The following is a 72,089-nucleotide window of genomic DNA, read 5'->3' as shown; positions in this document are numbered from 1 at the left end:
CAGAGTCATATCTTCATCCAGTTGGAAGATATAATATTAAAAACCAAATCTGAACTTCCTTTTGATCTAGTTTTCAAGAGATGAGAAGGATGTGAATTTGACTTGATTCCATCACAAAACCATGCCCATGAGACAAAGCAAACAATAGAAGTTAGCCAATCCACAATCAATCCAAGGGAATTATGAATGTTAGGATGGATTCCATCACCTAACCAAGCCCATGAGACGATGGTGAATAATAGGGTTCCTACGATCATAACCTGCATACATGCATGGAAAATACCAGAAGATATCCCAGATCCATTGTAATTTGAGTCACAACAAACCATTAAAAACTAAAGGCATTCCATATAATCAAACTAGAATCAAATAGAGTTTAAGTTAAACATGAATCAAAGGCATAAAGAGAAATCTCCCATCTCACTACAAGCTTCACCTCTTAGCCCTAGCTAAGAGGTTTAGCCAACCACCAACATGATTGCACTAAAATCTCTTAAGGAAAGAAAACAAAACCAGGAAAAGGAAGGAAGGACTTCTTGATGTCGGCCCGCTCCACCTCTCTCTCTTTCTTGTTTCTTCCTCTCACAATTGATGATCTGAGAATGCCTCTCCACATATCTCTCTCTTCTTTATAGCACAAGGAGGTCAATTTAGAGGCAGTGGCTGCTGAAGTTGGTGGTCTGCGTGAACCTTACACAGTAGAAAATGGAAATGGTCTCGCGTCTTAATGCAAGTTTCAGTAAAAACATATATCTAATGTGAGATCCATTCCATTCAGGCTCCTTGGGCTTGGTCGACCCCACCTTAGGAAGGTTTTGAATGGCCTGGATCATTGGACTGATCCTAGTCATGGTCACAAAATGGCCCGGATCGTCCGGGTCTCGGACATGCACAAGCTGTGCAACTTTCTTGCGCTAGGACACTAAGTGGGCCCCATAATGATGTTTATGAGAAAATTCACCCTGTTCATTAGATTCCTGGTGAAAAACCAGTCGGGAAGGAGTGGTTTTGGTCAAGTTTTGGTGCGGTCCACTATATCAAATCAACTCGTCATTCATCTTATGTTTTTTAGCGATCCACATGTGTACGTGCGCAAGGGACCAAAAGGCCACCATGGCGAGGGTTGTGTGCCCCCCTAAACGTAATTAAAGGTCCAAATTGTCCATATGGGAGATGGGTGGGGCCCACTATCCAAACCCAGCCGGACGTGGTGCGTCCACTGGACGTCTGCACGAAGAGAGTTCAGGTCAGCTCGGATTTAAGCGGGCAAACCATCCGGTGCACGGCCGATGCTGTGTACATAATGTACATGCACTGGCCATGTGGAATCCACTGTGGTGTATATACACAATCTGCTCTGTCCATCCCATTTTTTCACCCCATTTAGGGGGTTGAGACCAAAATTGAAGTATATCCAGATATCAGGTGGGCCGCAAATCAGAGATTTAGTGGCTGATCAGTCCGTTGGGCTACTTCCACAAGGATCCAATGGATGAAATTCGATATGTACGGTTAATTTATGGTCTTCAGGCTAGATATAAAGTTTTGAGCTAAACGAATGGTGGAAACCCTGTGATCTTGCATTCTGGATGATTTTCAGGCCTCTTAGACTTCAATTACTTGATTTTCTCAGATCTTTGGCATATAAATTCTTCGATCTTGACCTTCTATGATCCATCCCTTGCCTTGGTATTTTTTGAGCATCAAATTCATGGCTTTAGCATCCTTTTTTAGTCCAGGCACCTAAATTCACCTTTCAACACAAACACGATTAAAATGGACCATTAAACCGTATCATGTTCATAAAATCAGGTAATAACTGAGGTATAATATGCAATATTTGACTCTCAACACTAGGGCGAAGTGATGTCCTTAAGTGAAAGTCCCTGAATCCTTATGATACCAGGAGGATGCTCCAACGACAAGATCGAGTGGATACACGAGCGCACGAGGGCCGTATACCAGTAGACCGTGTCTCTCACTATGTCATGGTCAGTTGGAAGGGGGTATGACCTTACCTGCCCGAGTGAGGGGGTAATGTTAGGTTGAGTTTGACTAGCTTGAGGAATGGGTCGTCTATCGTCGAGCTGGGCCCAATATTGGCAGGTGGATAGTGAGGTCTCTTCCACTTACCCAGTTGGGCACTTAGATGGGGCGGTAAGCTGGCGGAGAGTGTACTAAACCCTGGTGATTATCCAGAGAGAGACGTTCTGATATATGATACTTCAGAGATGAGTTGTATTGTTATGTGGATTTAGATGAGGACTGACATGCTTGCACTGCATCTCGCATTGACATTCGGCCAGGTAAGCCTTGCATCACATAACCTTGGTGTAGCTGATCGCATTCATGCACTTGCCAGCATTTTCGCATAGCATTCATGGATTTACCAGTATGTTTCTACAATTACTCTTATATTACATTCTGAGTACGCTTATATTGTGCATACACTTACACCACCCTCTAAGCTTCTATAAGCTTATGCACGATAGATGCGTGTAGGTGACGTCAGGATGCAGTCGAGCTGAGCTTCCAGAGTTTCCTTTTGATATCTCTATATTATATTTCCTTTTATACCTTGTACTCAAAAGTTTTTAATCATAGTAGATATCTAGTAATGTTTCTAGTTATGGCATGTGGGTTATGCTTATGGTTATGCTTCATCTTACGAAAAGGAATTTTTCATGTCAAAAACTCTTCTTATAGGATCCCAAGATCGGAATCCAGTATATGGATGCCAAGAGCTGAGAATGGGGTACTATAGATGTTGTCAGCACTGGATTTGGCGATTGAAAATTTTGTGATCTTGGTTTCCGAGTTTGGGGTGTGACAGTGGCAATGGCCAACTTAATAAAGATGAGAGTAGCAATGGATAACTCAACAAATAAGGAGAGTAGCAATGGTCAACTCAATAAAGAGGAGAGTGGTAATGACCAACTCAATAGAGAGAAGAGTGGCAAAGACCAACTCAATAAAGAGATGAGTAACAAGGGCTAACTCAAAAAAATTGGTAAAGGCAAGGGTAAGGATTGTATCCATTGCCTTACATAAATTCATAAAGATTACTTGCAACAAACAACATATCATAATTCCCAAAAGAGGTAAATAAATGTTGATGGTAAATTAAACAATTGTAGAAGGAACACCATGGTTACATGAAAACATAATATGTAAAAGGCAAGATAAAGTATATCAACTTAAATTATTGTAAGCTTAAAGGAAAGACCTCATAAATTTTGAAAGGCCATGCAAGCAAACATCACACCTTATTCATTATTCCTTAAAGATAATTAGTTGGTATCGATAAATTAAACAATTTCAAGGGATATCAAAGTGTCATGAAAGCTTTTAAATGATAGGATAATAATATCTTAAATCATATAAACTTAAATGATAAAACTGTCACCTTAGGTCGTTGGGTCGCCCTCTTCTAGGTTAATTGTCCAGGGAGTCTTTTAGGGCCGAATCCTATGCTAATCCACCTAGTTTGGATTATTCAATTTAGCTTCTTTGATTAGGCCTAGCAAGACTTAGGAAGTCGGATCTAGGTTATGCTCTAGACAAGGTGTGCACTGATAAATTTCAACTTGTTGTGTCCAGATCCTACCCTATCATTGTGTCAACTCTGTTTGGCGTATTGGGTTTAAAAGAGAGGAGCTCGTAGTGCACTTACTTGAAGGTGTTGGGAATCCGGTGTGCATCCCAGTGACTCGGCGAGCTGCTTATGCTCCTCCTTATTTCTTTCTTTCTTTCCTTCTTGTTCTTCTTTCTCTCTATTTGTTGTAATTTCTTCCTTTCCCACCCTCGAATGACGGTTGTTTTTATAGTGGCGAGGAGAGTCTTTTAGACTCTTTTCTGCGAACTCTTACGTAGTACGTTGCGCAGCAACATCCCTTTACGCAACCCTGTTTTATGCGTAGCAGGGATCAGAACCGTGTGATGGCCCACTATTTTCCTTTCGATTTCTTTCGCCGACGTGGGAGGGGTCGGATCCTACGTCTCTGGGGTTTGAATGGTTCAGATCGGGACCACGATCTTGATTTTGGTCACCCTACATGAAGAGAGTTCGAAGTGCATCCGTTTCCTCCGTTGATCACGTCTGCTGCGGAAACGGGTCGTCTGCGTTACTTGGTGGGGCCCATGATCATGGATATCCAGGAAATCCACTCCTTCCATTAGTTTTTTTCTGAAATCTTGGTAAATGGGTCTTCTATTAAACTTTGATACGATCAGTATTAAAGCCTGATAAAATGAATGGACAGAGTAGATTTCCCCAAACATCACTGTGGACCCCACACGCAAGGAGCGTGTACACAGGACACGAGCGACCGTGGAGCACTGGCAATTTCTGCATGGTCAAGCCTAGCTTGACCCGCAAACTTTCAGAGAAAGAGAGAAATCCTTCTCTTCCGGTTTTCCCGCCCATGTGGATTTCGAACAGACGGCCGCTGTCATCATGTGTGGCCCACCAGTTTGGCCCATGTGTTTGATCTGAACCATCCATCAGATATGGACGGAGCTCCCGACCAAAACCCACTGAGCACTCACCAGAGAGAAATCAAAAGAAAGCCCCCCATCCATCCAGAAGTTTGGGTAATCACGCCAAGAGCAACCCAATTCGCCACCCAAAACTTAATCCACCACACCCTCCTGGACCAAGATTTCAGGAAAAACCTAATAGGAGGAGTGGATTTCCCAGATATCCACGATCGTGGGCCCCACCAAGTAACACAAACGACCCGTTTCCGTAGCAGACGCGATCAACAGAGGAACCACACGCATTCTGAACTCTCCGCAAGCAGGGTGACCAAAATCAAGATCGTGGTCCCTATTTGAACCATTCAAACCACAGAGACGTAGGATCCAACCCCTCCCAAGTCAGCGACAGAAATCGAAAGTAAAACAGTGGGCCATCACACGGTTTTGATCCCTGCTGCGTAGAAAACAGGGTTGCGTAAAGGGATGTTGCTGCACAACGTACTGCGTAAGAGTTCGCAGAAAAGAGTCTAGAAGACTCTCCCCGCCACTATAAAAACAACTGTCGTTCGGGGGTGGGAAAGCAAGAAATTACAACGAAAGGAGAGAAAGAAGAACATAAAAGAAAGAAAGAAAGAAAGAAACGAGGAGAAGCATTAGCAGCTGGCCGAGTCACTGGGGGTGCACACCAGATTCCCGACACCTTCAAGTAACTGCACTACGAGCTCCTTTCTTTTAAACCTAATATGCCGAATAGAGCTGACGCAATGATAGGGTAGGATCTGACATAGCAAGTTGAAATTCATCAGTGCACACCTTTGAAAAGGCCAAGCTATATGTCTTAGAGAGGGGGGGGGGGGGGGATAATGTCAAATTAAAAAATAACAGCGGAATTAAACAATAAGATAGCCAAATGAATTTCAAATAATCAAAGGAAGCAACAACCTCAAAATTCTATTATCGAGAGGTTGATACAAATGTTGTTTTAAGGACAACCTTACACCATAAAAACCAAAGGTTTATGGCAGGACAACCTTACTAGAACGATTTGTGTATCAAAAACTCAAACTGAAGAGGAATAAAAAGCAAATAGTAAGAAAGGAAATCTAAGCTATTACAACATTTCCCACAATGCTGAAATGTAAAGATTACAACATTCACATCCACAAATACATCCCACAATCTTGAATGATGAAAGATATAGAAAATAAACCACACATCCACAAAACACAGAAAATTATAGTGGTTCACCTGTGTATACACCAACTGTTAAACAATAGCCACACAGCTACTCCACTCCTAATATCCTCACACAATGGATATTAGCGTTCATTATGAAAATAGGTTTTTTCAGGTTCATTTAAAATGTTCACAATTGTGTATTTCAAGTAGGCTTACACAATTCAAAAAACTCCACACTCTGAGTTTTCTGGATCACCTCAGATAACCAAAAGAATGAGATTTTTCTAACTCAATCTCAAAAGAAACCAAAACAAAGAAAATTACAATAATATAAAATACCTGGATATTCTCCTTTTATTGCAACCCGAAAGAACCAATTCAGAGTAAAAGTTCAATGTCCACACTCACTTATGAAATGGTTATAGGTTCTAAATTGATTTTAAATTAAATCAAGTTGGGCTAGCTCTATTTGATTTTGATTCTAAGAAGTGGGAATACTTCAATCCCTCTTTCAAATTAGATTGGAATGCAGAATACAAAATCAAATATAAAAAGCTAATAAAAGAGAATATTAAAATATGCACAATATAGCTTAAGAAGTTTACAAACTTATCTCTCAGAGTGATGTCTTGATTATACTTGAATTGAATGAAATACTCTGAAAAATGTGTTTTATTTATAAGTGAAGAAATCACATTCACGACTGGTCCTGTGGACACCACAACTAGTTGTAGGACCAACGAATTTTTAAAATTTTGAGCGCGATCGGATAAAGTCATTCCACGATTGGTCGTAGGCCCTTCACAACTTGTCGTGGGACCTCCAAGACTAGTCGTGACATATCGTGTGGAACTAAAAATAGTTGCTAGACTTTGAGTCGTAGCTGTAGGACTGGTCGTGAACGAGTCGTGCACTGTTCACACGACCGGTCGAGCAATCTCCAAGACTAGTCGTGGCTTAACAAAAAATTTTAAAAATTTTCAACAAACTTAGGAGTGGTCATGGAATTTCTCAGACTGGTCGAGACAGTGCTAGGAATAGTCAAACAAAGTCCAGGACTAGTCGAAGAACAGTCCAAACACTTATAAAATGATTCAATTTGAATTATGTATTCAAAATGACCTACCCTAAGGTCAATCTAAGGTCTTTCATACCTTAACCATGACATATGAACATTGAACTTTCTTTTCTTCAGATGATAGATGATCTTTGAAGTTCATGAAGCTTGAGATCTCAACCCATGATGAAGCTTGTACTTGAGATCTTTTGAAGATTGAATTTATAGTACATGAGTTGTACTTCACCTTGAGTCTTGATTATGAACAGTTGACTTGTCTTTCGATGTCGCTTTAAAATATTGAACTTTGAAGCTTAAAGGAGTGAACAATGTACTTAATCTTGCATTTCTTGAAGTAAATCTTTGTTCTTGACTTGAAGCATTTTCCTTGTACATGTGATGCATTGCCTTGAACAGATATATCAATGTGCTACGCAAGACACAGATTGTGGTTTTGGCGCTACAAAATTTGACAATGAAAGGAGAAAGAAACCATAGCACTAACAATCTCCCCCTTTGTCAAATTTGTGACAAAACACACTCCATTAAAAATAAGAGAAACATTACATGCTAAATAAAGAATCATGCACCATATATACACAAGAAAGTATAATGCACTACTTACAATAACCAGAACACACTTATCATGAAATATTCAAAATACCTTCTTACTACTTACTAAACACTTTCTTACTTACTCCCCCTACGTAGCACACATCAAAAATAAATGCTACTACCCACAATCCATATCCATATCCATAAGCAAGCATAACAAAATATTCTCCCCCTTTTTGTCACAATATGACAAAGGAAGGAACTAAGATATGGGAGAGGAAAATAAACAAAGGAGAATAAGGGAGCAAACTAGGTGAGATATAAGCAAATAATGTTCATATATAAGTAACCAACATAAACTAAGTTCATCCAAAGTCAGTCTCACAAACTGAAAGAAAGCAAAGTATCATAAGAGTTATTACAGGCCATATGAGAAAATACTTAATCAGATCCAGAAGAGAAAGCAGGAATAGATGGATCAATTTGGTGTAAACCCTTGTTAATACGTTACATATATTTACGCATATAAGCAAATTGAGAATCCTGGGTTACACGAATCTGAGCCACCTGTTCCTCAAGAGTATGCAACCTCTTAGCAAAATCAGAAGGCTGATAGTCAGGGTCAGCTTCAGAATTTGATTCAATCTTATTAAAGATATCATCCATGTTTATATCATCTGGAGGTAAATCACCTTCTTCTTCATTCACTGCTTCAGCTCCACCACCCACATCCACTTGGCCATCAACCAACCTCAAATTCATCTTGTTAATATTAGAGTTGTTGAAAATAAGGTAATGAATAGGAGCCTCTCCAACAGGCAATGTTACTAACATATGAGTAGCTAACACAGTTATAAGATATGCAAAAGGGATATCACTATGTCTAAGATGGATACGAAATTATATGATGGAGTGACAAATTAAAGAAGGAAAACAGACATTTGTACCAGAGATGATGGAATGCAAAATCCGAATCATAAAAGAGGTGAGTTCGGTTTTGTTTCCAGAACGAGGATACAGATTTGAAATAAATATCCTGTGAAGAACCCTGTATCTAGGTAACAAGTACTTTGAAACAAGCATATTCCCATTTTGACTCCATTGCGCATCTATGTTGCATAATGCTCTAGTAAGTACACATTTTTCTGATTCAGATGGTTTATCAACTAGAGAGCTAATTGGAATACCTTCATCATTGACATGTATGTCCATTAAGCCAGAAATCAAATGTCAGTCAACTTCAAATTGACCTTCTTTAGTAGCTATAACAAAAGTTAAATTCTCAGTTAAAAAATCAGAAATACAAGCAAACATGCAAATATGCCGGCCCACCCCAATGTAGAATGTTAACTTATCCTACAGATTGGAGAAGAGGAAGGAGATCAAAAGGAGAAATATGTTCAACATGCACAGGTCGCTCTACTATTACATTGCGCAACCCCACACATAGGGAGGATCATCTTTGGGTAACCGAAGGTGGCGCCTTGTGATAGGTGATGATCTGGATGTTGAAGGAACACGAGTGTTTTTCTTTTTACCTCTAGCATCCATTTACAACTAGGAATAGAATAAATCAAGAAGTTGTAAAAGAAATAGAGTGGGGTTTCTCTAGAACAGATTTTAGAGAAGAAGACCCCAAAATTTTTAAGGAAATAAGAAATAAACTACTCAAAGTAAGAAAATGGAATGATATGCACTTGAATCTATAAGAAAAATGGAAATAACGAACTAACCTTGAAGAATCAAGAAGTTGGGTATGACCAGTCGAGCTTGGACTCGTTGGAGAGGAAGAGAAAATGAGGAAGAAAAAGGATTTTCCCCCAAATTAAAAGCACCAGACGCGCTACATGACTGGTTGAGTACGTTCTCGACCGGTCATGCCACGATTGGTCGTACATAGCCAAAAATATGCATTTTTCACATAAATTTAAAATTTAAACAAATAAATTAATAAATATATATACTATAATACACAAATGCATGAATAATCAATTTAAATTGCACATACCAAGATCAAATTTCAAGTTGTTAAATCTGCTTTTGTCAAGCAGTTTAGTGAAAATGTCAGCAAGTTGATTCTCGGTCGGAATGTATTCCAAAGAAATTATCTTTTCTTCCACTAATTCAGGAATGTAGTGATATCTAATGTCAATGTGATTGGTTCGTGAATGCTGGATTGGATTTTTAGATATATTTATTACACTGAAATTATCACAATATAAAACTATAAAATCCTGTGCAATTCCGTAATCGCTAACATTCTTTTCATCCATACAAGCTGAGTGCATGCATTACCTACTACAATGTATTCAACCTTAGCAGTGGAGAGCGATACGGAACTTTGTTTCTTACTTTGCCAAGAAACTAAACAGTTCCCAACATAGAAACAACCACCACTGGTTGATTTCTTATCATCAACGTTACCAGCCCAATCAGCATCGGTGTAACCAGCTAATTGAACATTAGTATCATGTGGATACCAAAGACCCAGATTAGCTGAGCTTGCGACATATCGCATAATCCACTTAATAGCAGTTAAATGTGACTCTTTAGGGTCAAATTGATATCTAGTGCAAATCCCTATGCTAAATGCAATATCTAGTCGACATGCAGTTAAATAAAGTAAACTATCAATAATACTACGATATAATTTAAGATCCACACTTTTACCTGTAGAGTCCTTTAAGAGTCTTAATGTAGTACTCATAGGAGTATCAAAATTTTTCTCATTCTTAATTATGAACTTTTTAACTAAGTTCAGATCATATTTGGTCTGAGAAATAAAGATACCATCAGGTTTCTGTTTAACTTGCAACCCTAAGAAATAATTCAATTCCCCAACCATGCTCATTTCAAACTTAGATTTCATAAGATCTGCAAACTCAACAGTCAAGTTAGTACAGGTTTCTCCATAAATAATATCATCAACATAGATCTGCACTATTAAGATATGATCATTATGTTTCTTAACAAAAAGAGTCTTATTAACACTTCCTATTAGAAAATTATGACTTAGTAGAAACTTAGTCAATTTTTTGTACCATGCCCTGGGAGCTTGTTTTAAACCATAGAGAGCCTTTTTTTAGGTGATAGACATGATCAGTATTCTTAGGGTCTTCAAAATGCATTGGTTGTTTAACATACACTTATTCATGCAAATTGCCATTTAAAAAAAAAAAAAAAACTCTTTACATCCATTTGATAAATTTTAAACTTTTTAAAATAAGCAATGGATATAAATAGTCTGATTGATTCAAGACGAGCTACTGGGGCAAAGGTTTCATCATAATCGATGCCTTTAATTTGAGTGTACCCTTGTACAACCAGTCTAGCCTTGTTTCGAATTATATTACCAAATTCATCAGACTTATTTTTGAAAATCCACTTAGTTCTGATAATATGTTTATCTTTTGGCCTAGGAACTAAGTACCAAACATCACTTCTAATAAATTGATTAAGCTTTTCTTGCATCGCTACTATCCAATTTTCGTCAGTAAGAGCTTCTTTTATGTTAGCAGGTTCAATCTAGGATGTAAAGCACACGTAATTACATATATCTTCTAATTGACTACAAGTGCGCACACTAGTGAGAAGGTTTCTAAGAATCTGAGTGGTTGGATGATCTTTAACAGTCCTCAGTTCAGAGTTATTTTAACTTGATGAAGTATCTGGTTTGTTAATTAGAAGAACTTCATCATTATCTGAACTTGAGATAGGTATATACAAGTGATCGTCAATGACTACATTGATGGACTCTTGAATTACACCGGTCCTCTTATTCAATACTTGATATGCTCGACTGTTCAAAACATATCCTAAAAAGATCCCTTCATCACTTTTGGTGTCAAACTTACCAAGATTTTTACGGTCACGTAAAATATAGTACTTGCTGCCAAAAACTCAAAAGTATTTGACAGTAGGCTTCTTATCAAACCACATTTCATAAGCCATTTTATTATTTGACTTACTTATATAAACCTGTTTGATTATATAGCAGGCAGTATTTACGGCTTCAGCCCAAAGATTTATAGGGAGCTTCATACTATTCAACATTACATTTGTCATTTCTTGAAGCACTCTATTTTTTCTTTCAACAATTTCATTTTGTTGCAGTGTTTTGGGTGCAGAGAATTCATGTGATATTCCCTGATCGTAACAAATTTCTCAAAACTATTATTCTCAAATTCTGATCCATGATCACTACAGATATTACAAACTTGAGAACCTTTTTCCGTAAGGATCCATTTGAGAATCCTTTTTACATCATCAAGGGTTTTTTATTTATCCCTTAAGAAGGCTATCCATGTGTATCTGGTAAAATCATCCAAGATTACCAGTATGTATTTTTTATCACCTCGACTCTTCATCCTGGTTGGTCTTATAAGATCCATGTGGAGAAGTTCGAGCACTTTGGATGTGGCATTGGAGTCCACTTTTTTGTGAGCACTCCTAGTTTGCTTGTCAATCTAGCATTCGCCATATATTTTGTCTACTTTATGTAATTTAAGTAGACCTCTTATCAGTTCTCTTTTGCTCAATCTATACAAATTACGGTAGTGTACATGTCCAAGGTGTTTATGTCATAACACAGTTTCATCGGTATGGACCATGTAACACGATTGATTAGATGAGATAGAATCACTTACAATGTAGCAATTTTTAGAAGTTCTACGACCAATTAATATTATAGAACCCTTCTTGTTTAAAATTTCACAACTTTGGTTAGTAAATTTTACACTATGATAGTTATCGCATATTTGAGATATGCTTAACAGGTTGTGTTCTAACCCTTAAACATATAAAACATTCTCAAATAAGGGGAGGTTAAAGAGTTGAACCGTACCTTAACCAATAATCTTGCAGTTGCTACCATCACCAAATGTGACTAATCCATCAGTCATGTCTTTAAGATTGGTGAATAGACCTTTGTTACCAGTCATATGCCTAGAGCAACCACTGTCTAGGTACCACTTTGAATGACTTGTAGCTTTGAAAGCCATGTGGGCAACCAAGCAAGTAACCTTAGGAACCCATTTCATTACAGTTTTTAGTTTAGGAGTATAGTTGGTCTTCGTATGTTTGTAGTTGTTGTAAGAATGACCTACTGAGGTAGATTTTAGGAGCTCCTTAAGTAAATCAACTATTTTCTCAGCTAAAGGATTTTTTGTTCTAATTTTTATAGTTGATATGGTTGTATTTAAGTTTTAAAGATTGAAAAGTTTTAGTTTTTTTATAAAAAAATTGATTTGAACTATTCCCTTTTGAGTTTGAAGATTTTCTTTTCACAAACTTAGGAGGACTATTCTTCTGTTTAGGAGGAATATTTCTGCCGTAGCCCGGATCGGTTAACACATTTTCTTAATCCAGACAAAAGCTTTTCTAACTTTGGATCACCTTGTGCATACCTCCATGTATCCTTTAAACTCAAAAGTGAAGAGACTTCAAGTTTAAGTTTTTCATTTTCAGATTTAAGATTTTCAATAAGGGAAGTTTTGAAATCTAAATCGCATTTAGATTTTTCAAAACAATCCGAAATGTAGGATTTTTCTAAAACAAGAGCATTAAAATTTTCTTTAAGTTTTAAAAACTTTTCTTTATGAAGTTTTAATTTAACAGCAATTTTACAACTTTCCTTATAAAGGGCATTATAAGCATCTTGAAGATCATCTTCATTTTCATGATCACTATTCAGATTTTCTTCACTAGTTGAATCATCATTATTTGAAAAAGTGAACTTAGCTAGAGTCATAAGGGCTTTAACTTCAGTACTCGACTCGGTTTCAAAATCTTTTGATTCATAAGAGGTTTTAAAGTTAGAGGATTCATCCCAAGTAGCCAACATTCCTTTCTTTTTAGGTTTATCCTTTTTAGGACACTTATTTGCTAAATGTCCATATTCATGGCAGTTGTAAAACTAACTGTCTTTTAAAGTTTTTCGAGTTTTAGATTTAGATCTTTTCTTATCATTACATTTTTGAAAATCAACTCTCTTTTTACTTTTGAAAATTTTATAAAACCTTTTCGCTAAATGGGATATATCATCTTCAGAATTTTCTAAATCAGAATTATTATTTTCTTGAGAATTACATTTAGATGATTTAAGAGTGATAGATTTACTTTTAGGAGCTTTAAATGTTAACTCATAAGTCTGTAAAGAACCAACTAATTCTTCTACCCTCATATTATCTGTATCAAGAAGTTCGTGGATCGCAGTTACCTTAGAATTGAATTGTTCAGGAAGTGAGCATAGTATCTTTGCACAGACTTTACTTTCTAGGATTTTATCACCTAGACCCCACAGATTTCACAATGCCATTTAATCTTATATAAAAGTCCATGAACATTTCATTTTCTTCCATACGTATTTCCTCAAATTTGGTTGTAAGGATTTGGACTTTAGATTTCTTGACAATTGATGTTTCCTTGTGTGTCATTTCTAAAATATCTCAGGCTTGCTTTACAAAATCACAGGATATAATTCTTTTGAATTCATCCGGTGATAGTATGCAAGTGATTGCATTTAGTATTTTTGCATTAACACTACTCTCACTTTTCTGAAGAGTGGTCCAAGAAAAATAAGGTGTTACTCTCATAGATTTGGAACCATCGATACCAGTTACTTCAGTGGTAAGAGGGGTCCATTCAGTCACTATTGCTAGCCACACACTCTCATCCATGGATTTTAAGAAAATCCGCATTCTGGTTTTCCAATAGGCATAATTGGTGCCATCAAATGGTGGAGGCCTAGTGACTGAAAGGCTATCAAAATTTGACACCTTATAAATAGCTCAGATCGATTAGCTTAGGAAATAAATTCAAAATTAAAAAAACAACAACGAGCTATTAGGCTCTAATACCACTTGAAAAGGCCGAGCTATATGTCCTAGGGGGGTGAATAGGACAATGCCAAATTAAAAAATAATAGCGGAATTAAACAATAAGATAGCCAAATGAATTTCAAATAATCAAAGGAAGCAACAACCTCAAAATTCTAATATTGAGAGGTTGATACAAATGTTGTTCTAAGGACATCTTACACCATAAAAACCAAGAGTTTATGACAGGATAACCTTACTAGAACGATTTGTGTATCAAACACTCAAACTGAAGAGGAATAAAAAGCAAATAGCAAGAAAGGAAATCTAAGCTATTACAACATTCCCCACAATGCTGAAATGTAAAGATTACAACATTCACATCCACAAATACATCCCATAATCTTAAATGATAAAAGATATAGAAAATAAACCACACATCCACGACTGGTCGTAGGACCAACGGATTTTTAAAATTTTGAGTGCGATCAGATAAAGCCGTTCCACAACTGGTCGTAGGCCCTTCATGACTGCTCGTCGGACCTCCACGACTGGTCGTGACCTGTCCACGACTGGTCATGTGGAAACAGAAACAGTTGTTGAAATTTGAGTCATAGCTGCAGGACTAGTCGTGAACGAGTCGTGCACTGTTCACACGACTGGTCGAGCAGTCTCTAGGACTGGTCATGGCTTAACAAAAAATTTTAAAATTTTTCAACAAACTTAGGACTGGTTGTGAAATTTCTTGGACTAGTCGAGGCAATTCTAGGACTAGTCGAAGAACTATCCAAACACTTATAAAATGATTCAATTTGAATTATGTATTCAAAATGACATACCCTAAGGTCAATCTAAGGTCTTTCATACCTTAACCATGACATATGAACATTGAACCTTCTTTTCTTTAGATGATAGATGTTCTTTAAAGTTCATGAAGCTTGAGATCTCGACACATGATGGAGCTTGTACTTGAGATCTTTTGAAGCTTGAATTTGTAATACATGAGTTGTACTTCACCTTGAGTCTTGATTATGAACAGTTGACTTGTCTTTCAATGTCACTTTAAAACATTGAACTTTGATGCTTAAAGGAGTGAACAATGTACTTGATCTTGCATTTCTTGAAATAGATCTTTGTTCTTGACTTGAAGCATTGTCCTTGTACATGTGATGTAGTGCCTTCAACAGATATATCAATGTGCTACGCAAGACACAGATTGTGGTTTTGGCACTATAAAATTTGACAATCAAAGAAGCAAGAAACCATAACACTAACAACCTTGTCTAGAGTATAACCTAGATCCGACTTCCTAACTCTTGTCAGGCCTAATCAAAGAAGCTAAATTGAATAATCCAAACCAGGTGGATTAGCATAGAATTCGGCCCTAAAAGACTCCCTGGACAATTAACCCAGAAGAGGGTGACCCAACAACCTAAGTTGAGGGTTTTATCCTTTAAGTTTATATGATTTAAGATATTATTTCCCTGTCATTTATAAGCTTTCATGACACTGTGATATCCCTTGAAATTGTTTAATTTATAAATACCAACTAATTATCTTTAAGGAATAATGAATAAGGTGTGATGATGCGCTTTCATGGCCTTTCAAAATTTGTAAGGTCTTTCCTTTAAGTTTACAATAATTTAAGTTGATATGCTTTATCTTGCCTTTTACATATTATGCTTTCATATTACCACGATGTTCCTTCTGCAATTGTTTAAGTTACTATTAACATTTATTTACCCCTTTTGGGAATTATGATATAATGTTTGTTACAAGTAATCTTTATGAATTTATGTAGGGAGATGGATACAAGCCTTGCCATTGCCTTTAACAATTTTGTTGAGATAGCCCTTGCTACTTATCTCTTTGCTGAGTTGGCCTTTACTACTCTTCTCTCCATTAAGTTGGTCATTATCACTCTCCTATTTATTGAGTTGGCCATTTCCTTTCTCCTCATTTGTTGAGTTAGCCATTGCTACTCTTCTCTTTATTAAGTTGGTCATTGCCACTTTTCATATTGTTGAGTTGGCCATTGTCACTCTTCTCTTTATTATGTTAACTTTGTGCTACTTACCTTTAAGGCTTGGGCATGTGGCTTGATATTCCAAAACCCCCCATAATTCAATTTACCCCTCTATAAGTGCAAAGTATGTGTTAAGAGGTATCACAACTAGTTATTTAAATATCTTATCATGGACATAATGCACTCTAGGGTAATGATCCTCTTGGTCGATGCGTAATTTCATGGGTATTAGGTAGTGGTGCACAAATCGATGTAAGTGATTCGCAATGTGTGTTACATCACTTCGGAGATTGGATGTCACAAATAGTCACTATATGAACAAAATGTGTCACGTAATTCATCTGACTCATGTGTTGTACCACCTTGAGGTGTTCATGTAAATCCACGGTAACGTCGGACATGCCGGTGAATCTCCGTAATGTGAGAATGTTAGGCGAGACGGGTTTTATATGAATCATGTTCCACATTGTAATGATCACTATGTATGATGAGCCGCATACACTTTGCTAGGCATGCATCTCATGTAGGTTGTTTGCGCATGCTGATATCCCTTGTAGTAGTGGAGTACGAGGTGTATCAGAAACTTTACAATGCTTTTACAAATCTCTTGAATCATTGTTAATCTTAAAGGATAACCATCACTATGAGTAGGTCCTTGACCCTCTCCAATCACATAGATGATGCAAGTGACGTACAGGTCGAGGATCCAGAAGACTAATCCCCAATAGAAGACTATACTGAATAAAATAAGGAAATTAGTTTAAGATTTCTTTTCTTTATTTACGCTTCCATTTCACATCTTAGGAACTTGTAGTAAGCCTCCATTGAGAGAGCATTTAACAATTCATTTAATTTTGGAATAAGAAATACAGATAATTTTAGTCTTGTGAATCATTACCATTACAAGTGTGATTAGATGTGATCTAGATAAGAGAAACCTCAAGGCTAGCCCTCGAGACATCCACATCTAACATTATTAGCACCCGACTTCCTCGAGCATGAATACAAACTCTGGCCATAGAAATTCAGTATGTTACAGAATGGTAGGCCCAATAGAAATGTAAAGGTCTATGTGGCATGGCCACTTGAGACTAGAATTAGCTCCTTATGTAACCTATAAGGCATGGGTAAAACACATACACCAAGGCGTGGTCCATTGGGAGTGACCAGGATGGACACCCACATGTGTAACATATGTCCCACTAGGTTATCAATCTATTTGGGTACATGGCCCACTAATGATATCCCAAAACAATCAGATTATCAATGACATCTCTATAATTATTTTATTAGGATGATCTGTACCATCTGAACAAATCAACAGTTATAGATCAATGGTTAGTCACTAGGATGTGATCCTATGCTTATGGCCCATTCGAGTCTTGGGATTTTATTATTTTAGGCAAAGTATATTCCCCAACAGATTAATAAAACCATATTGTTAACATTACATGCATACACTAATTAAGGATTTTATAATTGATTTAATAATTAATTCCAAATCCTACAATTGCACCTCACTTTAAAACCCAAGATTATAGGGTTTTTAAATCCAATGTGCCAACATAGCCAATGGATTCTAGAAATTCAGGAATCCCAAGTCCAAAAAAGCCTCAAATCCAAAGGATCCTGAATCCATGGATTCCCAAGTCTAAAGGATCCCAAAACTAGGGATTTCCAAGTATCAGGGAGTCCCAAATCCAAGGGATCTCAAATACAAGGATTTCAAGTCCACGAAATCCCGTATCTAAAATATTCCAAGTCTAATGGGTTTTCACCCCCCACAATTCCCTATGGTGTGGCCCATATGAGATTTGGATCGGCCTGAGTTTTAGGCTTAAGGCCTAACATGATTTGGGCCGATTTGGATGATCAATGACTCCATAGTGGGCCATAGAAGGTTTCAACAGATGGGCATTATTTCCCTTAGTACAACCCACTCAAGACTCAGATATGCCTCATATTTTGGCCCATGGCCTAAAATGATCTTAAGAAATTGGTGGATGGCGTGGATTAAACATATACATGATGGTGGGTCCCATGAGTGGGGGTAGCCGAAGGAGGCTTCTGCCCCTCATGTCGCTGGGTAGTAACGCCTTGCATCACCCTTTTTCTTTTATTTTTCTATCTTTTTAAATTTTATTTTCTGTTGAGTGGGGTCCACAAGTGGATGATCCACTCTATCAATCTTGTTGGCCAGCTCTCTGTGGACTAAAGGAGTCAAAGGTTGGGTAGATTCTATCACACACACATAACAGTGGGCCTTAGAAAGTTTCAACTGTGGGATTTTCTTTCCCTTAGTACAGTCCACTCGAGGCTCAGATCTGACTTATTTTTCAACTCATATCTTAAAATTATCTGAAGAAAATGGGTGCGCAGAGTGGATCTAACATATACATCAAAATGGGGCCCATGAACACCCCCTCCACGTCTGGATGGTTTTGACGTAAGTGCTCCAACCCACCTTCCCTTCTGGTGTGGTCCACCTGATGATTGGATCAATCACATTTTTTGTATGAATAGGTAACATGATACAAGAGATAAATGGATGGTATGGATTTAAGAATTACATCAGGGTGGGTCCCACGAGTGAGAACCCACTCCAAAACTCTCATGAAAGGGGAGTTGGTGACGCTAGAACTTTTCAGCCCCTTACACCTCACGGTGTGGCCCATTTGAAACTTGGATTGACTCCATATTTTGGCTTAATGCCTAAAATGATCTAAGGAAGTAGATGGATGGCGTGGATTAAACATATACATCATTGTGGGACCCGCGATTAGAGGTCTAATCCTTCCCTTACATTCCTAGTGTCTAGAAGCTGGACAGTTCCAGCATCTCTCACGTGTGAACGACCAGCGTTTAGACCCATTTTCTCTTTCAGTTTTTTATACAGTATGCATGTGGGGTCTACGTGAGACATCTACACCGTCCATCAGACTGGCCAAATCATGGTGGGCCAAGGAGCTTTGGATCATATCATTTTTGGTGTATTTTCACCATCAAAGTGTGGTTGCATAAATCAATAGGTTTAAATAGAAAAGAAACCTTATCGTGGGCCACACAAGGTGGTCCACGCTGTGATAGCGTGTGGGACATGCTCTCCAACAGCGTGGCTATTGAGTATGAAATATTGCATATTTTCCCCTATTTATGCCTTGATTTTTATAAACACGATAGTACTTAATCAATCTAATTATGTATGTTTTCATGTGAGAGGTGATTTCAAGAATTTAAGGTGAAATTGATGCTAAAAGGAATATTTATACTTAAAAGATTACTAAATGAGGATTTGGAGATTTGGAAGTCATTAATGAAGAATTCACATGCCAAAGATCCAAGGAAACCAAGTGAGGAATGAAGAGAATCGAATATTTGAAGTGAAGAAAAGGAATCCTGAAAATTTACTAGAAAAAACATATTCTAAAACTACAAGTCTAAAAAGTGAAAGTTCTAAAATAATTCTTAAAATAGACTTTGATGTCATCAAAGGCATCCGATGACATCAAAAATTTTAGGAATTTCGAGCTGAACTTGCAGGACAGTTTTGAACGGTTTTTCGATGGCATTGAAGTTTTTCATCGAAGACCTTCAATAGCATTGAAGCTTGTCATCGAAGATGTATAGAGTGCATAAATTTGAGCAAGGTGGTGTGAAAGTTTGAGTTACAAAACTATTTCATGGCCGCATCTCTCACTATGTCGTGGTCGGTTGGAAGGGGGTGTGGCCTTACCCATCCGAGGGTAGGGGGCAATTTCTAGGCTAAGTTAACCAGCTTGTAAATGGATCCACTATCGACATACCGGATAGGTATTGGCAGGCTATTGGTCAAGCGGATAGTGAGGTTTCTTACGCTCACTTGTACTACATGCTTGGAAAAGGGGCAGTGTCATTTAGAGTGTATTAAACCTTGGTGACTATCAAGAGTGAGAACTGTACTGATATTTGACGCTTTGATGATGAGCTGCATTAATATGTAGATTTAGATGAGGATTGGTATGCTTGAGTTACACCTCGCATCGCATAGCCTTGGTATGGCCAACACCATTCATGTCTTACATCGATGGCCTTGATGTGACTAATAGTATTCATGCCTTACATCCATGGCCTTGATGTGGCCGATAACATTCATGTCTTGCATCGCATAGCCTTAGTACGGCTAATAGCATTCATGGACTTACCGGTATATTCCTCATTACTCTAATATTGCATTCTGAGCACGCTTATATTATGCACACACTCTCACTACCCTCTAAGCTTTCTATAAGCTTATGCACGATTGATGCGTGCAGGTGACGTCTGGACGTAGCTGTAGCTTAGTAGGAGCAGGAGCATGCAATCAAGTTTCAGGAGTTTCTGTTATTAATATCATTATATTCCCCCTTTATGCTCATTGTACTTTAAAGTTTTTTATCATAGTGGATCTTGTGATAGTGTCTTGGTAATAGTTCATGGGTTATGCTTATAGTTATGCATGTCACGGAATAAAATTGATGCTGAAAAATCCTCCTTATAGGATCCCAGGATCGGAACTTGGTATATGGGTGCCAGGAGCCGAGAATGAGATACTACGGAGGCTGTTGGCGCTGAGTTAGGCAATTAGAAATTTTATGAGCCCGATTTTTGAATTTAGGGTGTAACAAAAGTTGGTATCAGAGCATAACTTGGGAATAACTCAAGACAACATCACATATCTACTATGAGTTCAGGATAATTAGGTCCCAAGTGCATAACCTTCAAATTTAGTTTCCTAACGTGCGTGCCTTCGAGAGTTCTCAAGGTTGATAGGCGCCTTTATTCTTCCTTATAAGACATGCCACCCAGGAGAGAGACCTGAGCCACTCTCACTCTACCACCTGAGACACCCGCTCTACCACTTGCGACTCCCACTCCACCACCAGAGATCCCTGCTCCCCAACCTGAGGATGCTGCTCCTCCACTTGAGACCAGTGTGGATCCGACCATACCTGTCAGTGCCTCTCAGTTACAGTAAATGTTGCAAGCTGTAACGGTAGGCACCCCACTGTTTCACCATCCCAAGTAGAGTAGGAGCATGCGATTGCCCTTCTTCAAGAGTTCTGATAGCTCGATCCCCTGCATTTTCAGGGCGAGCTAGACCCGACAACAGTCGAGAGATGGCGCTTCGAGGTGAAGAAGATTTTTGTACGATGACATGAACGCCCCATCAATAGGTCCGGTTAGCTGTATTTCTTCTTCAGGGCGAGACCGAGCACTAGTGGACCTCCGTTACCCGTGTTGCAGGGCCTAATTTCATCTAGACATTGAAGGATTTCAAAGACCAATTCCACCAGTACTACTTCCTTGACCACATTCGTCGGCACCGAGCGTTAGATTTCAAGACTTTGGTGCAGGGAGACATGTCCATGTCACAGTATGTGGCTCGTTTCATGATGCTATTGAGGTTCGCACCGTATTTGATTGATGATGAGGAGCGGAAGGCCTACCATTTCGAGAACAGCTTGCGTTACGGTCTTCGAGGCTGTGTTGTTGGGTATGAGCTCCCGACTTTTCAAGAGGTAGTACGGAGGGCCCAGATTTATGGGGCTGAGTGGGCCAGTGCGCATAATGACCGTGATCAGAGGAGAGGCTAAAAGAGGCAGGCCCCCTCGGGTAGCTCCCATTAGCAGTAGCGTCGTCAGCAGTAGAGGAGCATAGGTCTTCGGCCGCTAGAGCACCAGCATCACCAGTGGCACCTTCGGCGCCATCCTAGAGGCCATTTACAGGGACTTATTTTGGATATGGTGGAACAGGGCACCGCATGCATGAGTACCCCCACCCTTAACAGTAGCAACAGCCAAGAGGACTATAACAGCCTTCACCACAACAGCGAGCACAACAGCAGTGACCATAGCCCCCTCAGCCGCCGAGGCCCCAGCAGCAGTAGAGACAGCAATATAGGTCGCACTAGCTACAGCAGCAACAGAAGCACCCTCAGAGGGGACAAACACCTCCCAACCAGCTCATGTTAGGTTCTACACGGCTCAGCAAGACCCGCAGTCATCTGGATGAGTCGTTGAGGGTATTCTTCCCTTCATTGCATGTATCGCCTGAGTTTTATTTGATTCCGATGCTTCGTATTCTTTTATGTCCAAGGGATTCTGCCATTCAACTGGATTGCCTACAGAGTCTACTCATGAGGGGTTGACTGTATCGACACCCTTGGGGAAGACTACAATGTTAGGCCACTTCTGTTCATCTTACCTCATGTTGGTGGAAGATATTTTCTTACCTCATGTTAGATTTTGATGTCATCTTGGGTATGGATTGGCTTGCCGAGTACCAGGCCATCTTAGACTGCTCCGGGAGGACAATCACATTCTGTATACCAGGTTTGCTGCAGTTTCAATTCGTTGCCAAGCTCAGAGGAGAGATGTTGTCTTGTTTGATGTCATGTGCAATAGAGGAGCTCATGGTGGTGAGTGTTAATCAGTTGCAAGTTTTTTACAATTTTCTCGACGTGTTTTAGGAGATTCCGGGATTACCATCGCGCCGGCATATTGAGTTTCAGATTGATCTTATCCCTAGTACCACGCCTATCTCAAAGGTCCCGTATCATATGGAACCGATGGAGTTGCGAGAGCTGCAGCAACAGTTGGACGAGTTACGTGAGTTTGGATTCATTCGTCCAAGCAGTTCACCGTGGGGAGTGCTGGTATTCTTCATCAGGAAGAAGGATGGCTCGTTGAGGCTCTACTTAGATTACCGCGAGCTCAATTGAGTCACAATTAAGAACAAGTATTCACTCCCGAGGATTGATGATTTGTTTAACCAGCTGCAGGGTTTACATTTCTTTTCAAAGATAACATACGTTTCATTTATCATTAGATTCGAGTCCGAGAGGAGGACATCCAAAGATAGCATTTAGGATATGCTATAGTCATTTTGAGTTCCAGGTCATGTCCTTCGGACTGACAAATGCACCCGCAGTATTCATGCAGTTGATGAATGAGGTCTTCCGTCCTTATCTCAATCAGTTTGTTGTGGTCTTCATCGAAGACATTTTGATATATTTAAGGACCCGTGAGGAGTACAAGCAACATCTGGGGATTGCACTGCAGTCCCTCTATGCCCATCAGGTGTATGCAAAGCTAGAGAAGTGTGAGTTTTGGTAGGAGGAGGTGAAGTTCCTCTGTCACGTGGTGATGAGGGAGGGTGTCACAGTGGACCCCTCAGAGGTTGAGGTAGTGCATCAGTGGGGCCAGCCCATGAATGCGTCCAAGATCCGTAGTTTCCTTAGTTTGGTGAGCTACTACCGGCGTTTCATTGAGGGCTTCTCCCGTATTGCAGCCCTATTGACCAGGTTGACTTGGAAGGGTGTAGAGTTTGTTTAGAACGATGCTTGTGAGTGAGCATTTATGGAGCTGAAGGACCGCCTCACATCTACTCCTATCCTTGCTCTTCCCTCTAGGAGTGGTGGATTTTTTGTATTTATTGATGCCTCGCATATTAGTTTGGGTGTTGTCCTGATGCATCACTGTAGGCCAGTGGCTTATGCTTCTCCCTAACTCAAGGTCCATGAGCTGAACTACCCCATGCATGATTTAGAGCTGGTAGCAGTCATCTTTGCACTGAAAGTGTGGAGGCACTATCTCTATGGGGTTAGGTTCAAGCTCTTCTCTGACCACAAGAACTTAAAGTACCTATTCTCTCAGTCTAAGTTAAACAAGAGGTAGAGGCGTTGGATGGAGCTCTTGAAGGATTATGATTTTGATCTCCAGTACCACCCAAGCAAGGCAAACGTGGTAGCAAATGCCTTTAGTCATCAGTCACGAGGCCTGGTGGCGCACATGATGATTCAGGAGTAGAAGATGCTCGAGGATATAGTAGAGTATGACTTCGAGTTTGGTCTACAATCTTCTATCGTTCAGCTATCGAGCCTGTCGATTCAACCCTCTCTTATGGGAAGGGTGATCGAGGCTCAACAGATAGACGAGTTGTTACAGGGTTACTGAGCAGAGGCAACATTTGAGAGTTAGTCAAATTGGCAAATTGGTTTTGATGGTGGACTTCGCTTTAGAGGACGATTATGTGTCCTAGATATTCCTGTGTTGCATAGAGATCTTATGACCGAGGCGCATCAATCGTGGTTTTCTACCCACCCTGGCTCGACGAAGATGTACCGTGATATGAGGTGACAGTATTTTAGGAGGGGATGAAGCGCCTGATCACCAGTTTTGTGACCGAGTTGACACATGCCAACATGTCAAGGCCGATCATCAGAGACCTCCTGGTCCATTGCAGCTGTTGAGCGTCCTGACGTGGAAGTGGGAGCACGTGTCGACAGATTTCATTATGGGCTTGCCGAGGACTCAGCACAGTCATGACGCCATCTAGGTTGTCATGGATTTCCTGACGAAGTTGGTACATTTTCTCACGATTCGTGTGACTTGGTCTTTAGACTGGCTTGCCAGATTATTCATCAAGGAGATTGTGAGACTGCACGATATTCTAGTTTCGATCATTTCTGATCGAGACCCGAGGTTTATGTCTCAATTTTAGGAGAACTTTCAGAGAGTAATGGGGTCTGTTTTGCAGCTTAGCACTACGTATCGTCCACAGACCAATGGGAAGACCTAGAGGGTCAACTAAATCCTTGAGGATATGCTTCAGGCCTACGTGATTGACTTCAGGGGTAGCTGGGATGAGCATCTGCGATTGGCTGAGTTCACATACAACAACAGCTATCAGGCGACCATTGGCATGACTCCTTTTGAGGCACTATATGGCAGACCATGCAGATCTCCGAGTTGTTGGACCGAGATTGGAGAGCAGCATCTCCTAGGTCCCAAACTTGTGCAGTAGATGTCAGAGGCTATCGATATCATCAGGCAGAGGATGCACACAGCTCAGAGCTGGCAGAAGAGTTTTGCTGATCACCAGCATTGTCCCTTGGAGTTTGCTATAGAGGACAGAGTATATCTCAAGATCTCACCCATGAAGGGTGTGGTTCATTTTGGAGCGAAGGGCAAGCTTGCCCAAAGATTTATAAGACCTTTCGAGATCACTGAGTGCGTTAGCCATCTCAGTTGTCTAGCGTCCAGAATGTTTTCCGTGTCTTTATGCTGAGGAAGTGTAAGTCAGACGTAGTTCCTGTTATTGATTGGCAGTCGATGGAGGTTCATGAGGACGCTTCTTACATTAAGTAGCCAGTTTGTATCCTTGATCGGAATGAGCAAGTCCTCTAGACCAAGGTCATCCCTTTGGTGAAGGTGCAGTGGGGTCACCATTCTGTTGATGAGGCATCTTGAGAGCGTGAGGCTAAGATTCAAGAGCGTTATCCCCATCTCTTTAATAATTGATTATATGTTGTATCTTGTAAGCTGTCCATGATTTTATATGATGATACTATGTTTCCTCTTTCCTTATGAGGTATGTTTAGTTGCACGATGATTGTGTAAATTTTGAGGATGAAATTTTTATAAAGAGGCGAGAGTTGTAGGGCCTGTATCATAGTTTGTACCATTCTTTAGGTTCCCATAGTCCTCCTAGTTAAATTTCGGTGACACGCGATGCGTAGATAGCATTTACGCATGACCCTAAGCCGCATCCTATATATCTATATTGACTTAACTCGAAACTTGTATCCTAGCAACTGTGCCATCTCCACAGTTCTAACACCGTGTCTCACGTGCCGATGGGATACCCAGGCCAGGAGTTGTGGGCCCACGTATATTCCGAAGAAATGCTGTGCGTTGCGAATTCTAAAAGAATCTCTACAACCCATCCATCAATCAATTAATCACAAGTCAAGTAAACAACTCATCCCTCTCTTACTAAGAAGGCATGGCACCTATCTCTCTCATCCCTTAAGTCAACTCTCATGTCCCCTCTCTTACACCACCCATCCCTTCCTTACACACCCATTCCTCCCATTTCATCTCTCTTACAACACCCTCTCCTCTCTCATTCTCTCCACCATTTCTAAGCCTCCATGAGAGAAAAATTCTAGGAAAAGAAAGCCTCATGTGTGGCCCATTCCCTACCCCTAAATCCTCATCTCTACCCTTCAATCTTCATCATCTTCCATTAAAGAAGGAGCTTAGGAGATTAACATTCCAAAGAGGTAAAGAAGGAGGGTAGTTGGTGGGTGATCCTAGAACTTTCACTGCTGATTTTATTTGAGGGCCCACTTGTGGTGGGACCCATTCGATGTACGTGTTGTAAATGAAGAGGAGCTCATAGTGGTGGAGCCCCTCCCTCACACACGCACCGTCTCTCTCTCTCTCTCTACTTGGTTAGATGGGTTGATCCAAACCTTGGTGGGCCACCTTATGGACCCGCCTTGATATGTGTGTTTTATGTTCCCGCTATCTAGTAATGGGCCGCCCACTGTCTAGTAGTAGCGTCCACCTTGCCGATCGGCTTGGATGAGGGAGAACACAAATGTCAGTTTGATCTAGTGATGGTGGGCCACCGCGTAGACCCACCATGATAGATATGTTTTATCCATGCCACCGTCCAGCACCCTTAGATGTGGGACCTATCTGTACATGTGGCAGTCCACATGTCTGGCTGCTAGGGTCGGTGGGTCCCCTTAAAGTATGAATTGTATATCCTCACCGTCCATTTGTTGGGATGATGAGACTCCACCGTGATGTATCCATTATTCCAAGCCGTCCATCTATCTGCAAGTGACGACAGCAAGCTTTGTGGCTGCCATGATGTATGCATTTTATACATACCATCCATCCGTTAGGAGATGAGGGCCCACCCCACACGTGTGGTATGTGTGGGGGGGGACCCACCTTAATGTAAGTATTTTATATTCACACCATCCATCTGTCTAAGACGGTGGGACTCACCTTAGTGCGTGTGTTCTACATCAACACCATTCATCTATTGGGCTGCTGGGCAGTAGCCCAACAGCATATAGCTGCTGACCATGTTAACAAGTTTATGGTTTCATCACGAGGTGTGGGTTATATCCCAACCATCCATCCACTGAGGACGTGGACCCCACCATCATGATGCATGTGGTTTACATCCAGACAGTCCATCCACCAGCCTTACAAACTGCTAGATTGATGTCAGCTAAATTATATGGGCCTGATCAAAGTTACATCCAGACCGTCCATCCACCAACCTTACAAGCTGTTGGATTGACGTCAGCCAAATTCTGTGGGCCTAATCAATGTTATATCTAGACCGTCCATCTATCAGGATGTCAGTAAGCGCCATGGGTCTGACCTGAGGTGTGTTAAATACAAACCATCCGCCCACTTGCAAGCTCATTTTAAGGCTTGTGACAGAAATAAGACGGCCGTCGATCAGGTGGACCACACTGCTAACCAGTGAGGGACTGAACGTCCACCATTGAAATCCTCTTGGGAGCACAAAAGTTCCGAATCAATATGATATTTTTTTTGTCTCTTAATTCAGGTCTTTGTGACCTTATGATCAGATTGGATGGAAAATAAACATTATGGTAGGCCCTATGGGTTTCAATCAATGGAAATCATTATCTCTACTATTATTTGTGGTATGGTCCAGATGATCTTTCGATGTGATTCATTTTAGGTAATGCTCTAAAATGATCTGTTAAATAGATGAATGGAATAGATGGTGCGGCCCACCTTGATGTATTTGTGGCCCACCCATGAGGCTAACCTTGATGAATTTGTGGCCCATTCGTTAAGGTCCACCTTGATGCAATTGCAGTCCCTTTGATGAGGCCCGATGTGATTTATATTAGCCCATATGATGAAGCCCACCTGATGTATATGAGGCCTAATATGATGTATTTGAGGCCCATAAGTGAGGCCCAATGTGATGTTTCTATGGCCCATGTGAGGAGGCCCATTGTGATGTGTTTGTGACCTTTGATGAGGCCCAATGTGATGTATGATGAGGCCAAATGTGATATATGATGAGGCCTAATGTGATGTATATGAGGCCTTTGTGTGAGGTCCAATGGGATGTGTATGAGGCCATGGGCCCGCTATGTTTTAGTCTTTATGTGGGCCACTCCTTGGGGAGCAATGTTGGTTAAATGTCCACATTAATGGGCAATGATGGTTAAATGCCCACATTGTGACCTTCTCTTAGGCCTTGTTAGGTCCATTCTCATCATTCTCTAAGTGGGTTAATCCAAATTATTGGGCCACATTAATGTTGCATGGTCTGTCATCGCCATAGACGGATGGCTCTATGTTACCGGATTTGGTATATCCATGGTCGAGGACCGATCTTTATATTATGGTTTAGATCAGTTGTTTATCTATGGACCTCACCTTACATATACGCCGATTATCGATGCTGGTTATCGACACCGATTACGAGTATGCTTTGTATATCATCATGATACATGTCCACACGCATCATCTATATGCTTGATATGAGATGTGGTTGACCATTGCATATGCCATTGGGCAGGTTATTATGAGACTCCCTGATAAGTAGAGATTGTCTCACATGAGTGCACAGTATGCACATAATTGATGCATGACTGGATTGTACAACTCATGCATCTTACATTGTGTGTTGTGATTACTGTATGACCTAGAGACATCAGGGTCGTAACCTCCACAGGCATATTGTGGATGGCAGGATTGGACACCAAAAATACTGTTATTAGCATCAGGGTGCCATAGATGTCGTTGGGTGAAAATCCCTAAACCTGACGGTACCGAAAGATGCTCCAACGTTGTGACACCGCAGATTTCGAGAGTCGAGTAAAGCTCAACTCCCGAATTCCAGCACATCACTTATGCAACATGGATAATGATGTTTAAATGTTGTCCATATTAATGTATTAAATATGAGTGGGATTATACTAAAACATCATATCATACTCCAGATATAATTAAATTGAGCAAGCGGAAGACTAAGACATATATATATATATATATATATCTGAATAGGTAAGTGTTTTATAACCTCCAGAGTATGATTATGTAGCCGGGCTAAATAAGTACATGTATTATTTCAAAATAGGCAAAATATCAAAATGTAAGTGTCCAACTAATCCATGTGCCCTTGTAATCCCGTCGAATCAGAATAAGGTCTACGTAGACCCACCTGATGCTAAACATAGGAGAATTCCTCCTCCTCATCTATGAAGTCCAACCCAGTCGCATAGACTTCGTCATCACCTGCATCTATAACAGAGTCTGGTTGGTATTTTGGAACACTGTCCCAAAGTGGGAGTAAGTGATCAACTCAGCGGTACTATAAGGTAAAGGTTAAAATGTTATTAAGTCAATCAAGTAGTAATGATAAAGCAGTACAACAATCACTTCCTAGCTACTCTTGTTAATGCAGGAATGGTATGCAGTAATTATACATGCCCTCGCGCAAAGCTCCCTCACAAGCGAAGGGTCGTCAATCTTAGTTAATCACATATGATAGGCAAGTTGAAGGGCATCACCCCTAATGAAAATCAGTGGATAGGCAAATTCAAAAGTTTATACTCGCGGTCACTACGAGGAGGCTCGTCACCTCAGCGTAGGCCGACAACTCGAACACGGTGTCCCATACCACCGTGTCCGTCTCACGAGTTTAGGTTGCTCACTGGTCACTACAGGGAGGCTCGTCACCCCAACATAGGCCGACAGCTCGACCACGGTGTCCCACATCACCATGCCCAGCTCATGAGTCTTAGCAGATCGTAGTACCATGGTTGAAACAGGCTTTTACATTGGTAAGTGGTACCTTAGATTCAAGCAGTGATGTCCATACATGGTAAACACACAATAGGCCAATCGGTTTGTTTGGTAAGTTCGATTAGTACGAGCACACATTGACTTAATCGACATGGAGTGCATAAGCACCCCTTGTGGCCTAACCACTGTCAACTGTCATCGTGCAACACGGATTTGTCAAGTTAGCCAAGGTGGCGAGACTAATTCAGCCACCTGTACCTGGATTGTTACTGATTACCTGGGCTACGTTGTAGCCCCAATCTTACTCAGATGCAATAGGTAGACACATGTGAAAATCATATCAGTATTTAGCAAACAATCTAAATAAATCCCTCATTTGAACATTTCATCAAACACATTAAGCATGTCACCAAACACTTGCATTTTATCCATAAATTGCGTAGCGACAAATATGATTACATGAAAGAAACTATACAAATGATTAAGGCAATTGAGAATCGTATCTTAATACACTTAATAAGTACAAATCATCAACATTTTCTTATTCAAACATTTTATCAAACACTTAAGTTACACTTCACCAAATACATAGACTAGATTAGTTACGATATATATTTTACCAAGTCCTTATATAGAGAGATCATCAGGCATATGACAAACATGTATCCAAGATTAATAGTCATGGGAGGCACAAATCACACTTTCATGTTCATTCAAACATTTCAACAAACGCATGGGATGCATCTTGTATTCAACATAGTTCATACATGCATAATATATCGAATATGTCATATTTAAAACAATATGGTAGCAATCAAGTCAGACATAAATCATTAGCTAACATTGAAAGCATTAAAAACCATAACCTAAACATTGACAGTCCGCACCTTTCATCAGAATACTTAATCAGACGCGGTTCAAACACTACGTTCCCGAAAATGGAACGTTGAGCACCTAGGCAAGGAAATATGTTAACTATTTCATCGATTACTCTATTCAGATCCCTAAATCAAGATTAAGGTTAGGATTTCTTACCCAAATCGTAGCTGAGATGGATCATGTAGCATAACAGGAAGGCGATTCAATGCGTGGAGTTGTGGGAAGGAATCCCAGCAATGATCTCCCGAACTCTCTTTTCTCTCCTCACTCTTTTCTCTTCTTTTCTCTCTTCTCTCTCCTAGGGTTAGAAAAATTCGTATGAAATGGGAATGGGGTGGTTTAAGGGCTTTATATTGGCCCAGAACTGATGCAAATGGCCCCAGGACCATGGTATACTTGGTTTATAACCAAAGAGTGCCTGTTTTTTACAAACCGGGCTTATAGGAAGGCCCATTACTCACCTACGTCACAGAGTAAGTTCCTGGACAATGGATCTATACCAGGATGTGATTACGGTGCAATTGGATAGGCCAATCGACAGTGGAGGACCTATATCAGATCATTAGTCAAACTTGCTCAATCGAGGTCGCAAGTATACAGATATGAGCAGGGAAATTTCCTTTTCCCCTGGGTGAAGTTTGGTTAGAAACTGACAGTCTAAAATCCTCAATTTTGCACATAAACGAACAGCCAAGTTTACTTAAGTTTCAATACATTTTCTAAAGATATTTGCGTTTCTCACAGACTTTACTCAGGGCTCAAGTTGTGCATTTCTGGATACTATCTGGGCTCGATTCCTGTGATGGTTGTCAAGCTCATTAGGACAGACATAACCCTATAGTTTCATGGTCATCGGACTTTCGACGTGTGGTCCAGGTCCAATATGGAGTTTCAATGTGCTCTCGAGAGCAACAAGCTTTTGGGATTCTTCCTAGGTTTTAAAGTAGTGTTGAGTTAGCGATATTGGTGGTTTTGGGTCTTACCATTTGTGTGAATGGTGGTTCAAGCTAAATCCACTGATTAATTTAGTTTAATATTTAATTAATTTTTGTCTAAATTACGACAGGGTACGGTCCTTATGGATTTCTGCCTGAGGTGGTACTCGGGCCTTTGTACAAATTTTTTTGAGACCTTACAATCTACCCCCCTTAAAGAAAAATTTTGTCCCAAAAATTAGTACCTTCTCGTACTCCTCGAGGATCTGAGGGTAGTTTTTATGGACTTCGGCTTCTGTTTCCCAAGTAGCCTCTTCCTCAGTGTGATGTGTCCACAATACCTTCACGATTGGGATAACTTTGCTGCGTAGCACTTGTTCTTTCTTATCTAGAACATGTGTTGGTCACAGTCATAGGTAGCATCTTCACTTAACTATACTTGCTCCCATTTGATAATGTGGGCAAGGTCAGGAACATATTTCTTCAACATCGATACGTGAAATACGTTATACACGCCGGCAAGTGGTGTGGACAAAGCAAGGCAGTATGCCACCACACCCACTCGGTCTAGAATCTGGAATGGGCCAATAAATCTCGATGTGAGTTTCCCTTTCTTTCTAAATCGAAGGGCTCCCTTCATTGAGGAACTTTCAGGAATATGTGGTCCCTAACTGCAAATTCTAGTTGTCATTGTCAGGTATCAGCGTAACTCTTCTGTCTACTTTGGGCTGCAAGAAGTTGACGCCTGATAATGTCGATCTTCTCTGAGGTTACCTGTACTAAATCTGGGCCAACCAAACTCTTCTCACCAACTTCTAGTGAATAATGTGGTGCTCGACATGGGCATCCATACAGGGCTTCGTAAGGAGTCATGTCAATGCTCGCTTGGAAGATGTTGTTGTAAGAAAACTCAGCATAGAGGAGACAGTCATCCCAACTGTCCTTAAAATCAAGCACACATGGTTGCAACATATCTTCTAATATTTGATTTACTCGTTCCATCTGCCCATCATTCTGTGGGTGCAACGCAGTACTGAACTTCAGTTTCACTCCCATTGCTCCTTGGATTCAAGTCCAAAAGATATATGTGAATCGCGTGTCTCGATCCGACACAATCTCCATAGGAACTCCATGCGGCCATATAATCTCCTTGATATATAGCTTAGCTAAATCATCTGCTGAGTTTGAAACTCTAAACGGGAGGAAATGGGCCATTTCATTAATCGGTCCACAATCACCCAAATGGAGTCATGCCCCTTTCTTATCTTCGGTAACCCGAAAATGAAATCCATAAATATGAAGTCCCACTTCCATTCAGCTATGGGCATGGGCTAAAGTAAACTAGGAGATTGGCGATGCTCGGCCTTAACCTACTGGCACGTAAGACAACGGGATACATAATCTGCTATCTAGGCCTTCATGTTGTCCCACCAGTACGAACGTTTCATATCTCGATACATCTTTGTACTACCTGAATGCATCACCATCTTTGAATTATTAGCTGCTTCTAGAACTTCCCTTCTCAAGTCATGGAGATTTGGGATGCATTGGCAGCCACGACATCGTAAACCTCCATCTGAGCCAACTCTCCATTTGGATTCTTCGCTGTCACTTGCTCACTCTCTCATTTTCACTAACAAATCTTCTTTCTCAACCACAATGATTCAGTCATCAATAAGTGGCTGTACATGGATGTGTGCGACGCTCTCAAACGGCTCCTTTACAGTAAGCTTCTGTTCGAAGTCTCACACAAACTCTACCATATTCAACTCTTCTATTATCAACGGAGCCACAAATTCTATTGTTTTCTTGCGGCTCAACGCATCGGCCACCAGGTTGGCCTAGCCAAGATGGTATGAGACCTCAAACTTGAAGTCTTTCAAGGTTTCCATCCAACGTCGTTGCCTCATATTCAAGTCTCTCTGAGTAAAGATGTACTTGAGACTTTTGTGATCACAAAAGAGCTCGAACTCCTCTCCGTAGAGGTAATGTCTCCAGAGCTTTAATGTGAAAATGACTGCCGGTAATTTTAAGTCATGCGTGGGGTAGTTCTCTTCATGTTTCCTCAATTGTCATGATGCATAGGTGTAACATCTCAGAAAAATTCGTATGAAGACCCGAGTACCACCTTAGGCAGAAATCCCTAAGGACGGTATTCTGTAAAATTTAGGTGAAATTTAGTTAAATACTAAACTAAATAATCGATGGATTTAGACCAAACCACTATTTATACAAATGGTAAGACCCAAAACCATCAAAATAGCTAACTCAACACTACTTAAAAACCTAGGAGAAATTCCAAAAGCCTATTGCACTCAGAAGTACATTGAAACCCCGTATCGGACATGGACCACGTGTCGAAAGTCCAATGACCGCAAAACTATAGGGCTATATCTAACTTATTGGGCTTGACAACCATCATGGGAATCGAGCCCGGATAGTCTCCATAAATACACAACTTGAGCCATGAGCGAAGTGTGTGAGAAACGCAAATATCTTTAGAAAATGTAACGAAACTTAAGTAAATTGGACTGCTCACTTAAGCGTAAAATTGAAGATTTTGGACCATCAGTTTTTGACCGAACTTCACCCATGGATCAAGAAAATTTCTCTGCACATATCTGTATACTTGTGACCCTGATCGAGTGACAATGACCATTAATCTGATATAGGTCCTTCAATTTGATACAGGTCCTTCACGGTCGATCAGCCTATCCAATCACATTGAAACCACATCCTAACATAAATCTATCATCAGAGATATTACCCTACGTTGTAAGTGAGTAGTGGACCTCCAAATGAACCCCACCTGCCCGAAACAGACGTCCTTTGGTTATAATTTAAGTATACCATGGCCCTGGGGCCATTTGCATCAATACTGAGCCTATATAAAGCCCTTAAACCACCTCATTCCTATCCCATACGAATTTTCTCTAACCCTGAGAGAGAGAAGAGTGAAAGCAAGAGAAAAGAGTAGGGAGTGAGGAGAAATATTTAGAGTTTACTACTGTGATTCTTTCCCATGACTCCATGCACTAAATCGCCTTTCCATCTAGTTAACCGATCCATTCCAACTACGATGTAGGTAAGAAATCCTAACCCTAATCTTGATTCAGAAAGCTGGATTGAGTAATCGGTAAACTAGCTAACGTATTTCATGATTTAGGTACCGGTCGTTCCGTTTTCGGGAACGTAGGATTCGAACCGAGTCCGAATCAAGTATTCCGACGAAAGGTGCGGACTATAAACATTTAAGTTATGATTTTCAAGGCTTTCAATGTCATCTAATGATTTATGTCTAACTTGATTGCTACAATATGATCTTAGTTACGACGTTTTTGATAAATTATACATGTGTGAACTATGTTGAATATAAGATGCATTCCATGTGTTTGTTGAAATGTTTGAATGAATATAAAATTGTGATTTGTGCTTGTCATGACTACAAATCTAGGATTCATGCTTGTCGTATGTATCACGACCTCTTTGTGTAACGAATTACTATGGATCATGTCGTAAGTAATCTAGTCTATGTATTTAGAATGTGTAGCCTAAGTGTTTGATAAAATATCTGAATTAGAAATTGTTGATGATTTGTATTTATTAAGTGTATTAAGATAGGATTCTCAATTTCCTTAATCATATGTATAGTTTCCTTCATGTAATCATATTTGTCGTTACGCAATTTATGGATAAAATGCAAGTGCTTGGTAACGTGTTCAATGTGTTTGATGAAATGCCCATATGAGAGATCTTTTTGGAATATTTGTTAAATGTTGATACGATTATCACATGTATCTATATATTGCATCTGAGTAAGGTTGGGACTACAACGTAGAGGAGGCAATCGGTAACACTTCCGGTCTGGGTGGCTGAAATAGTCTTGCCACATTAAGTTACTTGATGAATCTGAGTCACACGACGATTGTCGACAGTGGTTAGGCCACAAGGGGTGCTTATACGCTCCATGTCGATCAAGTCTGCGTGTGCTCGTACCAATCGAACTTGCCAAGCAAACCGATTAGCCTATTGTATGTTTACCATGTATGGACATCACTACTTGAATCTAAGGTACCACTTACCATTGTAAATGCCCACTTCAACCATGGTACCATGATCCACTAAGACTCATGAGCTGGGAATGGTGGTATGGGACACCATGGTTAAGTTGTCGACCTACGCTGGGGTGATGAGCCCTCCATGTAACGACCAGTGAGCAACCCAACACTTGTGAGCAGAATATGGTCATATGGGACACCGTATTCGAGCTGTCGGCCTACGTTGAGGTGAGGAGCCTCTCGTAGTAACCGCGAGTATAAACTCTTGAATTTGCCTATCCACTGCTTTTCATTAGGGGTGATGCCCTACAACTTGCCTATCATATGTGAATAAGTAGGACTGACGACCCTAGATGGATCTTCGGTTTGGGTTAATGATATAAAGGGAAGTACCTTAGTTTCCCAAATCTATTGTATGAATAAGCCTAATTAAGTACTCGGCCAACACGACCATGCACCGCATTGCATGTGCTTTGGTGAGGAAGTTACACCTTTAGGGAGTTTGTCATGCGCGAACTTGGTTGTCGGAGTTAGTTTTGAGAGAGCTTTGTGCGAGGACATACATCATACTGCATACGATCCTTGCATTAACAAGAGTATTTAGGAAGTGATTATTGTATTGCTTTATCATTACTGCTTAATTGACTTAAGAACATGTTAACTTTTCCTTATAGTACCACTTAGTTGATCACTCACTCCCACTCTGGGATGGTATTTTAAAACACTAACCAGACTCTGTTGTAGATGCAGGTGAGGATGAAGTCTATGCAGCTGAGTTTGACTTCATAGATGAGGAGGAGGAATTCTTCTATGTTCAGCTATCAAGCGGCACCTCATAAACCTTGTACTGATTCGACAGGATTATAGGGTTACAAGGATTAGTTGGACATTTACATTTTGACATTTTCTATATTTTGAAACAAACCTTATATGTTAAACCTTGTTACATCATCATACTCTGGAGTTTGTGAAACGTTTACCATTTAGATATATATGTATTCAGTCTTCCGCTTACTAAATTCAATTATATCTGGAGTATGATATGTTGTTTTAGTATAATCCCACTCGCGTTTAATGCATTGATATGGACAACATCTAAACATGTTGCATAAGTGATGTGCTAGATCTCAGGAGTAGAGCTTTGCTCGACCCTGGAAATTTGGGGCGTTACAAGTTAGTATCAAAGAATGATTTGGATTAAACTGGACCTGGGTTATAGGTAACACAATGCACTCTATACGTGCTCTGACTTAGGAAGTGGGTGATAAAATATAAAAATGATCGCAGGATCCCAAAGTTTCACCGATAGGTGAAATTGGCTATTGTAGCGTAGCCCATACCCGTCTGAGATCATTCAAATTAATCTCAGTCCCTTTTAAGCCGTCAATCGATGGGTTTGAATGAAAATTCAGTGAATCCCACACTTGACACAATCCAAAAAGCATGAATACACACTTATTGGACCGAGAAAATGCATCACGCGGGCATAGGGGCCCAAATCACAAAATCTAATGGGACCCAAGGGGTCCCTCACACATGCACAACACCCCAGGAGGGGGTGGCCACCGTCCCAAGGTGGAGCCACCTCGAACACCCTAGTGGGGCGCGGCGACACCGCCCGGCTCCACAGCAGGCCACGATGGCACCGTGGCAGCGGCGGTGCGCCACCCACCGACAGACCGTGTAGGGCCCACCCACATGTGGGACCACCTATTTGACCCCCATTTTGCCCCTCTTTCTCATTCCATCCTATTTCAAACCCTCAAAACCATCTGAAACCCCACTTTCTCTCCTAAACCCCCATATCATACACTCAAAGCCACATTTTCTTCTACATTTCACACCCATCTTCCACCATTCTCTCAAAACTACCATTTTCATTTCTCCATCTTTCCTATTTTCACCTATTAGAGCACCAAATCCTCTTTTCTGTCTCATATTTCCTATATCCTCTAATCCACTTCACTCTCCAAGCTTTTCCATTCCATGGCTCTCTTCGAGCTTATCACCGCCATCTTCTCAATCTCAATGCTCCTTTCCCTTATGGGAAAGAAGAGAGCAACCTCGGATGAGGCTAGGCCTAGCCGTCCAAGCCGCTCTAGGAAGAGGACGAGCGCCGAGGCTAATACAAGTGCCTAGCGAGAGCGAAGATTGAAATAGGATCTCGATCCTCAAATTTTGCTCATAAGATCTTTACCGGCATGCACCAGACTTGGTAAGTGTTGTGACCGCAAAGTTATATTTGAAAGACATGTTGATGAGAGACTATTTGGGCTATATCAAGTTATTGACCTTCTGTTGGAGACCGGGTGGGGTCCCATGTTTGAAGGGAAGACTCATGCAAGTGAAGGCACCATACGAGCCTTCTATGCCCATATATGGAACCCACTACTAGAGCCTCTTCAGTTTACCATCCCCCTGGGGAGGCATGAAGCCATAGTCATGGTAGATGTGATGACCCATATCATGGGGATTGAGCGTGGTGTGGTACATGCTAGTGCCTGCCTACTTTCACTTTATCACAGGTAATCAGGACTGCACGCTCTACTCGGGGAGATTCCTTACTCCCATTCGGTTGACTTATCGTAAGACCACCACGATCGGGATAATCTTGCACCCATCCACTTCATCAGTGAGACTACACTCAACAATATGGGGATTGGCCCTAGGAAACGTCAAGCCCGACTCGACGAGTATGGGGATGAAATATAAGAAGAAAGTGAAGAGGAAGAAAGTAGTGAAGATGAAGAAGGAAATGAAATAGAAGAAGGTAGTGAGAAAGAAGGTAGTGAGGAAGAAGGAAGTGAGGAGGAAGGTCAAGAAGAAGAGGAGGAGGCCCAAGACTTAGATGGGGAACCTCCTACTACAAATGAAGACCGCCACGATCGGGCTGCCTTAGAAGCCCGCATGGCAAGGATTGAAGAAAACCAAGCCACCTTGAAACAGGAGTTCAAGGAGAATCAGGCTTATCTAAAACAGAAATTCAAGAGAATGTCTTGCACCTTAAAGACTCTCTTGTGTTGTATGTAGGATAAGGGTGCACCTCCACCTTCGCCAGAGTCGAAGGACTAGTCATATGTTACAGTCATTTTCATGTTTTCTTGTTTCCTATTTTTCTTTGTAATAGCCTTGGTTGGCTTAGTTGGATGTTAGAGTAGCTATTGTTAAAGCTTTTGCTAGATTAGCTCACATGCATTCTCTGCCATGATTCATGTAATGCTACATCTCATATATTGTGACAAATTTTAGCTAAATGGAATGCATTAAGTTTCTTTTGATTTGGAATGTGTAGAATGTTTGAAAAAGTGGGTAATATTATCCTAATCTCGCACATGTTGCAACCTCTGTTGTTTAGAGGGAAGGCCTCCTAAAAACACTCAAAACCGAGAACGTCTTGCACTTGGCAGATCAATTGACTGGGCACCTCCCCTGAGCGATAGTCATACGGACCCCAGTTTGGGCCCGGATAGTGACAAAATGCTGGATTCACAGCTGACTAGTGGCCCCACTAATGGGCCAACACCTAGTGCACCACTGTTTCTGGGACAAAATTGTGCGTCTACATCAACACCACACATGCCTTAGGCAGTTTGTCCTCTTGATAGGTTGGAGCAAATGATGCTCCTGATGCAACAACAGCAACAGTTTTTTGCCACTATTACAGGGGCCATTGCCCAGAACATGAATATGGTCCCGCCTATGCCACCCGTGTAGCCCACTAGGACTATGACTGCCAGTGGCTTGTTTGAGCACTTTCAGCGCTTCCACCCTCCTACATTTGTGGGTACTCACCGACCCGAGGATGCAAAGTATTAGTTAGATCGTATATCCAAGATGCTGAAGCCGTTGCACTGTACTGAGGTAGAACAAGTGGAACTTGTTACATATATGTTTGAGAAGGAGGCTAGTCTGTGGTAAGACAGCATCCTACGAACCATCCACGCATGATATGTGTGGACGTAGGACGCGTTTGAAACTCGCTTCCACGGAAAGTTCTTCCCCCTCACTTACCGTAATGAAAAGGAGGATGAATTTCTTCACCTCCAATAGGGGGATGACAGTGGCTGAGTAAGAGAACCGCTTCACAGAGCTAGCCAGATATGATCCATTGATCCTAGCAGACGAGTAGATGAGGATGCGGTGATTTTCAGAGGGTCTGCGGCCTGACATCTGCATGAAGATGTGTTACGCTACCATTCCCGATTATGCTAAGCTAGTGAACATGTCCCTACGAGCCGAGTAGGATGGATACAGATTGTCCAGGACACGTATGCCCATGGGCCCAAGGCCTCGGCCTGAATTGCTTAACTGACCATTCCTCGGTAAGAGGCCGCGTGAAAATTCGCCTCACAGGTTAATGGCTCCACCGGCCCAGAAGAGGCGATCAGATCTTTAGTGCATCAACTGTAAGAAGACAGGCCATAACGAGCCCTTTTGCTTTACCAAGATAAGGGACAACGGTTTTATGCAGAAGATCAACCATCAACCAACACAGGTTATATCAGCTCCACATCTACGATCAGCAACACCAGCATAGCCATTTTACCGACCACCCATACCTCGAAATAAGCCACCTCAACGACCTATGGCAGTGCAACCAAATCGTCCACAATAAGCTCATGTACATGCACTAGTAACTGGAGCATCTGAGACAGCAACTGCATTACCATTAGCTTTTGAGGTCACTACTCACATCCAAGGTACACCTGTATTTCTATTGGTGGACACTAGGTCCACTATTTCGATAATATCATACTCTACAGTCAAGCACTTAGGGCTGAACACTACCCCTATGGTTGTGCATTGACCTGATTATCACCTCGTTGTATCATTATGACGTCATCCTCGGATGGATTGGCTCACCGAAATGAAGGCCGATATCGACTACGATACCAGATTGGTGACAGCCCATGAACCCGAGGGCACGACCTTTACTTTCCCAGTTTAGGTCAGTTGACCCTACCACATAAGTTGTTATGCTTCCTTATTGGAAAATGTTGATGGTTTGACACTTGGGGACATGCCTGTAGTCCAAGATTTTGTGGACGTGTTCAGAACGATACCTGGACTACCTCCTAAGTGTGAGATCAACTTTACTATCGACCTTGTGCCTGGTGCGACACCCATTTCCTTACCAACATACCGTATGCCTCCGTGTAAAATGTAAGAATTGAGGAGACAAATAGATGATCTGTTGGATTAAGGGTTTATAATGCCTAGGATATCTCCTTGGAGAGTACCTGTATTGTTTGTAAAGAAGAAAGACGGATCGTTGTGATTGTGTATTGCTTATCGCAGGCTGAATCACGTCACGGTCAAGAACAAGTATCCTCTACCCAAGATAGATGACCTATTTAACCAGTTAAAAGACTTACAGTCCGGGTATCATTAGTTAAGCATTAGGGATGAGGACGTGGAGAAAATAGTATTCAAAACCAGTTTTGGTCACTATGAATTCCTTGTGATGTCGTTTGGACTTACAAATGCACTGGCGGTATTCATGGATCTCATGAACCGAGTGTTTCGACCATATCTGTACTGATTCGTTATCGTATTTATCGATGACATTTTGATATACTTCAAGGGTCGGAAAGATCATGAAGAACACCTGCGAGCAGTCTTCGATACTCTCAGAAAGAATCAGTTGTTTACACAATACCAGAAATGGGACTTCTGGAAAGAAAAAGTCAGGTTTCTAGGGCACATGGTGTCCAAGGAAGGAATTTTTGTGGACCTTGCCAAGGTGGCTGTGGTACAGGACTGGGAACAGCCTGGTTTAGTAACAAAAGTGTAGAGTTTCCTTGGACTTGTTGGCTACTATCACCAATTCATTAAAGACTTTTTCAAGATAGCCAGACCGTTGTCTCAACTCACTCGAAAGGATCTTAAGTTTGCATAGAACGAGAAAGCAGAAGTAGCCTTTCAGGAATTAAAGGACAAGCTGACATCCATACCCGTGTTAGTATTACCAAAGCAAGGGGTCAAATATACTATATACACTGATGCATCTCAAGTCAATTTGGGATGTGTACTTATGCAGAAGGATAGGGTAATTGCCTATACCTCATGAAAGTAGAGGAAACATGAGGAAAACTACCCCACGTACGACCTGGAATTAGCGGTGGTCATTTTCGCATTAAAGATCTAGAGACATTACTTCTAAGGAGAGGAGTTCGAGCTCTTTTGTGACCATAAGAGCCTTAAGTACATTTTCAGATAGAGAGACCTAAACATGAGGCAACGACATTGGATGGAAACCTTAGAAGACTTCAAGTTTGAGGTCTCCTACCATCTTGGCAAGGCTAACCTTGTCAGCGATGCGTTGAGCCATAAGAAGACAATAGAATTTGCAGCTCCGCTGATGATAGAAGAGTGGAATATGGTAGAGTTTGTGTGAGACTTCGAACAGAAGCTTACAATAGAGGATTTGTTCGAGAGCGTCGCACGCATCCACGCATGGCCACTTATAGATGACTGAATCATTATGGCTCAGAAAGAAGATGAACTGTTGGTGAAGATGAGAGAATGAGCAAGTGACAGTGAGGAATTCGAATGAAGAATCGGCTCGTACGGAGGTTTACGATATCATGGCCACTTATGCATCCCAAATCTCCACGACTTGAGGTGAGAAGTTCTAGAGGCTGCCCACAATTCAAATATGGCGATGCATCCGGGCAGTACGAAGATGTATTGAGACAAAGCGTTCGTACTGGTGGGATAACATGAAGACCCAAATAGCAGACTTCATGTCCCGTTGTCTCACATGCTAACAAGTTAAGGTCGAACATCGTTAACCCTCTGGTTTAATTTAACCCATGCCCATAGCCGAGTTGAAGTGGGATTTCATATCTATAGATTTCATTTTCAGGTTACCAAAGACGGGAAAGGGGCATAACTCCATTTGGGTGATTGTGGACCAATTGATGAAATCGGCTCATTTCCTCCCGATTAGAGTTTCAAACTTAGCAAATGATTTATCCAAGCTGTACGTCAAGGAGATTGTATGTCTACATGGAGTTCCTATAGAGATTGTGTCCGATCAGGACACGCGATTCCCATCTATTTTTTGAACTCGAATCCAAGAAGTAATGGGAGTGTAACTGAAGTTCAGTACCGCGTTCCACCCACAAACCGATGGGCAGACGGAACGGATAAATCAGATATTAGAAGATATGTTGCGAGCATGTGTGTTTGATTTTAAGGACATTTGGGATGACTGTCTCCCCTATGCAGAGTTCGCTTATAACAATGGCTTCCAAGCGAGCACTGGCATGGCTCCCTACGAAGCTTTGTATGAGCGCCCATGTCGAGCTCCACATTGTTGGGCAGAAGTTGGCGAGAAGAGTCTGGTTAGCCTAGATTTAGTACAGGCGACCTCAGAGAAGATTGATATATTAGGCGGCGACTTCTTGCAGCCCAGAGCAGACAGAAAAGTTACGTCGATACCAGACAACGATAGCTAGATTTGAAGTTGTGGACCATGTATTTCTTAAGGTTTCCCTAATGAAGGGAGTCCTTCGTTTTGGCAAAAAAGGGAAACTTACACCGCGATTCATTGGTCCATTCCCGATTTTAGATCGAGTGGGTGTGGTAGCATACCGCCTCGCTTTGCCCACACCACTCACAGGCATGCACAACGTATTTCATGTATCAATGTTGAAGAAATACGTTCCTGATCCTACTCACATTATCAAGTAGGATCATGTGCTGCTAAGTGGAGATGCTACCTATGTACTACGACTAACATAAATTCTTAATAGAAAGCAACAGGTGCTATACAGTAAAGTTATCCCACTTGTGAAAGTATTGTGGATACACCACACTGAGGAAGAGGCTACTTGGGAAACAGAAGCTGAGGACTGTAAGAGCTATCCTCAGATCCATGAGGAGTACGAGAAGGTACTAATTTCGGGGATGAAATTTTTCTTTAAGGGGGGTAGATTGTAACATCTCAAAAAAATTCGTACGACCCGAGTACCACCTCAGGCAGAAATCCCTAAGGACCATATTTTGTAAAATTTAGGCAAATTTTAGTTGAATACTAAACTAAATAATTAGTGAATTTAGCTCAAACCACTATTTATACAAATGACAAGACCCAAAACTATCAAAATATCTAACTCAACACTACTTAAAAACCTAGGAGAAATTCCAAAAGCCTGTTGCTCTCGAGGAGTACATTAAAACCCCGTATCGGACCTGGACCATGTGTCAAAAGTTCGATGACCGCGAAACTATAAAATTATATCCGTCTTATTGGGCTTGACAACCATCGCAGGAATCAAGCTCAGATAGTATCCAGAAATACACAACTTGAGCCCTAAGCAAAGTGTGTGAGAACGTGAATATCTTTAAAAAACGTAATGAAACTTAAGTAAATTGGGTCGTTCGCTTACACGCGAAATTGAAGATTTTAAACCATCAGTTTCTAACCGAACTTTACCCATGGATTAGGAAAATTTCTCTACACATATCTGTATACTTATGGCCCTGATCGAGTGAAAACGACCATGGATCTAATATAAGTCCTTCACGGTCAATCGGCCTATCCAATCGTGTTGAAACCACATCCTATCATAGATCTATCGTCAAGGAACTTACCCTACACCGTAAGTGAGTTGGGGACCTCTAAATGAACCCTGCCTGCCCGAAACAGAGGCCCTTTGGTTATAATTTAAGTATACCATGGCCCTGGGGCCATTTGCGTCAGTACTGGGCCTATAAAAAGCCCTTACACCACCCCATTCCTTTCCCACACGAATTTTCTCTAATCCTAGGAGAGAGAAGAGAGAAAGGAAGAGAAAAGAGTAGGGAATGAGGGGAAATCTTTGGAGTTTGCTGCTGTGATTCTTTCTCACAACTCCACGCACTAAATTGCCTTTACATCTAGCTAACCGATCCATTCCAAATATGATTTAGGTAAGAAATCCTAACCCTAATTTGGATTTAGAAAGCCAGATTGAGTAATCGGTAAATTAGCTAACTTATTTCATGACTTAGGTACCCATCGTTCCGTTTTCAGGAACGTAGAATTCGAACCGAGTCCGAATCAAGTATTTCGACAAAAGGTGCAGACTATAAATATTTAGGTTGTGGTTTTCAAGGCTTTTAATGTCAGCTAATAATTTATGTCTGACTTGATTGCTGCCATATGATCTTAGTTACGATGTTTTCGATAAATTATACATGTGTGAACTATGTTGAATATAAGATGCATTCCATGTGTTTGTTGAAATGTTTGAATGAATATGAAATTGTAATTTGTGCTTGTCATGACTACAAATCTAGGATTCATGCTTGTCGTATGTATCATGACCTCTTTATGTAACAAATTACTATGGATCATGTCGTAAGTAATCTAGTCTATGTATTTAGAATGCGTAGCCTAAGTGTTTGATAAAATATCTGAATGAGAAATTGTTGATGATTTGTATTTATTAAGTGTATTAAGATAATATTCTCAATTTCCTTAATCATATGTATAGTTTCCTTCATGTAATCATATTTGTCGTTACGTAATTTATGGATAAAATGCAAATGCTTAGTAACATGTTCAATGTGTTTAATGAAATGCCCATATGAGAGATCTATTTGGAATGTTTGTGAAATGCTAATACGATTGTCACATGTATTTATATATTGCATCTGAGTAAGATTGGGACTACAACATCGTACAGGCAATCGGTAACACTTCCTGTCTGGGTGGTTGAATTAGTCTCACCACATTAGGTAACTCAACGAATTCGAGTCGCACAACGGTTATCAATAGTGGTTAGGCCACAAGGGGTGCTTATGCGCTCCATGTTGATTAAGTTTGCATGTGCTTGTACCAATCGAACTTCCTAAACAAACTGATTAGCCTATTATGTGTTTACCATGTATGGACATCACTGCTTGAATGTAAGGTACCACTTATCAATGTAAAAGCCCGCTTCAACCATGGTACCACGATCCGCTAAAACTCATGAGCCTGGCATGGTGGTATGGGACACCGTAGTCGAGTTGTCGGCCTACGCTGGGGTGACGAGTCTCCTCATAGTGACCAGTGTGCAACCCAATACTCTTGAGCCGAATATGATGATATGGGACACCGTATTCAAGCTGTCGGCCTACGTTGAGGTGACAAGTCTCCCATAGTGACAGCGAGTATAAACTCTTGAATTTGCCTATCCATTACTTTTCATTAGGGGTGGTGCCCTACAACTTGCCTATCGTATGTGATTAACTAGGACCGACGACCCTAAATGGATCTTCGGTTTGGGTTAATGATATAAAGGGAGGTACCTTAGCTTCCTAAATCTGCTATATAAATAAGCCTAATTAAGTACTCGGCGAACACGACCATGTACCGCATTGCATGTACTTTGGCGAGGAAGTTATACCTTTAGGGAGTTTGCATGTACGAACTTAGTTGTTGGAGTTGCTTTTGAGGGAGCTTTGTGCGAGGGCATGCATCATACTGCATATCATCCCTGCAGTAACAAGAGTAGGTAGGAAGTGATTGTCGTATTGCTTTATCATTACTGCTTAATCGACTTGATAACATGTTAACATTTGCCTTATAATACCACTGAGTTAATCACTCACTCCCACCCTAGGACGGTGTTTTAAAACACCAACCAGAGTCTATTGTAGATGTAGGTGTGGACAAAGTCTTTACGGCTGAGTTGGACTTCATCGATGAGGAGGAATTCTCCTAAGTTCAACTATTAGGCAGGTCCTCGTAGACCTCGTACTGATTCGACGGGATTACAGGGTTACATGGATTAGTTGGACATTTACATTTTGACATTTTGTATATTTTGAAACAAACCTTGTATATTAAACCCTGTTACATCATCATACTCTGGAGTTTGGAAAACGTTTACCGTTCAGATATATATGTATTTCAGTCTTCCGCTTGCTAAATTTAATTATATTTGGAGTATGATATGTTGTTTTAGTATAATCCCATTCGCATTTAATGCATTGATATGGACAACATCTAAACATGTTGCATAAGTGATGTGCTGGATCTCGGGAGTAGAGCTTTGCTCGACCCTCGAAATCCAGGGCGTTACAATAGGCAATCACTCTGTCCTTTTACATAAGAACACAACCCAAACCAACACGAGATGCGTCGGTGTATATAATATATCTGATCCCTTACTCTAGCAATACTAGCACAGGTGCGGACGTTAGCTTGTCCTTTAATTCCTGAAAGGCTGCTTTTGCTTTCTCGTTCCATGCAAACTTAAGATCCTTTCGAGTGAGTTGAGACAACGGTCTGGCTATCTTGGAAAAATCTTTAATGAATCAGCGATAGTAGCCCGCAAGTCCGAGGAAACTCCTCACTTCAGTAACAGAGTCGGGCTGCTCCCAGTCTTGTACCGCGGCCACCTTGGTAAGGTCTACGGCAATTCCTTCCTTAGAAACTACGTGCCCCAGAAACTTAACTTCTTCTTTCCAGAAGTCATATTTTCGGTATTATGCAAACAACTGATTTTTCCTGAGAGTATCAAAGACTGCTCAGAGGTTTAAGAGAAATTATATAGTATCAGAATAACCGGCCATGTGTTATGACCAATACTCATTGTCTTGAATGGATTAAAACCCTCAGCTGCTAACCCAAGTCTAACATTGCGACTATCGGATGAAAAGGTCAGATGGTAGTGATCAAAAGTTTTCCACGCCAGGGAGTCAGCCGGATGCCTTAACATTCCATCTTCGGTGTGACACTCGTAATGCCATTTCATAAAGGACACTGTTTTAGTTGACATATACAACCTCTGAAGCCTTGGTTTTAAAGGAAAATGGCGTAATATTTTGGCTAAAATTTTTCTCTCTTTGGCAGTTGAAGAAGTCGCCTCATCATCTAATTGATGTTCAAATGTTTTTCATTTGGAAGCACCACATATACCACATGATTGCTCGTCAACAGCATCCTTTCAATACAACATACAATCATTGGGACAGGCATCAATTTTATTATATTTTAGGCCCAAGTCCCAAATAATCTCTTTGGTTTCATAGAAAGACCATGGTAAGGTTTCACCTTCGGGAAGTGCATCCTTCAGCAATTTAAGTAACATCGTGAATGACTTGTCTCTCAATCCACCAAGGCACTTTATGTGATATAGTGGAATAACAAAAGAGAGCCTACTAAACTTCTTATAGCCTAGGTACAAATTCTTATCGACGTCTTTTACTAATTTGAAAATTTGTTGTGCTTCAGTATTAAGCCCCTGTGTAGGTCTATATGCTGCATCACTCTCTTGATTATCTGGACCCAAAAAATCGAATGCATCATGTAACAATTCGTGCATATCATTGTTTAGATCTGGATTAGGCATAGACGAAGGCGTGGCTTTCCCATGAAAATGTTAATGAGTATAACTCGTATTCAATCCGTCACACACAATATGATCGTATGCTTCTTATCGAGATACCCAGAAGTTGTTATTGCATTTCTTACATGTACATAGGAACCTCCCTCTATCACTTGTATTTGTAAATGTAAATTCTAAGAATTCCTTAGCTCCACTTAAGTATGCATTACTTACCCTAAATCATTCAATACAATTTGAGGGCATATCAAATAATGCATCTTAACCATTGGGCCACAACAACTGGAAGGAGAAGTTACTGAGATACCTTGACAAATGAATCCAACTCTTATACATCACTATATTCCTTGGCTACTTCAACAAGTTAGTTGAAATACAACGTGAGCCCAACAAAACTTCCTAGGAGAGATAAACTAAAATGGGTTTAAGAGAAATTTAAGGAAGAGTACTAAAGAGACAAATTATAATGAAACAAGCACCATTATTGCTCACCCCACAAGCAACGACGATTTAGGCATCTAATAAAATCTCTAATGGTATCTTTAACTGACTAACTAAATTAGTCACCCATCCAAGACTGGATAGATTGTAATACTTTCATGTTCCCATTTAAATGCCCACACCGAAATTCCGGCAGCATCTCCCATGTCTCTTCGAATACACTGATCTTGCATTTAACTCTCATGTCAAGGATCCATATAATGTGAGGATATTTGACATTAGAAATAAATATAAGAAACGTAACCAGAGAGAAAAGGATAGATACAACGCAAAACTAGCATGTGCATTTAAATTAGTGAACCGAAAGCATTCTAATCTATCCAACTTTGAATTGTCCAAACGTAGGACAATTTGAGAATTTTTATGCCTCCAAAAGCACACTATATCTATGCAAATACTTGTTGTGATGTAACTATCCAAGTTACCATCTTATAAGTATGAAAGAAATGGATAGCCATAAGTGGTGAGGAATGAAAACAACGGAAATTCCTGAAAATAAATACAAAATTTGGATGCTTTTGCATATCATCCATCAATAGCTTTAAGGAGATTTGCTAGCCCTGCATGCACCTCCATACCCATACTTGATGTGTGTGTAGGACGTCTGAGCCATTTATCAAGTGGGACACAATGCGTATATCATCAGTTGAAAACCCAGGCCTGTCAACTGTCAATAAGGCCATGCATGTATGAAAGAAATGGATAGCCATAAAAAGAAATGCTTGCAAATTTTTATGGATTGCCCATTGATTTTGGACATGTGTGGCCTACCTGATAGTAAACAACACAAGCTCTCAGCCAGAAAATCTTATCCGTGGATCCTACATGATACATGATCAGATGTGCGATGTAAGTGCCATGTTGGCCCTTGTGTCTGCAGGTAGAAGTGCATGCTGGTCTAGCTAAACCTCTATAGTGTCTTGAAATACCTGTGAGCTAGAAATATTCATCTAGCTTGAACACATAATTCTGGGTTCCATCCTGTAGGCTAGACATAACCGAAGCCTTCTGATATTCGCCCACCCGTTCTCTCAAAAAAGTTGGCTTTTCGATCTGCTCAAACGCAAAATAAAAAAATAAAAAAATAAAAAAATAAATAAAAATAAAAAGGAAGAAGAAGAAGAAGAAGAAGAAGAAATTGGTATGGTTGTTTAAATAACATTGTGCAAACACTTCCGATTGGTCCATGTAGGACGTGGGACCCATACATTGCGGCCCTTTCTGGAGCCATCTGTTTATGCGGACCAATCAGAGTACAGTCGGGCACCTTTTTATGATTATTATTAAACACATGATTGGGATCAGAATGAAAGATGTATGCAAAACTTATATTTGCATACGCATACACACCACCTATCATTGTATTTATAAAGCTGAAATAAAAACTTAAGTTAGGGAGCACAGGAACCTATAGTAGAACATGCTCTATATAATATAATGTAAGGACACAATGAAAAAACCAGGGTCTCCAACAAAAGAACAGGGCAAGCATAAGGAAAGTACGAAACCCATACTCTTAGAAATACACTGGCATAGAGCTATGAAGCAAAACTGACAGTAACACACGACAAACACATGACAAAAGCAACAGGTGTCCACGTTTGCAATTTCCTACAAACAGGAAAAATTACAAAATCATGTCATCATAAAAAGCCACCTAAAGAATCTATTAATAATCCCTCGACTCTATTAGCATGAATTGGTGGAACACGCAAAATTCAAATCAAAGTCAGTCAATTGCCATCGGCAACATAGGAAAGAAAATCAAGAGGAGAGATTGATCGTTTGGTCTCAACAAATGTAAGAAACAATCACATGAATTCAATTAACAAAATTTAGGAAAATCTCAATCAAATGAATAATTATATATATATATATATATATATATATATATATATATATATATATATATATATATATATATATATATATATATATAAACGAGAAGACAAAAGAAGGGAAACAAGAATTACTTGTGGAATCAAGGGGAGGAGAAGGATAGTGAGCTGAGAACTTCAAGGAGAGGAGGAAGCATCTGCTTTAACAGAAATGGGAATAAAAAAAAATCGCAACAACGAAAACTGAAGCAATGAGATTTCAAAACCCAAAACCAAACGCTCTCAGATTCTCTTTCCTTGTTCATTAGGTATAGATCTATATGTATTGGGAGAATCTGAGAGCGTTTGGTTTTGGGTTTTGAAATCTAGGGTTTTAAAATGAGTGCGTGAGTTGGAAAAGGGCAGTACCTTAAATTGGAGATGGAAGAGCGTGGAATGAGATCCGGATTTGTCTTTTTACTCTCTCAGCTCACGAGAGGAGAAAGTCCTGAAAAATACACAAGAAATCCACATATGAAAAATGGAAAAAGAAAAAGCATTTTCTCACTTGAATTTTCTAAAATTCAAACCCTAATTCTAGATCTAGTAAATCCCCACCATAACCAGTCAAAAAACCTTGCAAAGTACAGAAAATAGATCCAAAAGCAGATCTAGATACCTAATGGGTTATCAGGTTGCTGCAGGTGGAGAGATCCCAAAGCAGCCATGAGAGAGAAAGAGGAGAGAGAGAAGGAGAGAGTCGTGGAGTTACAGAGAGAGAGACAGAGAGAGAGAGAGAGAGAGAGTGTGTGTGTGTGTGTGTGTGTGTGTGTGTGTGTCAAGGGTAGGAAATAGGAGAGAGTCGCGCAGGGCCGGTAAGGGTTTTTTTTTTTTTTACATATATGGTAAGATATCCGTCAGGTAGGTCTTAAATAGGGCCGATGAAAGAGAAGCGCAAATGCCGTTTATACCTATTTTTGTTGTAGTGTTGACCTCAAGGGAACTTCCCATGTGGTCGACCTCTGCCGGCCACCCTGATTTATGTCAGACATCAACACTCTGCATTTGGTGAGTCTCCTCCAGATTATGGGATATCCCAAAATTCAGCTTTATCTAGTCATATCATCTGAAAGTGTATGAAACAATGCTTAAAACATCTAAAAACACCTAGTGAGGTCTACCTGAGCTTTGGATATGGCTGAAACTTGGCGTGACCGCTCATCCAAGTGGGACATACACAATGAATGGGCTAGATGCATGAACCACATCTCAGCGGCCCCTAAAAATGATCGTGAGAGTTTCAAGCATGTGTATCTACTCTTAACCGTTGTCTCCTATATATGTGGCCTGCCTAAGTCATAGATTGACCTGAATTTTAGGCGCGTGGCTACCAAGGAACTGTGCATCTAACTGATGGGGTGTATGTCCCACATAGATCACAGCATAGGGGTCGACTTAATGGGAATATATGTGTATTTGGTACAACACATTTAATGTACGAACCCAACTGCCCACCGCAGGGCGTTCATCGCGGATGGGGATTCGCTACGGTTGATTAGCAAGACTCGCCCATGAAGTGACGTCACCAAGTTCTGTAAGCCCTACCATGATGTATTTGTTGAATCCATACCAAGTTCATTTTAGAGCATGAGGCAAGGAATGAGACAGTTCGAAAATGACAGTCCATTTGTTATTCTGCATTACTGAACTTTATGTGCGAGTCGATCGTTTGGAAAATGATTGATCATCTATTACTTAGCCACGTACTTTTAGAAAAGTCAATGGTGTGACAACCTATTTGTTGCCGCATGACCTCGTTTCATGGCAAGAGAGTTGTGGGTGCGACTATCCATTTTTTGCTTGGAACCTGACTCCAAGAGCAAAATTTTCATAGGACGACCACATGTTCATGGCTCGACCAGGCTTCTTAGCTAGGCATTCATAGTTAAATAGCGACCCGTGCCTAGTTTTAGTCAAACCTTGTGGCAGAATCTCGAGACACGTAGCAAGATGGCTTCATTGGCTAGCCATTCAAGACTTAGATTTTCCTAGGCTCAATGATAAGATCGTAAGCATAGGGTACCTAGCTTTCATATTTTAATATAATTGATCGAGGATGGTTTGTAGTATTACGTTGGTTGATAGTGGAGTTAAATTGAATAATAATAATAATAATAATAATAATAATTGTTCATGATAGATGAAAGATAGGCAACCTTGTGCTGAAAGTAGTGTTATATTGTGTCAGAGTGTCGTGGGACCTGAGCTTTTCATTCTCTACTGAATTTATAAATGTGTAAGGTGGTTTGATGAAGACTTGTACTGGAATCATCGGCTAAGATCTGCTCTTTAATTGATTGGTCAATTATCAGACATGCTCGATCATACTTTTAACTTTGGATGAGTTTGCAAGATCTTCCTCTCGTTTAACAAGCATAGATATCTTCATGATCTTCGCATAACTTCTAGATGTTTGTGCCAGATCATGTTATGTTGTGTATCATTGTTGATTATGCTTTAGCTAATCGCGCATATTAAGAGTTATTTACTTATTGCTTCACGTATATGCAACCATTCAACTTCTTTCATGTATCACAAGAAGAATAACAACAACCAAAACAATAGGCATGACTTTTTTATAGACCATCACAGTGCATATGCCCTTTCTCATTTTGGCACGTGTCATGTAACAATTTTTCTCTCAGTCACGATGAAACGTATCTCGTAGCGACATCTTTCCTTGTGCTTCGAGATCTCCTCCTGCCGGTTGCATCGACTGTCAAAATCTCGTCTTAATCTTCTTCTGTACGGAGGTGTCACCACGTGCCAACTTACTGGCTATCAAATATGCCGTGGTTAGATCGGGTGTAAACATTGCCCCCCCTTCCCTGCCACATCTCTTTGATTCAAAGAATGTGAAAAGACGTTGAGGCACAGGAAAGGAAGCTCGTGATACTACCGGATACATTGCAGCACCACGTTGCTTCATCGATTGTCGTGCGCTGCTTTCTACGATAGAAATCATTTGTTTTAATTTTTCGTATTAAATGTTGGCATATGTCAACGGAAAAAAAACTCCTTTATAAAGAGGTGACTTTATTATTTCCCTTTGAATTAATCATTTTTCTACCTTCTCCACTCCCTTAATCAGCATTGCCACCTAAAATTTTTAATCTCTGTTGCTTGCCTAGTCGTTTTGATTCTTCTCATGATCTAGGTATTTCGTGATTGTGTTTTTTTTTTTTTTTTCTTTAATTAAAATATTCCTTTCTGCTAACTACTCGGGAGGCCGTTGGTGTCCATCCTTCATATAGCTCATTGAAACTGGTTTAAGGTTTCACTTCACTCCCGGTTCATTTTTTAGTTTCGAACTTTTCATTGTGGAACTCCGGGTTTGCCATGGTTGGGATGGACGCCCCTTCATCTTCTCATCATAGTACCCAGTCTCAAGATGGAGTCAACCAAACTAGAGATCAACTCCTCAACCTTTTTCAAATGGAACTTCTTACCCTCGTCTCTTGTGATCGTTTTGAGTCGTATCCTAATGTGAGTCACTGATTTCCAGGAGGGTTCCATGGTATTTGTCGACTTGGAGGATTTCTTGCAATCCTTGAATGAAGTGATCGCAATCGCAATTGAATTTGAAGATGTGAGGAGAGAACATGATCAAATGGACACAACTACTATCAAATCATGTGACCTTCTATGAGGAGCTAGAGGGTTGTAGGAAGATTACGAACAACTGGCAAAAACGATCGGTTGGCTGTATAGATAGATTATTGTTGTCGTCAATCAACTTCAAGAATTGTAGCAACATTTAAACACAATGAGATAAGAACTGCAAGTCCTGGAGAACGAGAACATCTCCCTGGGGAACCAAGCTGAGAAGACCTTTGTGTACTTACAGAGGGCATTACTTGTGTTAAAAAAAACTTCTTTTGGATACACCGAAAAATAAATAATAGAATAAATAAAATTATCACTAGGCTAAATCACGTATAAAATACACTGTCCTTAAAGCGTGATTCGCCCCCTTATCAAGTGCTGATGGGTTACAGGCGAATTGCTTCCAGGATAAGACAAGCCTTATCTGGATTCAGCGTACAGCTCACGATAGGTCCACTATGGAACAATTTTAACGCAGTAGATTTATTCCGGCAGACTTAGACTATGGAGATGATAACAGTATTCTAGTATGAAGCTATGGACTGTATCTGATTTAATGGGGAGATGGTGTGTTGAGATGATGAAATCGGACTGGAATGGTCCAGTTTATATAGGCCTCAGGTTTAAACCCGTTGCTGTGTGGTATTCAATGGTCCAGAACGTTTGAAAAACGTTTCTAGCCGTTGTCCATTAATCTCAGACGTTTCTGGTCATTAGATCTGTAGATCTGACCGTTAGATCATCCTGGCCCGTCCGTTTTCGAACCGTTGTGGCTTTTAAGGTAGCTATCCGTTTAAGAAACGGCTAGATGTTTTGGATTTAAGATCCGACCGTTCTCAGTCACCTATAAAACCTAGGCTCATTTTCAACATTTCAGATCCACACCGCCCTAAGGCTCTGACCAGACCCATCGCACCACGATCGCACCGGTTCGCGTAAGGTAGCGAGGGAGCAACCACTCTGCGACACAATGCGCACGTGCAAAGTGCAAAGTGTGTCACCTAGCGCCACTACAGCCACACTGCCTCACTGCCTCACTGCCCACGCTCGTGCCCGTGCCCGAGCCCGAGCACGAGCACGAGCGCGAGCGGCATGCGTGCATGCGTGCGTGTGTTCCAGTGCTTCGCACTGGAATACGCAACCCGTGTTTCATCTCCTCCAAAAAGCTCCAAGTAAGAATACCCTTCTCAACATCTCATATAAACCACAAAACTTTTCTTTGCATTTTCGATGTGGGACAAAGCACACACACCGCACTTTTTAATTTAAAAATTCAAAAAGGTATTTTGGCGGGAATATCTCAAAATTTTGAAAATTTTGAATTTTCATTTTTTTAATTATTTTTTAAACCACTGACTTTCAACAATCCCCCACTGGTTTTTAAAATAATGAAAACTCTGCCAGAATAATAACAGTTATTATGCATAAAGAAAGATATCTTGCGATTTGAATCTTTCCTTAGTGTAAGCATTTTAAAGTTATTTTGAAATTTCTGGTTGCCGCAACATTGAACCAGTTATTCCTTTATGATATAACTGAAAATACTACACACATAATAGCTTATGCGTTAGGTGTTCCTTTATAATCTCGCTTAGCACTTTTAATGGCCATGTGCTTATCCTGTTTCATGAACGATCTCGAGATAACTCTAAGTCTCATGAGAAGCGGCACCACTTCTACGTTCACATAGGTGAAATCCTTCTAGTGTTTCCATTTAAAACACTTGTCTTGTTTGACTGGATTTCATTAAGAGTTCAATACTCATCCCTCTTTATAATGGCCAGCACTATCATCCTGGATGAGGTTATCAATTTATTTAGTGCTGAAACTTTTTACTTATCAGTGAATTGTTGTTACCCATTAAACTCAATATTTAGAGATTTTCTAATTTAGGGTTGGATTTCTTTCACTGGTGAAACTTTAAGTAAAGAGTTTCAACCCCATCCCTCTAGATGTTGTCCTTACTACCTCTCTCGTTAGAGGTTTAGTAAAAGGATCAGCCAAGTTATTACTTCATTTTACATATGAGATCGCAATGATTCCATCTTGAATTAATTGTCTTACATAATCATGTCGCAAACTTATGTGCCTGGACTTCCCATTATAGGTACCACTATAAGCTCTTGCTAGAGTAGCTTCACTATCACAATGAAGTGAAACAGCTGGTATAGGCTTTGTAGAAAATGGGATTTCTAAAAGAATATCCCTTAACCACTCAACCTCTTTGCCTGTAGCAGCTAAAGCTATGAACTCAGATTCCATAGTTGAGTGCATTATGCAAGGTTGTTTCTTGAATCCCCAAGATACAACTGCACCTCTTACGGTGAATATCCACCCTGTAGTGGACTTGTTGTCCCCTGCACTCGATATCTAACTTGCATCGGTATATCCTTCCAACACTGCTGGAAATTCTGAGTAAAATAGCCCTAGTTCTTTGGTTTCTTTAAGATAACCTAGAACTCTACTAATTGTTTTCCAATGTTCAACACTTGGATTACTTGTAAACCTACTTAGTTTACTCACAGCGTATGCTATATCTGGTCTTGTGCATTGCATTGCATATATAAGACTACCTATAGCACTAGCATACTCTAGTTGTGCAACTGCTCTTCCACTGTTTTCTTTTAACTTGATACTTGGATCAAACGGGGTCTTTACCTCTTTAATTTTCAAGTGATTAATCTTATTTATTATTTTCTCAATATAATGAGACTGGCATAATGCAAAACCCCCCTATGTTTTTTAAGTTTGATACCTAATATGGTATCCACTTGTCCAAGATCTTTCATTTTGAAAACTGAAGAGAGAAACTTTTTGGTTTCAGTTACATCTTCCATTTTATTACTGATTATTAGCATATCATCTACATACAAGCATATGATTACAACATAATCATTACATATTTTTGAATATATGCATTTATCAGCAATATTATGTTCAAAACCATAACACAGAACTTTAAAATTAAATTTATCATGCCACTGTTTTGGTGCTTATTTTAATCCATACAAAGACTTAACAAGTTTACATACTTTTCTTTCATTTCCTGATAGAACAAACCCTTCTGGTTGCTCCATGTGAACCTCCTCATCGAGATCACCATTTAGGAATGCTATCTTCACGGTCATTTGATAGATATGAAGATGATGTATGGAAGCAAGAGCGAATAAGATCCTAATCGATGTTATTCGAGCTACTGGTGAATAAGTGTCAAAATAATCAATACCTTCTTTCTGTCGAAAACCCTTAGCAACTAATCTTGCTTTAAAAGTTTGAATTGTACCATCTGTGTGATATTTTTTCTTAAATACCCACTTACAACCTATTGGTTTAGAACCTGGAGGTAGATCTACCAATTCCCATGTTTAGTTAGATATTATAGAATCCATTTCATCATTAATGGCTTCTTTCCAAAAAGCGGAGTCTCTTGAAGACATAGCTTCACAAGGTTTTAGGTTCATCTTTTATAGTCAAAACCATATGAATTTTCCTAATCACCTTCTCTCTATCACCCTCAACTAGATGAAAAGAGAGTCATTGAGAGTCTATTTGGTCAGGATCAAGACTCTTTTCTACTCTTGCTCTTTGACTCCTACGAGGTTCACTAAGAGTTTTCTCTTCTATTTATGTTTCTTTTATATTTTCATTAGGAGATTAAATCTCAGTATTCTTTTCCTCCGTGAATACAGAATTCTCAAAGAACTCTACATCGCTAGACTCTATGATTACATCGGAGTCTAAGTCTAGAAGTCTATAGGCCTTACTATGTTGTGTATATCCTACGAAGATGCACTTGATAGCTCTTGGTCCTAATTTAGTTCTTTTAGGTTCTGGAGTTTTGCAATATGCAAGACACCCCCACACTCTAAGATACCCTATGTTTGGTTTTCTTCATTTCCATATTTCGTATAGAGAGGTCTTGGTTTTCTTAGATGGAATTCAGTTTAAAACATGACATGCAGCTAACAGCGCTTCTCCCCATAGGTTTAATGGCAATTGTGCTTGTATTAGCATTGAGTTGACCATTTCTACTAACGTCCTATTTTTTCTCTCTGCTACACCATTTTGTTGTGGTGTATAAGGTGTTGTGCACTGGTGTATTATGTCATTTTCTTCACAATAGTTAGAAAATTTATTAAAGAAATATTCTCCTCCTCGGTCACTACGAAGGATTTTAATATTTTTATCTAATTAATTTTCTACTTCAACTTTATAGATCTTGAATGCATTAAATGCTTCATCTTTTGATTTTAAAAGATATATATATATATGTACATATCTCGAACAATCATTTATAAATGTTATAAAGTACCTTTTACCTCCACGGGTAAGAACGCTAATTAGTTCACATATGTCAGTATGCAGTAGGTCTAATATTTGAGATGATCTCTCAACGTTAGGGAATGGTTTCTTGATTATTTTAGACCATATACATACTTCACATTTATCTTTATCACTATCATTGTATGATATTAGGCCATTCTTAGCCATGAGTTTTATGGTACTGTAGCCAATATGGGCTAGTCTACCATGCCATAGCGTTATAGACTCAATCATGTAAGCAGAAGAATTCTTTTCATTTAAAGAGAATTTGATCATCCCATTACAAGCGTATCCCTTACCCACAAAGTTCTCATTCTTAGACAAGATCAGCTTGCCTGATTCAAACACAACCCTAATCCCAGGCTTGGTTAAGAGATCCCCTGAGACAAGATTCCTTCTTATGTCTGGGACATGTAATACGTTGGTTAGGATTACCTTCTTTCCAGAGGTAAAGAGTAATTCCACGGTTCCTTTGCCTACAACTTTCGATCGTCCTTCATTTCTCATTTGAACCTCTTGACCATTGGTCTCATCTTCATAGGTTTTGAAAGCAGATCGATCATTACATACATGGACTGTGGCACCTGTATCATACCACCAACCAGGGATTTTCTCTTGAACTAGGTTCACTTCTGTGACCATGGCTACGATTTCATCGTCTATTGCATTCGCCTCTTTTTTAGATTTTTTTCGGTCCCTATAGACTAGGGCGAAATGCCCGGTCTTGCCGAAGACATAGCAAGCTCCCTTAGGTTTGCCGTTTTTCTTCTTTTGGGTTTTCTTGAATTTTCCTTGATCTTTGTTAGGTTTAAGAGAATCAGCTTTCTCATAGGTATTATTTTAGGATGTCTTTTCTACTGCGTTCACCTTGGATGAGGATGCACCATTAGCATCATCCTTTTTATCTCGGTTACGAGATTCTTCTTCAATACGAAGATGCTTCTGGTTTTGTTCTAGGGTGAACTCTTCAGATTTATGCAGTAGTTTCTTCCTATAGTCTTTCCAGCTCGGAGGCAACTTTGCGATTATAGCTCCGACTTGAAAGGATTCAGGAAGATCGATTTTTATGGCTTTTATTTTATTTACAATAAGCTGCAGTTCTTGGATTTGGGCAAGTAGCGGTAGATTGTCTACCATCGTGAAGTCGAAATACCTGGCAATTAGAAATTTTTGTGTACCTTCCTCTTCAGCCTTGTATTTGTATTCCAGTGCGCTCCAAATTTCTTTTGCTGATGTGGTCCTCGTGTACAAATCGTACAATCGATCAGAGAGATCATTGAGGATGTGGCCACGACACAGCAGTTCATCTTCTTGTCGCTTGATCCTAGCAGCGATCTGTTCTGGAGTGTCAGTGTCCTTTGCTTCGGGCAGAGGCTGGAGAGTCGGGTCCAGGATGTAGAAGATCTTCAAAGCGATCAGCAGGAATTTCAGCTTGTCCTGCCATCTAGTGAAATTTGAACCATCGAATAGGGTCCAATCGGATCAGATCCTGGTTCATCAGTTTGATTGATGCAACACTTTCGGTGTCCATAATCATGCTTTAAGATTGTTAAAAAAACTTCTTCTAGATACACCGAAAAATAAATAATAGAATAAATAAAATTATCACTAGGCTGAATCATGTATAAAATACGCTGTCCTTAAAGCGTGATTCACCCGCTTATCAACTGCTGATGGGTTACAGCCGAATTGCTTCCAGGATAAGACAAGCCTTATCTGGATCCAACGTGCAGCAATCACGATAAGTCCACTATGGAACAATTTTAACGCAGTAGATTTATTCTGGCAGACTTAGACTATGGAGATGATAACAGTATTCTAGTATGAAGCTATGGACTGTATCTGATTTGATGGGGAGATGATGTATTGAGATGATGAAATCAGACTAGAATGGTCTAGTTTATATAGGCCTTAAGTTTAGACCCGTTGCTGTGTGGTATTCAATGGTCCAAAACATTTAAAAAATGTTTCTGGCCGTTGTCCATTAATCTCAGACGTTTGGTCATTGGATCTGTCGATCTGACCGTTGGATCATCCTAGCTTATCCGTTTTCGGACCATTGTGGCTTTTAATGTAGCTATCTGTTTAAGAAACGGTTGGACGTTTCGGATTTAAGATCCAACCATTCTCAATTATCTATAAAACCCAGGATCATTTCCAACATTTCAGATCCACACCGCCCTAAGGCTCTGACCAGACCCATCACAACACGATCGCACCGAGGTCGCACCGGTTCACGTAAGGTCGCGAGGGAGCAACCACTCTACGACACGATGCGCACCTGCGAAGTGCAAAGTGCACTATCTAGCGCCACTACAGCCACACTGCCTCACTGCCCATGCCCTCGCCCTCGCCCATGCCCGTGCCCGTGCCCTAGCCCGAGCACGAGTGCGAGCACCCGCTCACGTGCGTGCGTGCGTGTGTTCCAGTGCGAACCCGTGTTTCATCTCCTCCAAAAAGCTCCAAGTAAGAATACCTTTCTCAACATCTCATATAAGCCACAAAACTTTTCTTTACATTTCCGATGTGGGACAAAGCACACACACCGCACTTTTTAATTTAAAAATTCAAAGAGGTATTTTGGTGGGAAAATCCTGAAATTTTAAAAATTTTGAATTTTCATTTTTTTAATTATTTTTTAAACCACTGATTTTCAACAAGTTGATTTTTGTTCTTGGAAGTGGAGACATCGAGAAGCTCATAAAGGATGGTGCTCGGTTTGGCTCGATATTCTTCCTTAAAGGCAACAACCTTTTGATTTTCAATATTTATTTAATCCAATGGGCTATTTTTTTCAAACTTTGATTTGGCTTTTGAGCCATAATGATTTTCTTTTGATTTCTCTTTGGTTTGGCCACTTGGCCGAGAAACTTTAATTTGGCTGGCCAGTGGGCCACCTACCAACTTCACTTACTGGCTTCGTTGTATGTGCGTGTGTGGTTGTGTGTTTTTTACAGTTTTTATAATGTGATGGATGGGCTGCTTGAAATTTTTAAACTCCTCTTGATTTTATATCTTTATTCGACCATCGACCCCATTTTGCTGATTCGACTTTTACAAGGTACTCAGTCATCTCATGACCACCTCACTACTTTAAGGATTTAATTTGGTTGTATGACAAACTTGTCTCTTTTAGGGGGTGTTTGGCACATGAAATTAGATGGGATTAAGTGTGAAGGAATTAAAAATACCACCATTTAAATCCCACGCCACGTTTGTTTTCTTCAACAATTGCTAGGTTTATATGTTATGGAAAATGAGAAGTGTGTTAAGAAGGGTTATGAAGAATTAGTCTTAAACATGGGATTTGTAGCAGAAGCTTTTTAAATTGATTTGAAATTTGAAATATAGCAGGCCATCCTCCCCTCGCACTATGCGGATTCAACTACTGAGTATGTTGATGTCAACAAGTTCTATGCGTCCCACCATGTTATATGGACTATATCGAGGCCATCCATCCATTTTTCAAAATCATTTTAAGGCATGGATCCAAAAATCAGGCAGATCAAAAGCTCACTTGGACCACACCATAGAAAGCACTGGAGGTTGAATGCCTACCATTGAAAACTTCTTCATGGCCACAAAAGCTATGGATGAAGCTAATAGTTTTGTTTTTCCTTTATCCAGGTTTATTTGATCTCATGAATAAGTTCAATGGGTAAAAATACATCACGGTAGGCCCTAGCAAGGCTTCGATTGTCGATGTCATTATCTCTACTGCTTTCTGGTGTGGTACATGTCAGCTTTGGATCTTCCTCATTTTTGGGCCCATGCCATAAAATGATCATGCAAAATGGATGGATGGTGTGGATATAACACACATCATAGTGGGGTCCACATAACTTGTTGATGTCAAGACAATAGGAAAGTCTATGATATTTTCAAAGAGTGTCATTGGTGGATGGTGGCTTTTGCTAGTTCCATAGATCAATTCAAATGTGATTTCAAATAAACCTTGGGATTTACCTTTTAAATATTTACATTCCAAACATGGCACACAATGTCCACTAAACCATAGAATTTGTAGACAAATTCCAACACTATGTTATCATTGTAAAAAAACTAATTTCAACCCACTGAATCCCATCTAATTCCACGGGCCAAACGCTCCCTTCCTTATTTTTTGTATGTTATTGGTCATGTTCACTATTAAATATTACTTCTTATATCATATACATTATTATTACAGTCATGATTTTGCCCATCTTTTGTATGATTACTGCTAAATGATACAATTGGATGATCCTTTGTCATTGGATGTCTCAAAGCTCTAACCTTAAATGGGCTCTTCATCGTGCTGGAACATGGGTTGTTCTTCAGTGTTACCTTATTGATCATCAATTCCTTGATCAGAAGGTAGTAATTGGAAGAGTCCTCTTCATTCAAAATGTCATTTTTAAAGATTTTACGTAGTAATACCATTCAGAACTTCTGAATTCTTGTCTTTGTGTTGTCCTAGTTTCTCCTCTGGTAATTGTTTCACCATGAATGGCTACCTTTGAACCGAGTAACCATTGGTCGAGTCTGCTCTTAATCCTGTCCTCCTATGTTTTGAGCTTTGAGGGTAGCCTTCTTTGCCAACATCGCTTTTACATATGTGTCATCTCCTTTATTGGCTAAGGGAACTTTGGATGGACCACTCTCGTCCATCGATCGCATCTTATGTCTGTTAGTTTGATTGTCCTTGAATGATTGTTTAGACAATCACTCCCAGACAACCTTGAACGAATTTATCTATTAAGTTATTCTAAAATCATTTATCAATTTAGACTTTGTAATAACTCATGACCTCCTTCGATTGGCCTTTATGGCTGAAGTCACCTTCTTATTGGCCCATATGGCCATGTTATGTTTCTATTAAGCCGCGTAAGATCCGTATCCTAGCCCGTATCATTCTGTAAGCTTCCGCAGTCCTCCTGGTCAAATTTCAGTGACCCGCGATCTGTTATCGGCGTTTGCGCGCGATCCTGAGATGTGTCCCGTATATCAAAGTCGGCTCAACCTGAAACTTATACACTAGCAATCGCATCGTCACCGCAGTTCCAACAGCGCGTCTCGTGTGCCGAGGCAATACCCGGGCTAGGAGATGTGGGCCCACGTTCAATTTGAGGAAAAATGTTACGTGTTGCAAATACCAAGGGAATCTCTACGACATGTCATATCAAATATCAAGTATAACTATTTCGTCCCCAAGTACAACAACCCCCCTAAAGTCAACTCTTTCTCCCTTACACAAGTACATCCACCCATCACCTTTCACCCATCACTCACCCATCTCCCTCTCTCTCTTATACATCTCTCTCTCATCTCTCTCTCTCATTTTCCTCCCAAGCAACCCGCGTCCAATGCTCCATGAGAGAGCTAGGTGTGGCCCACCTTCCTATCTCCCATCCCCACCCTTCAAAACTGATCTCGACCATTGAATCATTTCTCATTGGAGCTATGATGAGGAGGAGCCCAAGAAGAAGCAAAAGGTGGGTGTTCTTAACCTTATATCATGATTTTGTTGTAGGGCCCACTTATGGTGGGACCCACTTGATGTATGCTTTGTATTGGGTGTAGGGAGGGCCCATAGTGGCGGGGTCCCTCCCATTCATGTGTCTTTCTCTCTCTCTCCCTCTCATTTATTTTACGGCGACGATGAGGCCTTGTGGCCCACCCTAAGGAACCCCCACCGTGAAATATGTATTTTATCCAGGCCATCCACCAAATGGGCCCACACCGATGGTGAAATCCCACTGCGGCGTGAGTATGGTGGTGTGTGTGTGGTGGACGCTGCTGCCAGCATCCAAAGAACACTGCAGCAGGCAGCGTCCAGTTTATTTTAGTAGAGAGGGGAGTGTGGGACCCACAACAGGCCCCACTCATGATGCTTGTATTTAATCCACACCGTCCACCCTATTTTCCAGTTCATTTTAGGCATTGAGCCGAAGAATGAAGCTGATCCAAAACTCTAGTAGGCCGCACCGACTAGAACATTATTTTAACAGTTAAAATTTATTAGGACCTACTGTGATGTTTCTATGCGTCGAAAAATATCCAATATTGGGCTCGTTGGGTGTACCATGAGCCCTAGAATCCAGTAAATGGAGTGAATTGTCCTTATATGGGCCCCACCTATGAAATTCCTTTGAAAAAAATTCAAACAACAGACGCTGTTGCTGTCAGCATCCAGAGTACGCTGCAGCAAGCAGCATCCCCAGCCTAGTTGGACACTGGGAGAGTGGGCCCCACCTTAGGTCCCCACCGTGATGCATGTGGAGCATCCACACCGTGCATTTGATGGTTCCCCTTTAGGCATGGAATTATCCCAAAAATCAACCGTATGTGGTGCTCAGGTGACCCACATCACAGGGAACAGTGTGATTGAACGTCTGTCATTGAAGCCCTTTTTGGGTAACAGAAGTTTTGGATCATTATGAAATTTGTTTTCCTCTTCATCCGGGTCTGCGTGACCTTACCAATAGATGGGCTGGAAAATAAACGTTATGGTGGGCCCAACGTGGGACCCACTTGCGTGGAAACGGATTAGATAGTGTACCACACACAGCTATATATAGCTGTTGTATTGACGTCAGCGCCCATGTGGGACCGCATGATGTATGTATCTTATGTCCACGCCATCCATCCGTGGATCCCACCGTGATGTAGGCATTTCATCTCAGGCCATCCATCATCAGGACGCTGATGTGGACCCCAGCAGCATGCAACTGCTGGATTGACGCCAGTTCTCTGGATCTGATCATGAGGTCTATGTTATATTTAGACCATTCATCTGGTGGGACCCACTGATGTATGTCTTATTCACACCGTCCATGAACATGGGACCTGCACTCAATGTATGTATTGTATCCAACCGTCCAGGCCGTCCATCTGGACACTGGAGTGGATATATAATATATGTTATATATATTAATATGATTTTTTAGTGGGCCATGTGTGTGGGACCCACCTTGATATATGTACTCCTCACCGTCCATATAGATGTGAGGACAATCCAAACCTCGAGTGGACCACCTGTTGTGGAGCGCACCATGATGTATGGGTCTTATCCACACCGTCCAGACCTTGGACGGTGGGACCCACCATGATGCATGTGCTGTATCAATATTGTCCATTCATTTGGCCAGCTCATCATAGGCTTTAGACTAAAAATGAAGCAGATTCACCTCTGGCGGGCCACGTATGTGGACCCCACCCCTGATGTATGTGGATCATCCAAATCATCCATCCATTTGATCAGCCTGTCCTAGGGCTTAGGATGAAAAAAAAAACAGATTTGGTTATCAAGTGGACCACACTACCAAAAATAGTGGAGATTGGACATCTACCATTGAAACCACTTTTGGGGCATAAAAGTTTTGGACCAATATGATATTCGTTTCTCAGGTTGGTTCAGGTCCTTATGACTTATGAACAGACTGGATGGCAAATACATGTTATGATGGCCGCTGTGAAATTTTGTATAGTGGAAATCACTGTCTCCACTGCTATTTTTGATGTGGTCCAACTAACCTTTTGATCACTATCACCACTGTTATTTGTAGTTTGGTGCAGATGATCTTTTGATATGATTCATTGTTTGGATAATGCTCTAAAATGATCTCTATGGATGGATGAATGGTGTAGTTGTTGTGTCCCATTGATACGGTCCACTTGATGTATTCGAGGCCGTTGGTGCAGCCCATTGATACAGCCCATGGTGATTGTATAAGGCCCTTGTATAAGGCCATGGGCCCACGATACGTTTGGCTCTATGTGGACCACTCCTTGGGACCAATGTTGGTTAAATGTCCACATTGTTGGGCAATAATGGTTAAAAATATACCTTGTGTCCTTCCCCTAGGCCTTACTTGGCCCATTCTCATCGAGGCCGATTATTATGGCCGATTGTCGATTGCCGATTCCAATTATCGTGGCCAATTGTCGATTCTGATTGTTGTGGCCGATTGCCGATTCCGATTGTCGTAGCCGATTATCGAGGCCGATTCCGATTATCGAGGCCGATTGTTAAAGCCGATTCCGATTCTAATTGTCGAGGCCTAATGCATTGTATATAAGGCCCATGGGATGTGGCCCCTTTGTGTTGTATATTAGGCCCGTGTTAGAGGCCCATTGTGATATTTATGTGGCCCATGTGATGCGGCCTACTTGATGAATATGAGGCCCAATGTGACGTATTTATGACCATTCATTGAGCACCACCTTGATGTGATGCATAATGGACCTATGTGAGAGGCCCATTGCGATGTGTTTGGGGCCAATGGGTTGTGGCCCATTGTGATGTATCTAAGGCCCATAGGATGTGGCCCATCCGATGTATATAGGCCCATGTGATGCAGCCCATGTGATGTGTATTAGGCCCATGAGACATGGCCCATTATGATAGTATGAGGCCCATTGTGGTGCATTTGAGGGCTTGGCTATGGAACCCATTATGATGTATGTTAGGCCCATGTGAAAGGCCCATCTAATGTGTATTAAGCTCTTGAGTGAGGCCCATGGTATTGTATATTTGGCCCTTGTGTGAGGCCATGGGTCCACTATATCTTAGGCTCTATGAGGGCCATTCCTTAGGGGCAATGATGGTTAAATGTCCACATTGTCGAGGTCGATTATCGATACCAGTTATTGATACCGTTTATGAGTATGGGACAGCATAGCATCATGATACATGCCTACACACATCATCTGCATGTTTATTATGAGATGTGATTGATCATTGCACATGTCATAGTACAGATGATTTATGGGACTCCTTGATAGGTGGAGTTATCCCACATGAGCGCACGGTATGCGAAGGATTGATACATGATTGAACTACATGACTCATGCATCTTGCATTGTGTGATAGTGATTACTATACGCCCTAGTGACATCAGGGTTGTGACCTCCACAGGCATGTCGTGGATGACTAGATGGGACACCAAAAATGTTTGGTTCGAGCATCTGGGCACTTTGGATGTCCATGGGTGAAAGTCCCTAAACCTCCGAGGCCAGGAGATGCCCCAACGTCGAGACCGAGTGGATACATGAGCGCCCGAGTGCCGAATACCAGGAGGCCGCGTCTCCCACTATGTCGTGGTCGGTTGGGAGGGGGTGTGGCCTTACCCGCCCAAGAGTAGGGGGCATAGCTAGGCTGAGTTTGACCAGCTCATGAATGGGTCCGCTATCGACGTGCCGGGTAGATATTGGCTGACTATTAGCTAGGCGGATAGTGAGGTCTCTTCCACTTGCATGGTCGCACGTCAGTGGGCAGCGATTTATATGTAGAGTGTACTAGACCCCAGTGATGATCCCAGAGATGTACAGTACTGATTTGTGGAGTAGGAGTTGCATGCTCATTCATTCATTCACTATCTACTCAAGCTGGCATGGCATCCAAGCGAGTGACCCGAGCAACTTTCACTCCCCTACTTGAGACTTCTGAACCTCCGTCTGAGTCTAGCGCAACCTCGACAGGCCCATGAGCACAGATTAATTTCAACAGATGTTACAGGCCTTGAACACCATCCTTCAGAGGCAGGGTAGAAGACCCGTTGTTTCACCAGCCTAGGAAGAGCAGAAGCGCGCGAGCGCCCTCCTCTGAGAGTTCAAACAGCTTGATCCTCCATGTTTCCAGGGTAACCCAAATCCAATAACAGCCGAGAGATGGCGCTCCGATGTAGAGAGGATTTTTGATACTATAGCATGTATGACCCAACAGTGAGTCCAATTGGCCGTATTTTATGCAGCTCCCCAGCTGAGCTAGGATAGGTTTTATGCAGCTTAGCAAGACCCTCAGTCGTCAAGAGTCGCCGATGATTCGCGCAACCAGGCATTACGACCATCTTGTTAGATTAGTCATTGGTGAGATGGTGATTGTAAGGTATCCTAATTTTGATCATTTTTTATCCAGAATCTGAGGTTTAGTAGGGGTCACCACAGTGTTGGTGAGGCGTCTTGGGAGTGCAAGGTTGAGATTAAAGACCAATATCCCTATCCTTATATAAACTGATCGTGCCTTGACTTATATATGATGTTTCCTCTTCCCTTGTCTGTTTTATAAATTTTGAGGATAAAATTTTAATTTGGAGGGGAGAGTTGTAAGACCCGTATCCTAGCCCGTATTGTTCTCTAGACTTCCGCGGTCCTCCCGGTCGAATTTCGGTGACCCGCGATCTGTTATCGGCGTTTGCAGGATGAGACTGAGAGCGATGAGGAAGAGAGTTATGGCGAAGGTGGAGCTAAGATAGGGGAAGAAGAAGAGCAGGATGAGGAAGAAGTGGAGGCCCAGGATACAAGTGAGAGTTCTCCTCCTGTAGCACCAGAGCAGGGCGCAGATCAGGCTGCCAGGGATGCCCGTATAGCTCAGCTTGAGGAGGGTCAAGCTGTCCTACACCAGGATATTATGGATCTTCGAGGCCTCGTAAAGCATAACTTCAAGAAGATGTCTCGAACTCTGAAGTTTATCCTGTGTTGTCTGCAGGATAAGGGTGCCCCTCCTCCATCTCCTGATTCTGACGAGTAGCTGTAGATGTAGTCATCCCTTGCTCTATTTTTTTATTTGTTTTTGTGTGTAGCCATTAGAGGCATAGTACTTTAGAAGTTATTTTGTGGTTTGAAGCTTAAGTTGTATGAGCTCACATGCTTTCTCTATCGCGATCCATGTAATGCTGCACTTTTTGTATTACGACGATTTTGTTAAATGAAATGCATGCTGTTTTTCTTATGATGTGATGAAAATGCTATGTGGGTGGATTATGTAGATGTTGAATCTCGCAGGTTGCATCCTCTGTTAAATGTAGGATATGCCTCCTAAGGGTTCGAAGACTTCAACCCGTCTCTCTTTGGGCTAATCGCTTGCCGGGGTTTCACCCCTAGGCGATAGCCAAACGGATCCACAGTCGGGCCCGTCTCATTTTGGTGCTGGGCCGGACTCTCAGCCAGCTACTGGCCCCGCTGTTGGGCCGACTCCTATGATTCTACCTATGGCTACACTAGTCACGCCTTCGGTTCCTGAGCCGAACCGTGCATCTGTATCGACGCCCTATGCATCTTCATCCGCTCCGCCTCCTGATAGGTTTAAGCAGATGATGTTGTTGATGCAGCAGCAGTAGATCCAGCAGCACCAGCACCAGCACTAGCAGTAGCAGTAGCAGTTTTTGTCTTCCATGGCTGGCATCTTTGTTCAGTCGATGGGGGCGACTCCACCTGCTTCACCTAAGCACCTATCTGGGACTACTAGTGCGAGTGACCCATTTGAGCGATTCCAGCGCTTACGACCTCCCACATTTGCGGGTTCTCATAGACCCGAGGAGGCCGAGTACTAGATTGACCGCATCTCTAAGATGATGAGGCCGCTTCACTGTTCTTAGGCTGAGCAGGTCGAGCTTGCCTCCTTTATGTTTGAGAAGGAGGCCAGTTTATGGTGGGACAGTGTTCTCCGCACAATTGCGAAGGGTTTTGAGTGGACGTGGCAGGCGTTTGAGGCACGCTTCCACGAGAAGTATTTCCCGGTTACGTACCTACATGAGAAGGAGAGTGAGTTCCTTCACCTCCGTCAGGGAGGGATGTCGGTGACGGAGTATGAGAACCGGTTTACTGAGATGGGTCGATATGCTCCATTGCTTCTGGCTGATCAGTCGATGCGGATGCAGCATTTTTCTGAGGGGTTGAGGCCTGACATTCGATCGAAGATGTGTTGTGCTAGCATATCTTCTTATGCTGAGTTGGTGAGCATGTCCCTGCGAGCTGAGCAGGACGGGAACAGGTCGTCCCGTATGCGAGCACCTATGGTTCCTAGGCCGCGACCTGACTTTTCGAGTACACCATTTGTCGGCAAGAGGCCGCGGGCAGATTCTCCTCCGAGACGTGTAACACCGCTCGCTCAGCCGATGCATTCTGACTTGCGTTGTTCGTACTGTAAGAATATTGGGCATTCGGATCGTAATTGCTTTACGCGAATGCGGGACAGTGGATTTACTCCACCACAAAGGATCAGCCGTCCGATGCCTCAGGTTATATCTCCTCCACCCCTTCGTTCAACACCAGCTCACCCATCCTTCAGACCTTCTGTACCTCACTTCAGGCCACTTCAGCGGCCCATGGTTCCACCGCCGAATCGCCCACAGTAGGCTCGAGTTCACGCGCTTACAGTTGAAGCGCCTGGGGCTGACTTGACATCGAGGTCTTTCGAGGTGACAGCTCACATTCAAGGTATTCTCGTTTCCTTGTTGTGGATACAGGGTCCACTACCTCTATTATATCGTTTGCGGCAATTAAGCGCCTGTGTTTGGGCGCTGTTACTATGAAGGGAGTGACACTTACTACTGCTATAGGGACCTCCTCTGATATTACCTAGATGTGTATGGGTTGTTTGATTGATCTAGGGAGCAGTTCGATTCTTGTTGGCCTGTTTGTCGCACCTCTATACCATTACGATGTCATTTTGGGTATGGATTGACTCACGAAGATACGAACAGAGATTGATTGTGAAGCTAGGTTGGTGACAGTCCATGGACCTGAGGGTAAGACATTTACTTTCCCTGTTCAGGTCAGTTACCCTTTCCGTTTTGGTTATTTTACTTCTTTGTTAGAGAGTATTGCAAGTTCGACGCTTGAAAGCACGCCTGTAGTTCAGGATTTTAAAGATGTGTTCAAGTCGATTCCTTAATTACCCCCTAAGCATGAGATTGATTTTACTATCGATCTCATGCCTGGTGCGACACCTATTTCTTTGCCCACCTATCGTATACCTCCAAGTGAAATGGAGGAATTGAGGAAGCAGATAGATGGCTTGTTGAATCTAGATTTTATTCGACCTAGTGCGTCTCCTTGGGGAGCACCTGTTCTGTTTATCAAGAAGAAGGATGGTTCCTTGCGATTATGTATAGATTATCACAGGTTAAATCAGGTAACTGTGAAGAACAAGTATCCCTTGCCCAGGATCGATGATCTATTTGATCAGTTGAAGCGGGCACGATACTTTTCGAAGGTTGATTTGCAGTCAGGGTATCATCAGTTGCGCGTCAAGAATGAGGACGTGCAGAAGACCGCATTCAGGACTAGTTTCAGCCATTATGAGTTCCTTGTGATGTCGTTCGGTCTTACGAACGCACCGGCCTTGTTCATAGATCTGATGAACAGGGTGTTTCGACCATTTTTGTTCTGATTCGTCATTGTCTTTGTCGATGACATTTTGATATACTCTGCAAGTCGGGAAGAGCCCGAAGAGCACTTAAGAGCGGTCTTAGATACTCTCAGGAAGAATTAGCTTTTTGCGCAGTTCAAGAAATGTGATTTCTGGAAAGAGGAAGTCAAGTTCCTAGGACATGTGGTGTCCAAGGAAAGGATAGCTGTCAATCTTGCTAAGGTAGCTGCAGTTCAGGACTGGAAGCAGCCTGGTTCAGTTACTGAAGTGAGGAGCTTTCTAAGTCTAGCAGGCTATTATCGACACTTCATAAGAGACTTCTCGAAAATAGCTAGACCGTTGTCTCAGTTGACACAGAAAGATTTGAAGTTTGCTTGGAATGAAAAGACGGAAATAGCTTTTCAGGAGCTGAAGGACAAGTTGACGTCCAACCCTGTGCTAGTATTGCCAGAGCAAGGGATTAAGTATACGATATATACTGACACCTCTCACATTGGTCTGGATTGTGTCCTTATGCAGAAGGACAGGGTGATTGCATATGCTTCGCGACAGTTGAGGAAACACGAAGAGAATTACCCTACACACGACCTGGAGTTGGCAGCTATCATTTCGCATTAAAGCTCTGGAGACATTACCTCTATGGAGAGGAGTTCGAGCTCTTTTGCAATCACAACAGCCTTAAGTATATTTTTACGCAGCGTGACTTGAATAAGAGGCAA

The 72,089-nt window shown here is 41.1% G+C and overlaps 2 long non-coding RNA genes across 2 annotated transcripts; both read right to left on the bottom strand.

Annotated features, from left to right (window-relative positions):
* Positions 1 to 49,005: 49,005 nt before the first annotated feature.
* LOC131249635 (uncharacterized) lies at positions 49,006 to 49,482 on the bottom strand. Its single transcript, XR_009172856.1, has 2 exons — positions 49,362 to 49,482; positions 49,006 to 49,253 (listed from the first exon to the last, which is right to left on the bottom strand). It is a non-coding gene; the product is annotated as an uncharacterized LOC131249635 (long non-coding RNA).
* Positions 49,483 to 50,405: 923 nt separating this feature from the next.
* Positions 50,406 to 51,023, bottom strand: LOC131249513 (uncharacterized). Its single transcript, XR_009172855.1, has 3 exons — positions 50,929 to 51,023; positions 50,679 to 50,757; positions 50,406 to 50,513 (listed from the first exon to the last, which is right to left on the bottom strand). It is a non-coding gene; the product is annotated as an uncharacterized LOC131249513 (long non-coding RNA).
* Between the last annotated feature and the right edge of the window lie 21,066 nt (positions 51,024 to 72,089).

Source organism: Magnolia sinica, chromosome 1, assembly GCF_029962835.1.
Source record: "Magnolia sinica isolate HGM2019 chromosome 1, MsV1, whole genome shotgun sequence".
NCBI lineage: Eukaryota > Viridiplantae > Streptophyta > Magnoliopsida > Magnoliales > Magnoliaceae > Magnolia > Magnolia sinica.
Note: the sequence above shows the minus strand (reverse complement) of the source record. Positions and strands in the feature narration are given on the sequence as shown.